This window comes from Diadema setosum, chromosome 20, assembly GCF_964275005.1.
Source record: "Diadema setosum chromosome 20, eeDiaSeto1, whole genome shotgun sequence".
In the NCBI taxonomy this organism is placed as follows: domain Eukaryota; kingdom Metazoa; phylum Echinodermata; class Echinoidea; order Diadematoida; family Diadematidae; genus Diadema; species Diadema setosum.
In genome coordinates, this window is record NC_092704.1 from 4,964,557 (window position 1) to 5,036,645 (window position 72,089).

General features: G+C 38.7%; 1 protein-coding gene and 2 pseudogenes across 1 annotated transcript; all 3 read right to left on the reverse strand.

Moving 5' to 3' along the window:
- Positions 1-5,203: 5,203 nt before the first annotated feature.
- On the reverse strand, positions 5,204-12,310 carry LOC140244029 (zinc finger Y-chromosomal protein-like; annotated as a pseudogene).
- Positions 12,311-13,749: 1,439 nt separating this feature from the next.
- LOC140244030 (uncharacterized) lies at positions 13,750-25,050 on the reverse strand. The gene is made up of 5 exons (XM_072323682.1): positions 24,948-25,050; positions 23,287-23,724; positions 22,217-22,408; positions 15,049-15,629; positions 13,750-13,773 (listed from the first exon to the last, which is right to left on the reverse strand). The coding sequence occupies exons 1-5, from the start codon at positions 25,048-25,050 to the stop codon at positions 13,750-13,752; spliced, it is 1,338 nt and encodes a 445-aa protein (XP_072179783.1).
- Positions 25,051-66,260: 41,210 nt separating this feature from the next.
- Positions 66,261-71,444, reverse strand: LOC140244031 (zinc finger protein 711-like; annotated as a pseudogene).
- Positions 71,445-72,089: the final 645 nt, after the last annotated feature.

Genomic DNA, 72,089 nt, shown 5'->3' on the forward strand with positions numbered 1-72,089 from the left:
CTTGTGACCTACACTGTATGGATCAAGTTATGGCCCATAATAGAAACGCACCATAAAACTTAACCTTGGGCTCTAAAAGTTTGTTGACCCCTGCTTATGACTTTTGGCCTTGTGGCGATCATCCACTTCCCAGGGGACATCTACCATCCAAGTTTAGTCACAAACGGACCCATGGATCATAAGTTATGACCCATAATAGAAACGCGCCACAAAAACTTAACATTGAGCTTTAAAAGTTTGTTGACCCATGCTTGTGACCATTGACCATGTGGTGACCATCCACTCCCCAAGGGACATCTACCATCCAAGTTTGGACACAAATTGAGCTTTCGACCAAAAGTTATGACCCATTCTAGAAATGCGCCTTAAAAACTTAGCATTGTGGGCCCTAAAGTTCATTGACCCCTGCCTGTGAGCTTTGACTTTGACTTGACCTTCATACAGTGTATATGGTAAAATGTGAAACTATGTATGACCCCTGTTCCCTCAAAGTTTGATTGCAATTGAAGCCCAGATTAGAGTTATTGAAGTTTTTGTAGCATTACGGACAGACGAAGGATGGACGGACGGACACTGCAGGCGATCAATTAGTCTCCCCCTCACCTCCTGTGGGCTCGACAAAAAATGGTGCTGATAGTTTGCCCCTCACCCCCCCCCCCCCCCAAGCTTATCGTTGTGTTTGTGTAGCCCTTTTGAAAATAAAAAGTCCAGGATATTTATATATACTGGTTCATTCGAGCGTGAAGCATGGTGCTCTTTGTTGCCACATGGTCTCATACACTACATGTTAGGAATGGGGGACACGCATTCGTCATGTTTCTAGTTCAGTTGGTACAGTGGACTCGTATTATAATGAAGTCCTCAGGATCGGCAGTTTTCTCATGGTTTGTCATTTCTCTTTAAATACCTGCAACTGTCAGACACTTTGTATTGTACGGATGGATGGGGTTACAAGGGGGAACATCTGTGATTTTGCTTTATCACAGTCTCTTGGCACTTTGATTTGCATATAGGATTGCTTGTTCCAGAGACAGAATGCTCATTCCCATTCAGATCAGGGTTTTCTTGTTGTACATGTAATAACAAAATTACACCAAACTTGTATCACTCGTACATGCAGATACGTACATTTGTATGGCAACATTTAAGAGTATAAAGTGCTAATGGTTCTCTCCACAGCATGATAATCAGTGTTTATACAGTATACCCCTGGCTTTTTATCCTTAAGAAGAGATTATTTAAAACTGGAGTAGGTGACATCATCTGATATTTCTATGGGGAGAACCACAGGAAACTAAGCTGAAACAACTCTGCAATGTGTGTGTGTGTGTAATGGCATTCTTTGAGCAGGATTGCTTGCAAAACGCATATAAAAATGGCTACATTTCAATATAGCAAAACCTTCTGGGACAGACAATACAGGTACCTGTATGGAAATCTTCATGCATGACGTTCACTTCAGTTGAACTAAAGAAAACTTACATGTCAGAACATCAAAGTGTTGATTTTATGAGGCAGATTCTACATACATGTAATCAATACTGTTCAAACATTAAATTCAAATAGAGTCTTTATAAATGGGTCAGAGTTATCATTCATGAAACTCTCACTAGATATGGCTGTCATTATACATGTACACTAGGAATATTAACTTGATCTGCAAACAGCCACAGTACTTTAATGTGAAACATAAACTGTGTAGTCATGAGTTTTGCAGGCTTAACTGGACAGAAGCCTCATACATTGTATGCCACCACTGGCAAGCTGGACATATCTTGGCATGTGAAGAATAGAAGAGGTAACATTACAGCAACCTTAACCCCATTCTTTTTTTTTTTTTTTTAAAGATTCCCCTCAACTGCAACATAAATTTGATTAGAATGAAGTCATCAGGGCAGATTGTCATTTTGTGTGTGTGTGTGTGTGTGTGTGTGTATTTGTGTGCTGAAAGAACAGCCGACAATGTGTCCCATTTGTCCCTCATACAATGTATTTAGCTAAATAGTCAGAATACCATTACATGTATTTGGAGTTCATACACAACAAACAGACATATTAAGATGAAAGTTAAATAAAACAATATTTATTACCCAAATTCACAGCTAATATATTCTGAAAAGAAAATGTAAAGACTGATAAAGAAAATGGAGATACAGCAGGCCTTTTATTAACTGCTAGACATAATTTCTTCAGGAAACAAAACAGCACATTTTCAAACATGATGTTAAAACTTGTTTTGTTGAAATAAAGATCATTTTAAAGCATGTTTGACTGTTTTCATTACCAATGTTTCATTATGCTTTCCAACTTTGACATATCTAAAGGATGTCCAACTTAACTCCCACCGTCCCATTTCTCCCTTGCCGTTGTCCCCTGTACCCACGTACGGTTCAACTTCTCTCCAAAAGTAAGTTTTTTTTTTCTTTTCATTAACCTGTTGAGGACGAGTCCCGAGTATACTCGGGCAAGCATCTATGGGAAACCCGTGTTGTAGCAAAATCAAACCGTCCTCAACGGGTTAACGGCAGAAATTGAGAACAATGCCACCCCCAACTTATGGCTCCTTATGTAACCTACCATATCAACCTTCATGCAAGTCCAAAAGGAAATGTAATCATTCTCTTCTATAAAAAGATATAAGAAGAAAATTGGTGAACTTGAATAATGTCCTACTTCTCCCCGCTCTCCCCTACAGATTTCCCGCACACTTTGCACTGCTCTCTTACATAAAGTGCTTAGGTTCATGCAAAGACACGAGTCCTGTGAGGGAACCTTGCTGTGTGAAGCACCTTGAATAAACTTTACATTGGAATGGCTTCTCCCCATTCATACGCACCCTCATGTGGACCCTCATATAGCCCTTTGATACAGATTTCCCACAGACTTTGCACTGCTCTCTTACTCAAACATGCTTAGGATCATGCAAAGATATGTGCCGTAAGAGGGAACCTTTCTGTGTGAAGCACCTTGAACAAACTTTACAGTAGAATTGTTTCTCCCTTGTGTGCACCCTCATATGGTCACGCATAATGTGCTTTAATATAAAATTCTTACACTGTGCACAGCTCTGCACTTGTGTTTCTTGAATTGGGGCTTGCTTTGGTGTTTGTATTTCATCCTTTTGACAAATCAAGAGAGGTTGTCCTGTTTCCACTAAATGTATTTGGGCTAGTCGTATCACAACTGTGCGTGGGACCATGCAAAGACATGTGCCGTTTGAGGGACCATCTGTGTGAGAAGCACCTTGAACAAACTTTACATTGGAATGGCTTCTCCCCTGTGTGTACCCTCATGTGGACCCTCATTCATTCTTCAATATGGACTTCCTGCACACTTTGCACTGCTCCTTTTTTCAACAGTGCTTATATACCTCCCCCTCAGGCTTACTCTGGTGTTCATGTGATTTCATCTTCTTCTTTGACAAATCAAGAGAGGTTGATCTCACTGTGTCACTAAATCAATTTGGGTTAGTTGTATCACATGTGTGCATGTGATTGAGCAAAGACATGTGCCGGATGAGGGAACTTTTATGTGCGAAGCACCTTGAACAAACTTTACACTGGAATGGCTTCTCCCCCGTGTGCACCCTCATGTGGACCCTCATATGGTGCTTTAATACAGATTTCCCACAGACTTTGCACTGCTCTCCTACATAAACATGATTAGGATCATGCACAGACATGTGCCGTTTGAGGGAACTTTTTAGTGCGAAGCACCTTGAACAAACTTTACATTGGAATGGCTTCTCCCCTGTGTGCTCTGGCTTAATACTCTGGTGTTCATGTGATTTCATCCTCTTCTTTGACAAATCAAGAGAGGTTGCTCTCGCTGTGTCACTAACCGATTTTGAGTTAGTTGTATCACATTTGTGCATGTGACCGAGCAAAGACATGTGCCGTGTAAGGGAACTTTGCTGTGTGAAGCACCTTGAACAAACTTTACATTGGAATGGCTTCTCCCCTGTGTGTACCCTCATATGGTCACGCATATGGTGCTTTAATATAACATTCTCACACACTTTGCACTGCGCTAATAGACGTGGGCGCTTGCGTTTCGTTAATTGGAACTTGCTTTGGTGCTCGTCTTTCATCCTTTCTTGGGATACATGACAATGGGTTGCCCTCATAGTCAAACAAAACAAATCTTTGTTACAGGTATCATATGCCTGCTTGGGACCATGTACAGACATATGTTGTTTGAAGTACTTACTTCGTGAGAAGCACCTTGAACAAACTTTACATCGGAATGGCTTTCTTGCATTAAAGTGCTTCGGATCATGCAAAGACATGTGCCGGTTGAGGGAACTTTGCTGTGTGAAGCACTTTGAACAAACTTTACATTGGAATGGCTTCTCGCCTGTGTGCACCCTCATGTGGACACTCATATGGTGCTTAAATACAGATTTCCTGCACACTTTGCACTGCTCTCTGGCATAAAAGTCCTTTGGAGGTTCACTCAAACACATGTGCTGTGTGAGGGAACATTTCGATGTGAAGTACCTTGAACAATTTTTACATTGGAATGGCTTCGCCCCCTTATGCACCCTCATGTGGACCCTCATATAGCCCTTTGATACAGATTTCCCACAGACTTTGCACTGCTCTCTTACATAAACATGCTTAGGATCATGCACAGACATGTGCCATTTGAGGGATCTTTTTTTTGAGAAGCAGATTGAACAAACTTTACACTGGAATGGCTTCTCCCCGTTGTGCACCCTCATATGGTCATGCATATTGTGGTTTAATACAAAATTCATACACACTTTACACTTCTCTGTCTGAAATGAGTGCTTGTGTCCCTTTAATTGGAACTTTCTTAGGTGTTTGTGCAATTTCATCCTCTTCTGTGACACATGATGGGGTTCCCCTAAAGCACTGAAGGAATCTGGGTTGTAGGCATCACTTGATATATGGCTGGTAAGATTTTTTTCTTGGGGGTGAGCAGCCTGTGTAAGCCTTTCTTCTCTAAAACCAAGTGCTGAGAAAACCAGCCCCTCCTTATCCTCTGCTGATACATCTTGCCCTGTTGAGGCTGATGGGGCTGTATTAGTCTTCTCACTGTCCACTGATTGTGTGTCATTTATCACCCCTGCAATTGCCAGGCACTTTGCATTACTTGCAACACATGCAGAGTTGCAATGTTGGTCGGATCCTGCTTCATAAAAGCCTCTCTGGATTTCATTTTGATTAAGAGTGCTTGTCTGCGACACAGAATCCTCATCACCATTCAGAACAGGGTTCTTTGTTTCACCTGTTGAAATAAAAAAAAAATAATATGAAACTACCTAGTTGTATTGATTCAGGGAGGTGTGTACAGAGATGGAGTGGCAAATCTTCGTAATTCATGCAAACACATGTTTGGGTTCAAGGCATTACAATGGGATGTCTAGCATTCCATTACGCTTTGAAGTCATGCTCGGCACCGCTCTGGTTTGCACGACGAAGTTCGGAGACGAAGAACGCATTTCACCTTTCGTTGAATTACAAGTTTTATTTCACCGTAAAATTTTAAATGAAATACTCGAATTGATTTAGAATAGTTTAGGAAAGAATTCAATATCATAAACATGTATTTCTAGTTTCTTCGTAATGCGCAATTCAAAATGAAAGGAAAATTAGGCCCTCTTAAAAACCTAATATTTTTCTATAATGTGCATATTTGCACATGTTAGTTTTTTTATCTTTTAATCTGGGATATTTTGATCTTTCAAATACAGTATTCCGCTAAAGCGTATTCCAGCGTGCTTTTAAACTATTTGCTGTTAAAATTGTTAGTTTTACACTGCATTTTGGTTCGCTGCTCCAATTCAAGTTACACAAATTCATTGTTGCCATCACATTGAAAGAGAGAGCGAATTGCAGTAGGGGCAAGTATTTCTAGATGTGAGAGCGCTAGTCCCGATTATTGATGCTCTCTTTTGTCAAAGCACATGGGTAACACCTGTCGTTGAACGCATAACTTCTCGGCGGCGCCGCGCAGGACTTCACAGGAGAGCAGTAGTTGTCTCTCCTTCTCCAGCACCTCCCTGATTGATTATCACGCAACAATGGTTCCTACCTTATACTATAATCAGTGTTATTACATTCATGATTTTCATCTACAAATTACAAGAATGAGTAGCATGATCTGACATATCATTAGGAAAAGGTAGAACAACCAAATATTGTGTGAATCAACATTTGAGCAGGATTGTGTGGAAAACCTTGTACTTTGTGGCTCTGCACTACAAAACCAACAAAAAGTTGTCTGACATAAAATTAATTGAGGGCCAATTCTGAAAGAAGGCAAATCAAAGATAACTCACACGTTGTATATGGAACATTTCAGAGGCCTTTGTGGCCTGAAATATAATGTAAATGGCCTCTGATTATATTGGACTTCATCATGTTGATTGTTATCTCGGGGAAGTATAATAATGTAAACTAGAAATGTCGCTATGGCGGCTGATGCCTCTGCCATAATGCATGATTCTCCCAATAGGTGTATAGGACAATGTCTTCAAAATGTGTGATGACAGTTTCATATAACTGGCAAAATAATGAAATGACAAGTTTGTCAGAAATATCTTGAATGTTCACTTTCCTTGAAGTAGGTTTGCTATAATTGTCTATGAAAGAGTTCAGGTACATGTATTTGGGGAATTTAGGATTTTTACTTAACTTCTGACTGACCCTTTTATAAGTGTATGCATTGAGTAATTTTAAAGGTATGGAGAAAGAGTGTAATTTAAAAGTGCAAAATATATATATTTTTTTTTTTTGCATTAAAACCTTGCTTTGACCCTTAAGAAAACAGTGAAATTGTGATATTTTCACATGACTTTTGACCTCATGTCTCAAAACTCTCTTTGGAGAATCTTTATTTGATATTCAAGCATGGCATACACTTAAGGGATATAGTGTAATTGACCTTGATCTTCGATAAACTTTGACCTTGCATGTACAGTACCCAAAGTTGACAGGCAAACCTTGCCTACTCATACAAACATGTATGGTAGCCCTACTACATATCGACCACCCTTATTGAAACCGACCGCGTATAATTCGCGCACTGAACACTTAGTACGCACTTCTCTGCGCGCAAAGCACATAAAAATGAATTGGCTTTGAATGTAGTTGAGGATGGTGTGGGAAAACGCGATAATTCACTGTTCGGTTTTAATCAAGGACAAAATTTTGAATGAATATTTTCACCGAATTGTAATGACAGCACAATGTAATGTCTATGGAAGTTTCTAAAAGGCTTCTAAAAAGCTTCGTAAAACACGGTGTTCAATACAACTCGGTTTGCGTGCATTGTCAATGCAAAAACAGCGGTCGATCCTAATAACGTGATTTACCGTGGGGAGCTGAAACGAGGCCACGCAAGTTCGTCTGCGATATTTTTGCACTGAAACTTCGAATCTAAAAGGGAACAATGGCATTTGATAAAGCTGGATTTTCTCAATCACGTAGGTCAAGTTTTTTACGTGAATTTCAGTGTTAAATATCCTGATCAAGCAAATAAACATTAGGCGGTCGATTAGTAGTAGGTCCAACCATACATGGGTCTTTCCATGTGGTTGGGGCACGAAATGTAACATAGTGGTCAAAATTTCATCATCACTTTACTCAAGTTTAATGAAGTTCTTTGAAACTATTGGTCATTAAATATTCAACAAAAATTTTAGACAACAAAGGTCATTTTAGAACTTTATGGCCAAATGTTAAAAATCATGAATATCTGTATCTTGGAGAAGACTGCATACTAACACTCTGTCTGTGCTAGTCACTGGACCATAGAGCCTCTCTGAATGCGCCTTTGAAGAATCCTTTTGATCATTGTTATCATTGTCCTAATCTGGTTGTCAAGACTGCAATGTGCCCAACATGTCCTCTGACAAGCTTACTGTGAAGACCATGCAGATCTCAATCTACACTTGACCGGGTTGATTCAATCCAGCTGACACAAGATGTCATCAAAGACATTCTACAAACAAAAGCTTCATCTCTTTGGTAGAAGAAACATTCTCCAAGCGGATAAAAGCAATGGAGGAAACAGAGAGAAATAAAATGCCCTCATACTGGACCTTGAAATGAGCAACAATGAAAAGTCCAGAGAGTTCATTGACCTCCGAAAGGAGGTCAGCGACCAGAAAGACAGCATACAGGCGGTGGATGCTAAGCTTGATGCCCAGGAACAATACTCCAGAAGGAACTGCGTTTGTCTATTTGGCTACCCCAAGAGACCGGAGGAAAACACTGATGCCATTATTCTGAAAGTGACGAAAGATCACAGACCTGAAGCTGGAGGACATTGAACGTTCTCATAGAGTTGGACCGAAGAGGGAACAGAGCAAAGACAACCCGAGGGGCATCATCGTGAAATTCAGATCGTACAGGATTCGCCAGGAATTCATCTCCAAGCGCCGCAAGCTCAAGGGTCAGAGGATGTCAATCGTAGAGGATCTGACAGCACGGAACCTGAAACTCCTCAGTGAGGCAAGGGCAAATGAAAAGGTTGAACAGGCATGGAGCAGAGACAGTCGCATCTACGTGCTGCTAAAAGGAACAAATAACCAAAGAAGACTGGTCCACAACACAAAAGACATAAAAAAAGCTGTGACATTTAACATCAAGTCTCGACCATCTTATCTCCTGGTGGAACTTTAACTTTATCTTCTGCATACTCAAAGACTTTTGAACTCTTTTTGACTCTTTTATGTGATTTTTGTGTTTTACTAAATTTTGTGTCTGATTTTTTCCCCTTTATTCCAGTAGTGTTCTTGAATGAATCCTAATGTGCATGTTTCTTGTGATGTCTCTGTGTGTGTATATTTCATTTTCATCCATGCTTTTCTCAAAACTTGCAGAATTAAGATATAAATGTGTGCAAATACAGTATTCAATACTACTGATTATAATGAATTCAATTACGCTGAATATTTGATCAAAAATTGTGTTTATATTATTCAAAACGAGTAATACACTTGAAAGCACAGATTCACTTCTTAGAAATATCCAATTCATACAAATGTTATACTCCATGTGAATTTAATCTGAAGTTTGATGACAGATCTGGTCTAAAGATGCCCGGTCGTCGATTTCAATGGGGATAAATCTCCGTTTGCTGATGCTGCAACACAGTTCGCGCGAGTACGAAACTGTCTTGTCGAAAGTATTTTGCCGAGGAGACAAGTCTTCAGCACAATATCAGATGAAGGTTTGAAAAAGGTAAAACAAGAACTTAGTAATTTAGATTGGTCTTCCGTATATTCAACTCCTGATGCAAATGAAGCTTACAATATATTTTTGCTTTTGTTGATTTCAGTAGTAGACAGAAATTTGCCTTTGAAGAAAAGTAATGTCCGTAAGTGTAATATAAGGAAACCATGGATTACCCCAAAATTGTTAAGATATATACAGAAAAACATAAATTTTATAAGATATTTTTGAAAGATTAAATTGTTATAAATGAAAGGAAATATAAAAAGTATGGAAATAAAGTGAACAATTGTTTACGTCAAGCTAAAAAAAAAAAAAAACATTTTATTGTTAAAGAATGTAAGAAAATAGCAATGATAACAAAGGTAGCACTTATTGGTCAATAATTAATGATATTTTGAAAAAAAAAATCTAAGAAACATTTCTCTGATTATTTTGTAAGTGATGATATGGAAATAAATGATCCTCAGGTAATAGCAAATGAATTTAAAGGGATTGTACAGTACTGGTTGAGGTAAGGGATTCATGTTTTGAACATTTCTAAGTGAGATAATGAGAAACCTCTTCTGAAATATGAAAGAGCATGTAATTTTAGTTTATTTGATGAAAATTGGTTTTGAAATGGCTGAGATATCTATCACAGCTTTATTAGGATCTTTGTTTCACCTTGTTTTTGGATATCACAGCCATCTCAAAACCGATTTTCATCAAATAAACTTTTGATACCCTTTAGAATTGCATGCTCTTTGATATCTCATACAGTGGTTTCTGAATATCTCGCAAAACGTTAAAAGCTAAATCCTCACCTCGACCAGAACTGTACACACCCTTTAATATTCATTTTGAAAACTGTTGTAACACTGCATTAGATTCATTGTCTGATAATGTGACATGTATTGTTTCATTTGATACTTACCTCACAGATCACTCTTCCAAGTTGATATTTTTAAAACCCATAGATGAATCTGAGTTGATTAAGTTTGTAAATCATTGAAAAACAGTTTTTCATATGATGTATACATAATGAAACAAATAATATTCAGTTTACATTATATATTCAATTTATTTCCATGAACAGGTGCAGTTCCAAAAAAAATATATATATTGTTAAGATAGTACCTGTATATAAGAGGAGAATCTCATTCATTTAATAATCATCGGCCCATATCAATATTACCAAGTTTTTCAAAAATACTAAAAAAATGTATATATGATTGGTTTTTTTTTTTTTTGTCTTTTAACAATATCCTTTGTAATAGTCAGTATGGTTTTAGAAAAAAAAATTATGGGACTGATTATGCTCTGATAAAACTCCAAGATACAGTTGTTAAAGCTTTGAATATGAATAATTTTGCATTTGGATTTTTTTCTGGATCTTTCAAAGGCCTTTGATATTGTAAATCATGAAATATTATTCTATAAATTACATTATTATGGTATTCATGGGACCCCTTTAAAATGGTTCTCAGATTATTTATCAAACCGTTTTCAATATACAGTGTTCTTCACCTTTATTTGCAATTAATTATCGTGCCCCTCAAGGTTCTATAGGTCCTTTGCTGTTTTTGATATGATATCAATGATATAATCCATTCTTCTACAAGCTTTGATTTCACATTATATGCAGATGATACCACTTTATTTTACGCCCCATTTCGGACTGAAAATTTGATGGATAATTGAGTTTGAGTTAGAAAAAGTTATTAACTGGTTTAAAAGCAATAAGTTAATTGTTAATTTTGATAAAACTAGTTTATTTATGTTTTGTCTGTAATAAGTCAATTTCGATTGATTATTGCTTTGTGTGTTTTGTAACCACGGATTTTATTGGAATGAATAAACAAAACGAAAGCACCTTGAACAAACTTTGCAGCAGAATGGCTTCTCCCCCATATGCACTCTCATGTGAGCTTTGATATTGTGCTGAAATATGGATTTCACACACACTTTGCACTGCTTTTGCTTGCGTCTCTTCGATTTGGGCTTGCTTTTGTCTTCATATGAATTCATCCACTTCTTTGACACATTAAGAGAGCTTGTGCTCATAGTCTCACTAAACCAATCTGGGTTAGCATTATCATATTTGTGCTTGGGACCAAGCAAAGACATGTGCCGGTTGAGGTCCCCCTTTAATGTGAAGCACCTTGAACAAACTTTGCAGCGGAATGGTATCTCCCCTATGTGTATCCTCATATGGTCACGCATAATGCACTTTAATATAAATTCCTCACACACTTCGCACTGATCTCTTAAAAACGAGCGCTTGTGTTTCTTGAATTGGGGCTCGCTTTGGTGTTCGTATTTCATCCTTATGACACATCAAGAGAGGTTTCCCTCACTGTCTCACTAAACGAATTTGGGTTAGCTGTATCACATGTGTGCATGTGACTGAGCAAAGACATGTGCCGTTTGAGGGAACTTTTCTGTGAGAAGCACTTTGAACAAACTTTACATTGGAATGGCTTCTCCCCCGTGTGCACCCTCATGTGGATCCTCATACATTTCTTTAATATGGAGTTCCCGCACACTTTGCACTGCTCTCTTTTTTCAAAAGAGTACTTGGATCCCTCCCCCTCGGGCTTATTCTGGTGTTCATGTGATTTCATCCTCTTCTTTGACACATGAAGAGAGGTTGCCCTCACTGTCTCAATAAACGAAATTGGGACAGTCGTATAACATGTATCCATGTGACCGAGCAAAAACATGTGCCGTTTGAGGGACCATCTTTGTGCGAAGCACCTTGAACAAACTTTACATTGGAATGGCTTCTCCCCTGTGTGCACCCTCATGTGGATCCTCATACATGTCTTTAATATGGACTTCCTGCACACTTTGCACTGCTCTCTTTTTTCAAAAGAGTGCTTGCATCCATCCCTCTTGGACATATTCTGGTGTTCATGTGATTTCATCCTCTTCTTTGACAAAGCAAGAGAGGTTGCCCTCACTGTCTCACTTAACGAATTTGGGTTAGTTTTATCACATGTGTGCATGTGACCTTGCAAAGATATGTGCCGTTTGAGGGAACCTTTCTGTGTGAAGCACCTTGAACAAACTTTACATTGGAATGGTTTCTCCCCCGTGTGCACCCTCATATGGTCACGCATATTGTGCTTTAATATAAAATTCTCACACACTTTGCACTGCGCTCTTAGATGTGGGCGCTTGTATCCCTTTAATTGGAACTTGCTTTGGTGCTTGTATTTCATCCTCTCTTGGGACACATGACGATAGGTTGCCCTCATAGTCAAACTAAACAAATCTTGGTTACAGGTATCATATGCGTGCTTGGGACCGTGTACAGACATATGTTGTTTGAGGTACTCACTTCGTGAGAAGCACTTTGAACAAACTTTACATCGGAATGGCTTCTCCCCCGTGTGCACCCTCATGTGGACCCTCATATAGCGCTTTAATACAGATTTCCCACAGACTTTGCACTGCTCTCTGGCATAAGAGTGCTTAGGATCATGCAAAGACATGTGCCGTGTGAGGGAACCTTGCTGTGTGAAGCACCTTGAACAAACTTTACATTGGAATGGCTTCTCCCCCGTGTGCACCCTCATGTGGACCCTCATATGGTGCTTTAATACAGATTTCCTGCACACTTTGCACTGCTCTCTTGCATAAAAGTGTTTAGGATCATGCAAAGACATGTGCCGGTTGAGGGAACCTTGCTGTGTGAAGCACCTTGAACAAACCTTACATTGGAATGGTTTCTCCCCTGTGTGCACCCTCATATGGTCATGCATATTGTGCTTTAATACAAAATTCATACACACTTTACACTGCTCTCTCAGAAATGAGTGCTTGTGTCCCTTTAATTGGAACTTGCTTTGGTGTTCGTATTTCATCCTCTCCTGGGACACATCACGATAGATTGCCCTCATAGTCAAACCAAACAAATCTTGGTTACAGGTATCATATGCATGCTTGGGACCGTGTACAGACATATGTCGTTTGAGGTGCCCACTTTGTGAGAAGCACCTTGAACAAACCTCACATCGGAATGGCTTCTCACCTGTGTGCACCTTCAAGTGGTGATGCATATTTTTCTTTGATGTGGATTTCCCGCGCACTTTGCACCGTTTTCTTGCAGGAATGTGCTTGGGTCCCTTTGACTTCCGCTTGCCTTGGTGTTTGTGCAATTTCATCCTCTTCTGTGACACATGATGGCGTTCCCCTAAAGTCTCACTGAAGGAATCTGGGTTGTAGGCATCACTTGATATATGGCTGGTAAGATTTTTTTCTTGGGGGTCTGCAGCGTGTGTAAGCCTTTCTCCTCTAAGACCAAGTGCTAGGAAAACCAGCCCCTCCTTATCCTCTACTGGTACATTTTGCCCTGCCGAGGCTGATGGGGCTGTATTAGTCTTCTCACTGTCCACTGATTGTGTGTCATTCATCACCCCTGCCACTGCCAGGCACTTTGCATTACTTGCAACACGTGCAGAGTTGCAATGTTGGTCGGATCCTGCTTCATAAAAGTTTCTCTGGATTTCACTTTGATTAAGAGTGCTTGTCTGCGACACAGAATCCTCATCACCATTCAGAACAGGGTTCTTTGTTTCACCTGTTGAAATAAAATGACATAAAACTAGTTGTATTGCATTATCAAGCAACAATGGTTCCCTCCCTAATACCATAATCAGTGTTATTACATTCATGGTTTTCATCTTTTAAGAAAGAAAGATTTCAAAATACAAGAATGAGTAGCATGATCAGACATATCATCAGGAAAAGACATTAAAACAACCAAATATTGTGTGCATCAAGATTCTTTGTGCAGGATTGTGTGGAAAACCTTGTACTTTAATAGTGACCCTGCACTACAAGACCAACAAAGGGTCGTCAGACATAAATTAGTCGAGGGCCAATTCTGAAAGAGGGCGAGTCAAAGATAATTACACGTTGTATATATGGGACATTTCAAAGGCCTTTGTGGCCTGAAAAATAGTGTAAATGGCCTCTGATTGTACTACACTTCATCATGGTGATTGTTATCTAGGAGAAGTATAATCATGTAAAAAAAAGAAGAAAAATGAAAAGAATGACCTTGACATTCATAATTAAGAAAAGAAAATCTTTGCCGTAACACATGAGACCAGAAAAAAACAATGTTTCTGAACCTTTTTTTTTTCTCTGAAAAGTCTCTAAAAGTATTTTATTTTTCAACTTCTATCTCAGTATCATAAAAGTCACAACAACCTCACAATTATCAGAGGTATAAGTTTCATGTCTATTGTCATGAGGCAAACAGCTCCAATTATATATTCTAATTATTCAAGGGGATGGCTACAAATGTAGTAACTGATCAGTGGAAATCAGTGGGAATGCTGGGGGATGAATGTTCCAATCCTTGTGGGATGCATTTAAGAGTACATTATTTATTGTTGTGTAAAAATCATTTGCTTCAGATTGGTCTCATATTCAAGTAATGTGCAGTTCGATATTTCCAAGTTAGCATGACTGTAAAGTGTCGGGTCGTTAACAATTGCCCGACACTGTACAGTTATGCTAACTTGGAATCATGAGATCTTGCACTGGACAGAGTAGGTACCAATGCCGTGTACCGTGTTGTATTCCAAGTACAATCAATGTAACTTTAAGTCCATCTTCATAGACATGCAGATTGAGTGAATGCAGCAAGAGAATCCATCATACAGTGGGAGTTTGAGGAAAATCAAGCAATCTGTTCAGAAGTTATGAATTTTTGAATTTTCTGCTCAGTCACTGCTGGATGAAAAGACTACTACAGCTTGTGATGTCACATGTGTAGAACGATAATAAAGAAAATATATAGACAATATTACATATTTTCACTTTTTTTTTTGCATAACAAAAAAACACTTGACTTGCCTCTGACAGAGGGTAGGGGGAATGATCCATGTAGTAGGCATGATTCGGCATGCGCTTCTTCATTGTGGATGAGCATGTGTTTCTTGAGTCTATAAGGTGTTCCACATGACTTCCGGCAAATGTGGCAGATGGAGGGTTTTGGAAACTGCTCTGGCACACCATTCTGTACTTCACCTTCTCTAGGAGCGTGTACATAATCTTGCCCAAAATGTATTTGTACTTCTTCAGGATGAACTATTCTCGCATGCTTGTTCAGGCCCAACTTTGTCCAGAAGTCTTTTGAACACCACTTGCACTGCCATATTTTTTGCCCCTCATGTAGTAGCATGTGTCTTGCAAGATTGGCAAAATGGCCTCCACAAATACGACACTCTTCACTGCAGGTCAAAGGCACATTCCCATGAGACCCAGAGTTGCATTCCACCGAAGTGTCTGTTCTGGCACACATACTCAGGACCTTGGCCAGTGGTCTAAGTTTCCCAGGTCCAGACTGCATGTGACTGGATGCCTCTGATGCCAAACTTTTCTCAGCATCAGCTCCACCTTGGACTCTGGTGTCCACAGCATCATCTATTGCAAAGGAGTCATACAATTTAAGACAACATTTGTCACATAGAGATATATACTAAGAACACTAGAGGGCGGACTCTGTAAAATCCCTGTGACCGATAGAAGGAGGAGTTCACCATTTTGGTCCGGGCAAATTTGGATGGAGCGAGCTAGATATGGACCAGCAACCGTACCGATAACGTATAGTGCTAGCGGAGCATACAGGGAGATCGACGATGGAATGCAACCTGGCAGTAGGCTAGCATCGCTATGCCAAAGTCTGCATCGGAGTTTGGAAAATTGAAAGTGTTCTTAAATTCTCAAATTCTACTTAAAGTAGCATAGATCTATGTTGGGTTTGGGATTTGGGTGAAAGGGCCCCTCTTTTACAAATTAAATTCTTGATCCGCTCACGTAAAACCTGCATTTTTTCATACGATTTTCGCTCGACTATTTTGAGAAATAATTAATTGCATTACTTTATTTACTTATACAGATTGATTCAAGAAAAAAAAAAAAGAAAAGAGAAAAGAAAAGGTCTTGCAAAATTCGTCAGGGGGAACTCCTCCCTCCCTTAGCCATTTTCGATCTAGTGCTACTAGATAGCCAACACATAACTATATGCAAGGTCGGCGGAACGGGGGGGGGGGGGGGGGGGAGGATTTGCCCCCTTTCAAAATTTAAAAAAAAACCCAAAACTCCCCATTTTAATTTTAAAAAGTGTTCTTTTCTAAGTGCCATATTTGGCCCTTGAGGCCCCCCCCCCAAAAAAAAAAAAAAAAAAAAATTGTTTCTCCACCCTTTGCTATACCAGCAGTTAATTTTACGATGGTGATAGTGTGAGAAAAGCTAGTATACGTAATATATGCCTGGTGACACAGCATTGACATCTCTCTGAAAATAGAGTTAGCTTCATGGGTCTGACTGGGCTTTTGGTTCAGGGCAGGGTGAGGATTAGGATTAGGGTTAGGGTTTGGGTTAGGGTTTATGTAAGCTTCAACATTAGCATTTGAAGCTGGAGCATGTGTCATGGAACCAATATGCCTACACATACTTATAAAAATGATTTTAAAATGGGACATTTAATTAAGTGTTCCCCTTTTGGGGCTTTCTTCCCAGGAGAACACTTTCAACAGTTTGCCCAATGAAAACTTCGAATGAACTCATCAAGCAAATCCAGACTGAAGTCGTGTCCTCTGTAAGAGAAACAGTATTCATAGACTTAAGCGAACACTTCTCGGAGCAAGACCAGTCGCAAGAAGATGATCATGGAAACCAGCTGGTCAAAATGTTAAGTGGCCTGTTTCTGAAAACTGTTTTGCATCATCATGGCCGTTTGTTCACTGAAAGATATGTCAAAAACAACCAAGCGTCCAAGCAATATTTACTGACCAAGGAAATGTTGTGGAATGGGGAATAATCAGGCGATTATTAATTGCAAACATTAAGGAACTCATACGAAAGATGTTCATCGTGGTAGAGACTGAAAGAAATAAAGTTGATCGTTTGTCCCACGAAGCGAGGTAAACACAAAGGTATGAATACGTACACTTTTCATACCTCTGTGTTTACCTCGCTTCGTGGGACAAACGATCAACTTTATTTCTTTCATTAAGGAACTTGTTTTAGGGCAGCAAACCATCCCAGACAATGTGAATGAATTTATTTCACAGTACAAAGACTGACGCAGCTTAGGAAAGTTTGATGTAATTGCGGCAATTATCATATCACAGGGGGCACCCGGCTGTCTGGAGATCAAGAGAACCCATTGTATTGCATGGACCATGGTCGTGTTGGTCGGCTTGAAAGTATTACCTCGTGGAGAATAAGGTAAAATTTTGTTTAATTTTCATTTTCTTTACCACTCATAATAAGAGATTGCTAGCAACTTAAATTTTTGAGTTGTTTCCTTCTCTCATCTCCGACCCCCTCATCTTCTTGATGAAAGACAAGTACAATGCATATATACTAATATGTGTTTGAGCGCTTGTGTAGACGAGTCCCACTACTACTGCGCTGCCCGGACAAAGATGGCGCGCGGCCTCTTCAACTTGGCACACGAGCACTGCGTACGCGCCACACGCAGTCCGCGCTCTAGTGTTCTTTAGTATATCTTTATGTCACAAATATCACACAAAGTATTTGAGTGTAAGAATATACATATATGTGACCGTGCGTCACAAAATGAACAAGAGACCTGGGGGTCTCATGCTCACCTGAGTATTGCAAGTTCGCCTTCCATGCATTCTTGTAATTCTTACCTGAGAACATTGGAAACATGTGAGGGGTAGCTTTCAGAGCTGGTGTCTATTTGCATATTCCTTCACAGTGGTAAAAATACCTGCCAAGTACCCTGTACTTTATAGAATGTTGGATTATGCTGTTTGCAGAAAAAGAAAGACCTAAAGTAATATCACTTTGATTCTAGAGAAGAATATTTTTTAATATTCCTTAATTTAGGAAGTTTTGAACCCCCTAGGACCCCAGGAAAAGCATGGTGCCCATTCAAACACTTTGAGATCCTATCCCCATAGGAATGCTACTTGCCAAGTTTGGTGAAAATCCATTATGCTGTTTTCAGCAAGATGAAAATCTAGGTTCCCCCTGGATCTGCAATGAACAAACTTGGAACTATGTACAGTCATCAATACTTCTAGACAAGAATTATTGTAAATATTCCTTAATGGGGGGGGGGGGGGGGAGGGAATTAGGCCCCCTTGGGTCCCCAGAGAGAAGCAAGGTGCCCTGTTGGACAAATTTAGATCTTAATCTCCTGGCATGCTACCTGTCAAGTTTAGTGAATATTCATAAAGGGATTTTCAGCAATGATGAACATGTACAATTTACATCACCATTTGGGCCAATCCCACCCACTCCTTTGGGTCGGGGGGGGGGGGGGGGTGGATAGAGAACCTTGAGGCCCCCAGGTGGGGCATGGTGCCCATTTGATGGAATTGAGACTCTGTCCCCCTAGGGATGCTACCTGGCAAGTTTGGTGAAAACTCATCTTGGAGTTTTTAAGAAAAAAGATGAAAATTCACAATTTAGACCCCAATTCAGGCCCCTGGGGCCCCAGGTGGGCCATGGTGCCCATTTGATGGGAGTGAGATTCTGTCCCCCTAGGGATGCTACCTGCAAACTTTGGTGAAAATTCATCATGGCATTTTCAAGAAAAATATGAAAATGTACAATTTGGGCCCCATTAAGACCCCTCTAAACTCCCCTCCATGCCCTGGGTCCCAAGGGGGGCACCCCTGATTCCCCCATGAACAAACTTGAAACTACAGTCATCAATGTAGGCCTACTTATTCATAGTATTAAGTCAGCTCTATCACTTCTGGTTCTAGAGAGAAGATTTTTTAAGATTCCTTAATTTTTTTTTGGGGGGGGGGGGTTGGGCCCCTTTTGTGCCCCTCAAGTGGGGTATGGTGCCCACTTGAAGAAATTGAGATCCTATTCCCCTAGGGATGCTACCTGCCAAGATTGGTGAAAATCAGTCAAGGGGTTATCAACAAGAAGATGAAGATGTAAAAAATGTATGCACGACGGACGACTGATGATGAACACCGGACGAAGAGCAATCGCAATAGCTTAAAGGACAAGTTCACCTTCATAAACATAAGGATTGAGAGAATGTAGCAATATTAGTAGAACACATCATTGAAAGTTTGAGGAAAATCGGACAATCCGTTCAAAAGTTATGAATTTTTGAAGTTTTTGTGCAGTAACCGCTGGATGAGAAGACTACTGCAGTGTGTGAATAACTTAGATGTCACATGCGTACAATATAAGGAAAATATAAAGAAAATTTCACAAAATGTTATCTTTTGAAAAATGTACACATACCCCCGACTCATTACCGACAAATGTTATGGGTAATATTATTCCCCCTGCCTTTAGAAAGAGGCAAGTCAAGTGCTCTTTTATTATGCGAAAAAAGTGAAAATATGTTGAATTTTCTTTACATTTTCTTTATACTGTTGTACGCATATGACTCACAAGCTGTAGTAGTCTCCTCATCTAGCGGTTCCAACACAAAAATTTAAAAAATTCATAACTTTTGCATCGATTGTCCAATTTTCCTCAAACTTTCACTGATGTGTTCTACTAATATTGTTGCATTCTCTCAATCCTAATGTTTATGAAGGTGAACTTGTCCTTTAATTGAGCCTTCAGCTCAGGTGAGCTAACAAAAAGTCGCACCCCTTGATTTCAAGTCAGGATTCAATAAAGGTAAAATGGGTCAACCAAGTCAATATTGGGTTTTCATATTTTCTGAAAGAACTACCGTTCTTCTACATTATTTTTTAAGTCGGGATCCTAAAATGAATGGGAAAGTGCATTTTCAGCAGTTTCTCTACAACCCTGTTTTTTTCAAGTAGAGTATAATGTGAGATCAGGTATGTCTTAGGGTGCGTTTATCAACTCCTTTTCTCGGCAGAAACAGGTTATCCAAACAGCTTTCAAGGAATTTTTACGAGTTGATAAACGCAAAGCTGTTGATAAACGAGTTGATAAACGAGTTGATAAACGCAAAGCCCTTTAGGAAAGCCTTTTACGAAAGGGTGCGTTTATCAACTCTCCTTTCTCGGCAGAAACAGGTTATCCAAACAGCTTTCAAGGAATTTTCACGAGTTGATAAAAGCAAAGCTGTTTTGAAAGCCTTTCGGAAAGCCTTTTCGAAAGCCCGAAATTTGTGACGATCCAAACAGGTTTCCTAAACAGGTTATCAGAAACCTGTTTGTAAAAGCCTTTTGGAAGTTGATAAACGCAAAGCTGTTTTGAAACGGCTTTGTAGTCTTGTACTTCAGTACTTGTACTTCTCCTCGGGTCGAATGGCGCAATGCAGCTGTGCAGTGACAGGCCAGTTAAAAAATCGTGTTCGCGAAGAGAGTTGATAAAAGCAACTATTTTGAAAGCCGTTTCTAAAGGGCTTTGGAAAGGGCTATCGAAAGCCGTTTAAACAGGGGAAAGTTGATAAACGCAGCCAAAGTCTCATGCCGCCACTCAGAAATATTTGAAGTATGTGCTAAACTGGAGCTGCCTCACAGATAGGAAGACAATTGATTCATGTGACATTGCATCATGACTCGTCACTCTCAAAGGAAGATATGTCTTTATGATGGTAATTGCTTTTCGCCGTCCCTTCTTAGAAAACAAGCGGCACATTAATAGTACAGGCAGTCAGGGCTTTGGAAAGGGCTCTCGAAAGGGCTATGGAAAGGGCTTTCGAAAGGGCTATCGAAAGGGCTATCGAAAGCCGTTTAAACAGGGGAAAGTTGATAAACGCAGCCTAAGAGACCCTTTTCATTTCTTGAAAGCCCTTTTACACACTTTTCACTTTCAAGTCTACTAACTTTTGAAGGGCTAACGTTAATGCTTTAAAAGTTGGCATTAATCATGAACAGAATGTGTTGATAAAGCATATATTTTCAGCCTAATCTGATACTCTCTTCATTGTTGTTGCTCCAGTGGTTTACACCCTGTATTTTGTCCTGTTCATTGCTCAGCTAGCATGGTTTGGTGAAGATTAAGCACTTGGAGAGACCCTGTTCTTCAAAGCCTCTTTTCTTGGTTCACCCTTTTCCAGAGTGTGTGCTTTCTTTCCAATATTTACATAGTTTAGGAGAGTCCATTTCACTTGAGCTATACATCATTTTAAAGCTTAGAGTCTGTTCTTTCAGGATCTGCCCTAAACTAAGAATCTGTGTCTGGCGACTTTTTGTTGGTTTTGTGATGCAGAATCACATATAAAATTTACTGTATACGCTGTTATTTTCGCTTACAGATATTTGGGCGAATGACAGGGCCATAGACATTTTCGTGACTAATTTACAAATTGATGCCGACGCTCTATTAACACAGCACATGGAGACATTTTCACGTGTTGTTAAATTCGGGATCCAACTGTGATTCCTGAAATTCATAAAAATAACAGCTCATAAAACTGTATATTTCTTTTTTGCTAATACACAAAAAAGTCACAAAGTTCATTTTCAAGCATGCAACTAGGCCTTAAATTCAATGCATTGTGGATTAACTTAGACCTCGTTTACAGTGAGTGAAAAGGCCGGGCTCAACCGTTCATTACGGTACCAAAATTGGCCGCGTATTTGGCCAAGCTCTGGAGGTAGTCTTGGCCATGGCCAAGCTGCGACCGAGCCCAGCCTTTTCTCACTGTAAACACAAACTGGGCTTAATGTGGTACCAAATTTAGTCTGGCTTCCAGACCCCCGTCCGTACTATTTCAATATTCAGGATATTAACACTCTCAACGTTGAAAACTAGCATAGTTTAAGGTGCCTTCTGCAAAGGCGACGACACCACCGTGGGGCGGCGACTTTGTCACCGCAGAGTCCAGTTGGCAAAGGGTCTGGAAATCAGTCTATACCACATTGCGACTGGCGTCCTCTCAATAAATAGTGTTTGTTTGAACCTTGACAATTGTCTCAGTGGCATCTAATCTACCAGTTCAACAAAGACTGTCAAACCATCAGCTTGGTAAGCTGCAAGTTGCTACCTTTGGACCAGAACCACTTCATCATCAAATGCCACTTTTATGGTTTGAGAATAATGCATGTTGGTTACATTCCTATCACCATCATTACCTGGTGGGGCGGGGCTCTCTTGGGTGTGTCTGGATCCATGTCTTGTTAGGTGCTGTCCGAAATCTTCACTGCTTGTGAATGCTTCTCCACACTCCTCACACAGAGGTAGCTTGTAAGTCCTGACCACAACTTCTCTTTCCATCTCCAGTTTTGGAATGGAGGAAGTTGAACATGGGTTGGCATCATACTCTTCTGCAAATGAGCATTGAAAGACATACATTGTATAGAATTAGAAGGTACTGGCACCATTCATGAAGATGTTCATCATAAAGTCCATTCATTTCAGTAAAATGAAAAACACTTTTGGGGAGCGATAAAGGTGAACTGTTCTTGGCAAGAAATGCTTTACTAACAATATACACTGTACAACAACTTTGAATTCGAGCATCTGGAATTAGAAGTTACTGGCACAATTCATGAAGATTAAAAGTACATATCGTCGCTGGGGCGACAAGACCTCGTATCTCAAAAATGTCAAATGTTCAGGAGAGCCAAAAAACATGGCGGCCAAAGCACTATACTGAATGGGATAGCCGTTCCTTTGACATGCCGTGGTGGCTTCATTTTTGGGGTAAGACAGCTGGGATTTGGACAGGACATCACTTAACCGATTATTTGACCACTAATGCAAAAAAGTCATTTTCACCAAAATTTGAGATACAAGGTCTTGTCACCCCAGCGACGATATGCAGATCACAAGGCTTATACATTTTAGTATTGGGATAAATAAATGCATTGTGGATTGACTTGGGCTTGTTTTCTTATATCGAAATTCTTCCTACTGAAAAAAAAAAATGGAAGCTTTTATCTTTACAAAACTGAGGCCTCAAGCTCAAGATGATTAGGGAAAAAATGTAGAGCATTTTTTTAATCTTTAGAACAGCAAGATTTCTCACTCTCCCAACTAATTTCAAATATTGTTAAAAGCATCTTCACTATTACAATGCACATATCCTTTGTCAAAATATCTATCTGCCACATGTCTGAACAGTTCTTTACATAATGTAGCATTTTGATAGTTAACTTAATTCTTGCCAGGTTTGCATTGCTAAAAATTCAAAATTCATCACCATCACAGTCATGGTAGTTGTCATGGTTGCTTGCTTGTATCTGGAGGTCTCCTGGCAGTGAAGATTCAACCTTGACAATTGTCTCCGTGGTATACATGGAATTTACCGGGTCATCAAACACTGTCAAACCATCAGCTTGGTTAGTTTGAAGTTGCTGCCTTTGGACCAGAACCACTTTGTCATCAGATGCCACTTTTATGGTATGAGAATAATGCATGTTGGTTACTTTCCTATCACCATCATCACTTGGTGGGGTGGGGCTCTCTTGGTTGTGTCTGGATCCATGTCTTGTTAGGTGCTGTCTGAAATCTTCATTGCTTGTGAATGCTTCTCCACACTCCTCACGCAGAGGATGCTTGTAAGTCTTGACCACGACCTCTCTCTCCTTCTCCAGTTTTGGAATGGAGGAAGTTGAGCACGGGTTGGTATCACGTTCTTCTGGAAGTGGGTATTGAAAGACATACATGGTAAAGAATTAGAAGTTACTGGCACCATTCATGAAGATGGTCATCATAAAGTCCAATTGTCTAGTAATGGAATACACTTTTGGGGAGTGACAAGGTGAACTGGCCGTGGCAATACATTGTATATGCTTTACTATTAACAATATACTACATGTACAACTTTAACCCTATTCCCATGGGGGGGGGGGGAAGTGATTTTGTGTACAAATCCAATGCAAATTGTGTTTTTGCTATTAATTCATGTAAAAATAAATATTTTTACTTTCAATGGCTGATGATTCATTTTAGTTTTAAAAGGTTTCTGTGACAAATTTTGATAAAAAAAAACAATAAAAACAAAAAGTAAAAATCAAAGAAATGCATAAGAAATTCAACAAACAATAAAATACATAAGAAATAATTATGAAGGCAAATTTTTGCTTCGACATCATTGTTGAGGGTATTGAAAAGAATATGTTCACCAAAAATTAGAAGTCTTGGAGCTTTATTTTTTTCTATAGGCAAAAAAATAAAAACAAATTATTTTTGCATAAATTAGCATACATTAATTGATACAAAATACATAAACTAGAATTTGAAAAATCTAACTATGCACTCTTGTAGATTACATTGGCCTCTACCTTAGTGCCAATTTTCGCGAGGTCGCGCGATCCATGACCGAGATCTGAAAGGGGGGCCAAAAAGGCCCCCCATCCCCCAATGGTTTCAAGTCCCTCAAAAAACCCGGTATGATTAGGGTTTAAATCCAAGCATCTGGAATTAAAAGTTACTGGCACCATTCATGAAGATTAAAAGTACATAATTATGCAGATCACAAAGCCCATACATTTTAGCATTGGAATGTATCCCTGGGGGTTGGGTAAAAGAAGATATGAACTGTCCCTGTGAATGGTTGGTGCAATGTACACACACGTGGATGAAATAAAAGCAAGTTGCTAAACTGCATTAAAAAAAAAAGATGAAAAAGATAAAATGGCGACTGCATGGAAGTGAATATGTGCTATCGCGATAGCGAAGGGCTTTTTTCTGTAAATCTCTAGGGTCAAGGATATTTTAGGGTCTGTCGGGATATATGCCATACATTTTTTTTCTTGGCCTTATATTTTATCATACAGGCTGCATTCTTATTGTTAGGCCAATAGTTTATGACAAAAACTGTGTCAGTTTGACAGAAATTACTTTACATGCACACTGTACCTGCTTCAGTGATGTCTTCCATCACCTGCCACTGGGATGAATATTTTGCTGCTTCATTTTCGTCATCATCTTCTTCCTCCATCTTAATCCATGAGACTGCCATGTCCTTCTATTGTATAGTGTAAGGGAGTCTGCAACTGAAAAAAGAAAAGCAAAGGGCCTGAATCTGTGATCACATGAGATGAATGAGAGGTTTTAATGCACAGGACATGAGACCGTATGTGACACGCACCACAAATCCAACAAGGAAAAGTAGAAATTACGCGGTGCGTAATATATGTCCCCGCCGGAAGTAGCATTTAGTAGCAAAATGTACAATATAGGTCAAAAATCAAGGTCAAAGGTCATAGAAGTCAAAGGTCAAAATTATGTGTAAAATTTTGAAGCCCTCACCTAGTGCCATCACATAAAGCAAACGGAATCGAAATCAGGTTAGAAATGGCGGAGTAGCATTTTGTAGCCAATGTACATGTACAATATAGGTCAAAAATCAAGGTCAAAGGTCAAAGAAGTCAAAGATCAAAATTCTGTGTAGAAGTTTTGAAGCCCTCACCTAGTGCCATCACATAAAGCAAACGGAATCGAAATCGGGTTAGAAATGGCGGAGTAGCATTTTGTAGCCAGTGTACAATATAGGTCAAAAATCAAGGTCAAAGGTCAAAGAAGTCAAAGGTCAAAATTCTGTGTAGAAGTTTTGAAGCTCTCACCTAGTGCCATCACATAAAGCAAACGGAATCAAAATCGGGTCAGAAATGGCGAAGGAGTAGCATTTTGTAGCAAAATGTACAATATAGGTCAAAGGTCAAGGTCAAAGGTCACAACTGAAATTCTGTGTAGAAGTTTCAAAGCTCCCATGTAGTGCTATCATATACAAAAGCAAACAGAATCAAAATTGGCTCATAAATGACAGAGAAGTAGCAAATTGAAGATTTTGATTACACACGGACGCACGCATGGACACACGGATGCACGGACGCACGGACCCACGGACACACACATGTGCGGAGCCCGTCTCATAGTCCCCTGCTCGAACTCGTTCGGCGGGGACAACAAAAAGCTGCACACCCCCAATTTCGTGTGAGGGCTAAAAATGGTGAAACAGGTTGACATAGTCAGTCTTGACTCTTTGACACAACTTTTTGACATGCTCTGAGTTATCAATTTCCTGGGAATGTAAAACAAATGAGAGATGACATTTTTAGCTGTTTTATGTAAAACGTTTTCTGTAGAATATTCTGATTAGGATCTCTTCATGTCTTTTTTTTAACTCTGTACACACTTTTCACTTTTAACCAAATCACTTTTGAAAAAATGATGCTATTGACAGCGTTCAAAGTTGGTGTCAGTCTTATGATCGAATATGTGACCCATCACTTGAAAATCAGCCACACATCGCTGGCATCCAACTTTAAATGCATGATAGAATAATCAGGTTTTAGTTGAGGTACCAATAAAAAATTGAAAATTTGACTTTTAGGCTGACTGGAAATCATACAGTTTTACCTATCGTGAGCTAAAATTTCAATACATCATGCTTACCAGAAAAGAGTGAAATATTCAATTATTTGTAAGGATTTTTTTTTTTTTTTTCGGCTTCCCAATTTTTGCTGAACAGCTTGAGCAAGGGCTATGCTCAGCAAATTTCCTAAGTTTCGCCCCCAAGCAACTGCTCAAAGCTGACTGGCTGGTGATGACATATTTCACTGAAGTTGTTCATTACTCAAGTGCAAATTTCAGACCATGATCAATATTATAACTCAGAGCATTATTGTTCTATTGAAGAGATGCAGACTTCAGTGTAATAGTTGAAGCAAACAGTAATGACAGTGTGCACCCTGTCGGGTGACCACACATAATCCCGTAATCAGTTTTGGCCTTTCCTGTTGATTTACATCAGGTGGATGTCCCTCGCTTGACAAATAGTTCTGAATAGCGTGGGTCGCGTGGCTTTTGTGCTTAAATTACTGCCCTGCCTCCTTGTACAGTGCACTGGAGACTGACAGAATTCCTGCCTCAATCTTTCTGAAATTTTATGAGTACGAAGTCATGTACATTGTGATGCTTTTTGTGAATTTTCAATGGTAATGCTTTAAACAATGAAACATACACTATCTTTGCTATGGATTTTACAACATGTAAGCAATATTTTCTCTCTCATACAACAAACAATCTTGGAACAAAAAGAAACCGAGAGCGAACTTTACACTAAAGAGCAATTTTTCTCCATACATACATGTACATTGTAATTACAAATTAATCCCAATGCTCATCAAGTTTGATTTCAAATATCACTTGATGTAAACTTAACAAAGTGCATCTTTTGACAAATTATACATCAAATTAAAGCTTTGAGACTAGAGAGTGTAACATCTTGTTACCAGAAAATTTGAAGAATCCCACTTGTACATTGTAGCTGCTTTTGGCATGGGAGGTCTTATATGTTAACAGGGTGTGTTAATCCCATAAATCTCTTCACTTTTGTTGCTATGCAGTTTTACATCCTGTCTTTTGTTCCTTCCTTTCACTGAACAGAGCACAACTGCCAAATTAAATGCTTTAAATGCTGTAAAACAAGATATATACACGGCAGGAAAATTTCGCAAATTGGAGCTGACAAGCTTTCTTGCAGCATAAAGTTTTCACAACTTGCCAATCAATGGCATCCAATGCATATTGTGTAGTCTGGAACTTTCGCGTGTATTCTAATTTCACGAATTTTGGCACTTGCAAAATCAAAATGCAGGTGAACATTTGTTTTACAGTAGACTGTCAAAACACTGAACAGATCCTCTTTGCTCAGTAGTTTTCCACAGGGTGCGCCTTCTTCCCAATAAGGTAACAAAGTCCGTTTGATTATTGTTTAAACTTTCAAGATTAGAATCTACTCTTTCAGAATCTATCCTGAACCAAACATTCATGTTTGGCGACTACAGTATTTATCGGTTTTGTAATACAGAGTCACATACTGTATATGCTCTTTTGTTTTTTAATTCATGATACTTTACGTACCTATTTAAAGCCATATTCACAAGTGGTTCAATGATTTGTGATGAAGTTCATCTAGTTACAGTTTGTAATTACATGTGTAGTGCCATGATTTAAAAAAAACAAACCCACAGTTTTATTTCTGGGCAAGTCCGAACAAATGTTTCCCAATCTATGAGAAGGCAAAATTTCATCTTTGCTCAATATTGACATGTCTGGTATACTGAAGTGTATGAGTTGAAGTTTCACATTCCAAGTAAGGGCAGGGAAAAATTGTGTTATTAATGCAAATTTATGTAAATTATATCAAGGTTTTATGTGTATGAATGTAATAGTGTTAAATATGGAACAGCAAATATAGTTGTCCTTTTTATTCAACTTGGAAAAAAGTGTAGCCTTATTATGAAGTACAATGTACAGTAATTTCAAAGATGTTGAGTACACTGTACAATCTAAAACTGTACAATGGTGCTTCCCCACCAAATTAAATGGTACAGTTGTAGTGCCAAGGATATCTTTTAAAAGTGCAAAATCTCCTACAATTGTAGCTCCTTCTTGTGTGTATCACCCACCTACACTGTACTACAGTGGACTCCCTTTATAACGCAGTCTTCTGGACTGGCAGTTTTCTTTCGCTATATCAAAATTTTCATAACGAACAACTAAACAATGAAAATACACAGAGTGGATAACATTGCGACCCAAATTTCTATTTCATTGTAACCGGAATTTCATTATACATGTAACTGTGTTCATTATAGGGCAAGTCCAAGATATCGCGCACCTTACGTATGGGACATTCAGAGATTTCAAACCTCTGAAAAGTAATGAAGGAGCACTTGGATTTTATTGTTTATCATCAGGAGGACTGGTATCCCTGAGAAGAATATTGTGTTTAAGTTTGATGTCATTTGACCTTGGGTTAATGGTTTTATTAAGAAAAATATGCCAACTTACGTATGGGACCAGAGAAAAACTGGATTTTTCAAAATAAAGTTTGAACTGAAAATTCTCTGAAAGTACCTTACTGATCAAGTTCTGTTTGGAAGTGAAGAAAGGTACAATACTGAAGTATCTTTCAGCAAAGTTTCACTGCAAAAGAATAAAGCATATTTTCATGAAGTTGGTTTAATTAACGAAAGTACACCTTACGTATGGGACATGGCTCAACTTACGTATGGGACATTTGTCTTTAGTGCACAAATGCATTCATGGGAATGACTTTAAATTTCCCCATAGTGTCATATTCAGTTCCACAAATCATGCTACAACATGTAACAAATGAAATAGACTTCTAAGTGGGTACTTTCCCGGTTCAGGTACCTAGCAAAAGCTAAAATAAAACAAATAAAAGTAATTACCAATTTACAATTAAATGTCTTAGTTTGGATTCCGTCATGCATTAACACTGTCCTCATGATGTCTACACATACAGATATAGTATACTGACACTCTATTTCTAGCCCATTTGTAATTACTCTAGTCAATATTTTTTCATCAAATGAAAAAAAAAAAAATGAGCGAATTCTAGCTTGTGACCTTGATATAGCATACATGTACGTGTACAATAACTAATTTGTAGTCTTGATAATTTCAACTTTAGAATCAAATGTCATGTACAATGTAATTTGCAAATACAGTTTGAAGCGGGTACTTTCAGTAGCTCTAGGCTTACCTTGCAAGTTGTCTAAGTTTTTATAAAGCTTTATAATTGTTTGAAATGCAGCACAAAACACAACAACAACAACAAGAGTACTTCATTTTGCTCTGTAATCATCATGTTTTGCCATGTGAATTTTAGCTGAACTGCAAAATCAATCAAATTTTAATGAAAGTTTTAGATTTTAAGGAGATAGAAGAATGTATGTACCAATGCTGTTTTTTTTTTTTTCAAATTGCTTGGCTTCGTGTCTATGAAACCAAAGACGACAATATTTGTGTTACTTTGTACATACATACATTGTACATGCTTGTGTAGTGATACAGGAAAGATTATCATTTGCACATTCAAATCTAGATTTGAAACACTTAAGTAACTCACTGATTTGCAAATTACAAATTTGAATAAATTCTAATAACCTCATTTGATCATACACTACCAGATTGCAATGTATGTTGATAATTGTGTAGATGTGGGGTACAAAGTAAGTATGAGTTGATGAAGGTGTCTCAGAGCACATCTGTCTCTTCAAACACAAAATAGAAAAGAAATTGAATTCCCTATTTGTTTGTGTAATTTGTGTTTTTAGCACTCCAACCACAGAACCAGTATTGATATTGTGGTTTATAGCAATGTAAACTATAGTCTTCATTTTACAGGATTTTCAGAAATCATGTTCATGACCTTGATAAGTCATGACATATTCTGAGGGTGAGCAGTTGAAATATTAACAATCATATCAAAATAAAAAGTATTCTCATAGGGTTTTTCCTTTGCTATCAACTCTAGTAATGACAAAGTTACCTGCTCACACCTTAAGTGATTTTTCTTTTCAGTAAGACCTATAATGTTGTCATTGATGCGCGCCATAAGCACAATTGTTTTGATTTCGCTTTTGAGGCTGTACAACCTGTGGTACATGCTGAACAGTGTACTGCACCTAAAATGACACTCAGAGAATCCCATTCTTGGACAAAGTAATTTTGTAGAGAGGTAAAGTTGAAAATGATAACTGAATTAAGAAAATGTCCAATATCAAAATGTTAAAGGGGAATGTTAATTTAAGACCAGCTGCACAGCCTGTAATGAAAATAAGAAAATACAAGTATAAATGAATATTCTTTATTTTCCTTTCTTAATCATAGAATGACTCAATAATGCTGTTCTTATACTCTCCCTGAGGTCAACTGAGTAGGAGAGGCAGATATATAGACATACTTCAGAGTAGGTGCAAAGATAACCATTAACCAAACAAATGTAAGGACAGCATCCATGTCAAAAGGCGGTTTTCCCATTCACTTTGCATGTAATGTCCCATACGTAAGGCATTTGTCCCATACGTAAGCAAACTTTAATTAGTTATAAGATGAAGGACTAATTAAATTTCCTCATTTAGTTTTGCTAATCTGGAGTTGAAATGAATAAATTAGAACTTCCTGAAGTATGATTGGTCAATGTTACAAATCTTCAGAAAAAACTTAAAAAAACATACTCAAATCCTTACGTATGGGACACTATGTTCTGGGAAAGTGCATAATTTGCATAATTAATGTGCTGACCTTGTCTTACCAATTGCAAATTATACTAACTCATACAGGGGTCATGTCCATAAAGGAACTAGGTCAAGGACAAATTCAACTGATTTTAGATGAATATTTATAATTTGTCCCATACGTAAGGTTTGTTTTTGATTTATGCAAATCAAGGCCATATTTCTTGCATAAATTTGCATAATTCAATATTTTCTTTGCTGCAAATATATGATTTAACTCTTTGGCTACAACATGATATCAATAACTTTTTGATAAAATCAAGATGAATTTTGAGCATCTGAGGGGACATTATCTTGGACTTGCCCTATAACAGGAGTGCACTGCATAACCATGACATTTTCCCTCTGATGTCCCATTTGGAGTGGAATTGCCCACAGACATTGTACTGTGCAAGTAAGCCTACATGATTTTTTTTTTCACTTGTTTTAGTACTTTAATGAAAGAGCACTTGACTTACCGGTACCTCTTTCAGAAAGCAGGGGGACTATAATCTAAATCACTGGTACCTCTAACATATGCCCTGCCCTATTATGTCTATGTCAATAATTGAGTGTAAGAAGAAAAAAAATCTCTTTCCAAATTCTCTTCACATTCTATTCTTTATCATTTGTCTAATGTACAATGTATGACATGCTGCTGTACTACTGTATTTTCTCATGCAGCAACAGTAGCACCAACAGTTTAATCCACATTTTTTAATTGCCCTGATAAAATGGGTCTATTTCTTCCTCTGTCACTGGTACCCCCACCCGATGCCATGCGAAGCAGAGTATAGCAACCGGGCTGTGTATAGTTATCTTAATGATAACTACCCAAAACATTACGTTGTAGGTCAGTCGTCTAGATCCATCATAATATACAAATGTACTGCAAGTGCAATGACTTCAATAATTCAATAAATTTAGGAACCCCCTCAATCCCCTCCCTCCCCCCCACCCAAAAAAAAAATAAACAGGACTCAAATACTTTCTCTGCATTATTGTCTCGTACTTATTATTATTAAAAAAATAATAAAACTAAAAATGTCGCTACGGCGACTGGTGTATGCCTCCGCCATAATACATGGTTCTCCTAATAGGTCTATAGTACAATGTCTTGACAATGTGTGATGACAGTTTCACACAATTGGCAAAATATTAAAATGACAGGTTTGCCACAAATGTGCTGAATGTTCACTTTCCTAGAACTAGGTTTAATTGGATGAATGATTAAAACGTCAGAGTGCAGGTATTTGGGGGAACTGATGATTTTCACTTGACTTTTGACCCTTTTACAAGTTTATGCATTGAGTAATTTTCAAGGTATTGAGAAAAAGTATAATTTCAGTATCAAATGGTAAAATAGTATTATCGAAACCTGGCCTTTGACCTTTGACCCCACAGTTCCAAAGAGAATCACTGTTAGGTAGAACATGCATAAATATGTAAGTTTCATGACAATACCTCGAGTTATTTTTGAGATATGGAGGAAAAAGTGCAATTTAGCACTTTCACTTGACCTTTGACCTTTTGACCTTTGACCTTTTGGCAAGAAACTTCCCACAGAATATATATTGGGTTATACATGCATACATCAAGTTTAAAAAAAATCCTTCAGGCATTGCATAAATATAAGGAAAGTAGTTATATTTTGAGGAGTTGACCTTGATCTTTGACCCCTGACCTTTGACCCATGACCCCCCACTTCCCTAGATAATCACTGCCCATCGGTACAAGCATACATACTAAGTTCAATGAAGATACCTTGAACCATTTGCGAGATATGGAGAAAAACATGAAATTTCAATTTTTTTTCACAAAATAACCTGTGACCTTTGATCTTTGACCCTGTGACCCTAAAATCCACACAAAGTATCATCCCCCAAGGATATACCCTCATACCAAGTTTGATGCAAAACCACCACACAGTTCTCGAGATATCGACAAAAACAAAACAGGACGGACGGACGGACGGACGACCCGAAAACATAATGCCTCCGGCCACTTCGTTGGCGGAGGTATAAAAAGAGAGACACAGTCTCCACGCAACACAGATTTGTGCCTGGTAAGTCATGTGTCACACGACTACAACATACTTAATACCCTTGAGAAGTGGACTGCCCTGCTAGACCAAGGAGACATGGTTAATGTCAGTTCCTCGATTTCCAAAAGGCCTTTGACAGCGTACCGCACTAACGGCTTTTGGCCAAACTTGACGCATACAACATCTCAGGGAACTTCAAGGTCTGGATAGCTAGCATAGCAGATTTCCTCAGTGGCAGAAAGCAAAGAGTAACTGTTAATACAGAGCTCTAGATCAGAGTGGTGTAATGTGATAGCAGAGTCCCTCAAGGAAGTGTATTGGGACAAACATTATTTGTATTGTACATCAATGACCTTCCTGAGGTGCTCACAGTACTAGTACAACTGTGTACAGCACAAATTTAGGCAGATGACACAAAGGTATTCTCCTATACCTCCCACCCAGAATGAAAACAAGAACTAGTACAAGCTGACCTGGACTCCCTTTTGGAATGGTCCTCAATTTGGCAATTAAGATTCAGTGCCAAGGAATGCAGTGTGCTTCATCTTGGAAGTACAGTATAAACCTAGCCCGACCAGACGTCGTGCACTAGCACAGCGTCTGATGGTGTGTGATTACACATACCTACTACACCCCATACACATAGATCTACAAACCCCTCGAACACGGCCACACAACAACAAAACTGTTGAAAATTTCTACATTCTCATCACAAATTTTACGAATCACTCACGTGAATTGAAATGCTTGGACTATGAGCATGGTATATCAATCATTAGTGAGTCCTCATGCAACATACAACGTACACTGAGCAAAAAAGTCAAATTTTTAACCGGAATGCTGATCATCACTGGGCCACTCAAAATAGATCTTCCCCAGCTTTGAGCAATGCAAATTGCGCATGCATGACCGAAAGTGCTTCGTAGTGAGCGCGGCGTGTGCGCTGATGGGGTCAACACCCCTTGTCGATCTCTTTCATGCGTGCGCTGCAGAGTTTGTACCGCCCGCACGGTCGACAGCGCCCCCTTTGCCCACCATTCGCAGTGCCGCCGAGATTTCGAATCATGTCTACCTTTTTACGATTTCTGCGACGTACAGGATTTTAAAAAGTGTCATTTTTGTAAGTTGTGAAATAGTTATCTCAACATCGATAGCCAAAGACGGTAGCTAAATACCGGTAGATAAAGTTTTCATTGTATGTAGTCGATAGTCTGAGTAACAAATATGGTGCAGTAAATTCAAAATAGAGTCGGCGCCCCAGAATCCTAAGATTACGTAGTGTCCACACCGTACAGACCTGTCGCGACTTACACTTGTGTACAGCAACAGGGCTGTGTATAGTTAAGTAGAAACCCAGAGCGGAGGAATCATACACACTGAACTGAGAGGTATATACATAAGGAGGAAAAGGACCTGGAAGTACTCATAGATGCCAACTTAAAATTCCACCAAAATGTAGCATATATGCAGTAAATAAGGCCATCAAAGTCCTCATAAGTACCAGGCATATTTATCAATGTCATGATGTGTCCACCATCTCAGCTCCAAATTAAGTACAAAGGATTAGTACGTCCCCTCCTTGAGTACGGTAATGTAGTCTGGTCTCCCCACTACAGTTCAGGCATCAAGGCAGTGGAGAGAGTGCAAAAGAGAGCAACCAGGATGATCCCCTCTCTGAGACACCTGCCTAGCCTCACACAGAAAGGCTTTAACTCCTCAACCTACTATCCCTTGCGTGAAATTGCTACAAGCGCAATGAAAAACAAAGAGGAAATGCCAGGACTGCGCAGTGTGTGTCTTCACTAGACTCACTAGGGGTTTCTATACACATGTGCAAAGTCTATGGAGGTTGAAAGCAGTTGCCGGTTTAATATGACAAAGTGAATGGAGTGATAATGCCGACTGTGTTCAGTACAGTGCAGTAGGCCTATTACATGTTAGGCTAGTCAGTAAATTAAGTTTGCGCTTGAAACTTGTCAGGTTACCATGAAAACTGAAGACGAAGTTTTTCTTGAAAATGATGATTAATACTGGGCTATTGCATTGGATTGCATTGCCTGGGGCTAAGACTTCCATGTAGGCCTAGGCCTATGTAAAATTACCTCCCGCTAAAAATATAAAAAAAAAAAAAATAAGAAATTATATTTAGTCATGAAACACATTCATATCTATAAGATTCTATAGAACCCCTATCATACGTTACTTCTTGGAAAGACTTCCTTTTGAGACAGCCACCCCAATCACACTGGTACGGACTACGGTACTAGATTGTTAGACTACGCCTAACGTGTTAAGGCCCTACACTAGTCACTGTACTAGTGACTTAGTTTACAGTGGGTCAGTGCAGATCACTGACACTGTACTAAATTTACTAGATCTAGACTAGAGTCTAGTGGCCATAGTGCTACTCTAGCCCCGGAGACCCGCCGCTCGTACGTTGTACGTTGGGGCTGCTGGTCGCAGTTAGTGCTACTCCTACTAGAATCTAACGTTAGTCTAGTAGGGCCCTAGTACTAGACTAATTTACTGATCTCCCCAGTGGTGCAGATCTAGCTACCTACAGTGTGTAGCCTAACCTTGCTCGTTGCTTGCGATACGCACGGATGCACGCACTTACTTTTGGGTGGCTGTCTCAAAAGGAACTCTTGCCTACTTCTTTAGTAAATTACTAATAGGTTCTATAGAAACTATTGTTATTGGCTATTGCCTAGACCACCTCTATTGGATTGCTATGTAATACAATGAAAATTTACTCACCAACTTTATTTCACGTAGGTGGGACTAACGTTACGTTGCTAGCGATTAATCCTAAATTTTGTGCGCACTTTACAACCAATTGATTGTCGTGATCAAGTTTAAGCAATAATGCCACGTCGTTTCCTTCCGAATAAAGCTCCTGGTGGACAGTAGTTGTAAAAAAAAAAAGATGAATTCTGATGTGTTAACCCAGATTCTAGCGAAATGCACCTTCTTACGTTATGTGAAGACAAGGCTAAAGGATGCGCACGTACGATGGATGGACCGTGCTTACGTACTGCATGCATGCTGTGTGTACATACGCATTTGCACCACCGAAACTATGGCTGACCATCGCTGCCATTAACGCCATCTAGTGTTGTGTACGTACCAAAGAGTATAGAAGCTACGCTAAGAGGGCGTACTTTCGCGATTTCGCACGCAAACAGGTGTAGTACTTACTAGTACGCCATGGAGCCCCACATGGAGCCCAACGGCGGCCATTTTATTGATAATACCGAGAGATTCTTAACACGTGAGCCTATGAAGCAAACCCTACCTTCCTTTCATTCTCTTCATTTTTAGGAGGCACACAGCGGTAGAATTGTTTTTCAGACCTCAAAATATCAAAAGAAAAATATTTTCTGTGGATACGTTAAAAAAATTTGAAGTAATATCATTACTTTTTAATCTGTAGTCCCTCAAAGTTTGTGTTTGAGCTGACAAACGCCGTCAATCTCTTTCTCTCTTCCTCCCGAAACATAGTTTGGTCTACTTAACTCAAACTTTGTGCGACTGCAGATTGGAAAATACATGACATTTCTTCAAATACATTTCAGGATTAGACAGGAATGATACTTCTGTACGACAATACGAGATCCTAAGTACATCTCTTCCCCTGTATGCCCCCTTAAAAAGAGGAAAACTGAAAGGGAGACAGAAATACGAGGGCCCTGTGATACGGCACTGATATTATCATCACATAATATACGCCCTCTATCGGTCTGTTGCTTTCAATGGCGCAATTCCCGGGAGTATTATAAGCCCTCTTAGCGTAGCTTCTCTTTGGTACGTACGTACCAAAGAGTATAGAATCTAGCGCTACGAGGGCGTACTCTCGCGATTTCGCACTCAAACGGGTGAAGTACAAAGAGGTTCTATATCACTATAGACTGAGCGCTCGCATTTAGAAGCGGGGCCAATTGAACGAACCGCAGCCATTAGCAAAGAGGTCGAGAAGTCGAGCATTCGCGAAGGTACCACACGTGATACCTATCGCTCTCACTTGTGCTGAAAAAAAAAAATGTCTTTGTCCTCGTGAAAAGCGCAAGTTTGAAGGGTGTCAAAAAACCGACTTCACTAATAGACAGGGCAGAGCCAGGCAAAAACTGCCTTTTTTTCCAGTCAAGGTTTTCTCACTTGATTCTGGTACTTTAGACCATACTTAACAAAATAAGCTTCTGCGCCATCTTGAAATCTGTCCCGAATCCAAGATGGCCGCCAAAAATCCAAAATGGCCGCCAGAGGACCTAAAAAAGTGCCTTCTGTGGTTAAGATTTGTCCGGGGATGGGATTTTTTTACTCTATTTGATGATAAATGGTACGAGAAATAAGATTCAGTGGATTAAAATTAGAATCAATTTCTTTTTTATTGCGAAAATCCAACATGGCCGCCAGACGCAGCTCCCGAAAATGTCATAATAACCGGAGGGCCAAACCCTAAAAACTCGCTTACTTAACGAGTGAGTTCCACTCTCTCTACAAACTAAGTAGACCATGCTTATTTTCAAATTTCTATTGTAACAAACAACATACCACTGGTCTACCTCAAAAAATTTGTTGCGAAAGCCTCCAAATCCAAAATGGCGTCCAAGATGGCCGTCATATTTACTGAATTTGCTATTTGAAAGATAGAATTTGATAGAAACATCAGATTTCAACAAGTGTGATGTCATATGAAAGAGAATAAAATTTCCTACAAGTTGATACCATTTTTGTGGGCGATTGTGATAACTGAATTGAGATATAAAGGAAAAACACTTATTTTTTGATATTTTTCTGAAAAAAGGAAAATCATGAAAATGCATGATTCAGCATAAATCAGAAAAAGACTGAAGGATTATCTTGAAACGTTTTTAAGAATTTTGCTTAACATAGAACTAATATTTGGAGAAAATTAGGGGTCAGTACCATTTGCGGTCAGGAGTTATAATGTCTCAAACTTGAAAACTCACTATGTAAAAATTTCCACTTTAGCTGTGACAAGACCTTGTTGGTCGTAAAGAGAGTCTGCACGCGCCAAGACTTCTACACGTACCACTGGCACTGACGCTTGTAGCAGTGCCAGTGGTGCGTGTAGTAGTCTTGCTGCGCGCAGACTTTTTTGACAAATAAAAGTTTGTGCCTGCAAACTAACTTTTCATACCAAGTGGTAGCTCAGGTGACGCTGATCGCTATCATTTCAAAGTAGATTGTTCTGGAGCAGATGAGATGAAACAAAATATGTCTTTCAAATAGAGGTAGAAGCTTGAAACAACCATGCTATAGAAAGTTTAAAACAAAATTTGGATCAATCACTCAAACTAAAAACTTCAAGATTGCAGGCCATCAAAGCTGACATAGTTTATTGCGCCAAATTAAATGTATTATTCTAATTTTGGTACAATTTTGTCTGTTGTGCTATCTATTTATAGTTTTTATACATTTTGAACATTGTAAACCGTCATGGGTTTTTATGGAGATATTTTTAAAAGCAGTGATATTCTACTCCGAAAAAGAAAAAAAAATAATCGAGTGGAAGTTTCATTTTTGAAGGAGTTAATAACGGAAATCAGTAAATTTAAAGTAAAATTGGAGTGAATTTTGAGTGAAAATTTTCATTTTCACTCATTTTAGAGTGACCTTAGGGATCACTCGTCACTCTTTGAGTGATCCCTGAGATCACTCTAAAAGGAATGAAAACGAGATATGAAACTCGTCAGACTGACGAGTTAGGTGATACGCTTGGGGTTATCAGATGTCGGTCATCTGTGATCGACAAAGAAAAGAATGTGATATAGACACCTTGAAGTTATAATTGAGTTTGCATGCAAAACCGTTTCCCTAACCTCTCGGCCACGGGACATCCACGGAAATGGTAAGGCAAAAAAGAAATGTATAGATATTACAGGGAGAAAAGTCAATGCCCACTCAACCAACGTGGCCGCGTGAACATGTATTGCATTGCTAGACGGAAATGCGGCCTTGTAACTACTGATGTCGCTATGCCATTTCTGGCAACTTGGGAAAAATACGTGTCGTAAACATAAAACCTATAATCGGCTGGTTTTGATACCTTGCCTTTAATCACAATTTTCAGTGTGATGACGTCATCAAAGTACAAAACAATGATGTGGTCTTGAAAGACAATTGTTCAAAGTACAACACCTTCGTCGTCGTCATTACATATTATGATCAGTTTGACAAAGTCAGCCTGCAAAATTTTGCAGCAGTCGAAGCAATATGGTCTCCAACACAAAAAAGAGGGATATGGTGTGTGTGTGTGTCTGTGTGTGTGTATAGGTGCGTTTATATACGAATGTGATTTCTACATGGACGATATATGTAATACAAAATTGAAGAAAAAAAAAGTAAAATAGCTAAGTAATTTGTTTCGTGATCTTGTGGGGTTCGAACCCGCACGTGTGCAACCTCACGTCTCTGAGACGTCGCCTTTAACCACTCGGCCATACGTCTCGACGAGAAAAAAAAGAGGAACGTAAACTTATGTACGTGAAAGATGAATCAGGAATCGTTTTGTCCACATTCCATTCTCATTTTCAGTTTTAAACTGCAAAATTGTCAAACTAATAAGGAGATTTCAAAGAATAACATGCATGATTACTGCAGCTTATTGTCTCAGTTACCACACACTTAAGTTACAGAGGAAATGGAGCAAAATCATCTGAGATAAAGGTGCTTAAACGTTGTCAAGTTAATGCACATAAAAAAAAAAATCACCTCCCATAGAGATAACACGTAAACTTGTCTGATTTTGAGTCTTTACCTTTAATAACAATTTGAAGTATGATGGTAAGTCTTCTTGAACCAAGAGTGTGGAACGCAAGCTTCTACGTGAAAGATGAATCATGACGATCACCCGTGACCGACACATCTTCAAAGGGATCAGTTATTAGAAGTGGAAGCCCTCGTGCCAAGCATATTGTCTCAGCAATTCCAAAGCAATGATACCCTTACATTTATGCATACCATAATTTCCCTCTGAAATCAATGGTAGGTATATTCATGTACAATTGCTTGCCTTGTCCATAAACTTTGCTTTACAAACTTTCAGTGAAACGTGTCATAACATAATTCTGTAACTCCATTAGCAGGGATTGACTTCATAAAGAAAGATATATCAAATTGAACGCCTAGCGCGTATAACTAAGGGGGATTTTAGCCTGATGCTCTGTTCTTCACTGCTCAGATACCAACAACACTCATTACCTACGGCTACGTATAGAGAAACAGCCATGACGAAAATAAGTTATTCCTTTTCTTTGGCAGATAGACACACAACCCCTTTAAACCACACTATAATTGACATGGAGGGACATGAAAAAGTTCATTACTACTACTGAACAGTGATGCCTTCTACTCATGTGGCACAAGATACCTCTATAGCAACATAAAACCTGTCTACAACTCCGTTATTGCGTCAAACAATAACATCCTGGAATTTCAAAGAGATGAGCGAGACGCCATACACCTGGCCTAGAGTTAATTCATTCAGTTGCCATTCCTGCTCCAGTTGAGTTATACAAATTATTTTCCGACCTGTCTTGTGACAATATAACAGGAACAAACGTAGAGAAAAGGAAAGGGAAAAGGAAAGGTGGCAAGCGGGGCACTGTACCAAGGGCAATTTAAACAATACGTATGATAAATGAAGCAAATCCAACCTAGAGCCTCCGACAAAAAAAAAAAAGAGGAACTTGAGCGACTGTGTGTCGTGGGGTAGTATAATTGATAAGATAATACGATAAATGACATCGATCGGAATAAAGCTGAACTGCCAAAAGAAACACAAAGAAAGAGAGAGAAAAAAATGATAGCGTCCTGCGGGTCTCGAACATCTCGTCCTAAGGTAGTGCATAATGACCATGCAGCGCGCTAAGTGACTATAAAGCCACACGGCTGTACCGAAGATTGGATGTGAAATTTATCTTTAATCTTTATATATATATATATATATATATATATATATATATTTATCTTAAATATTTATACCATATACAACATGAAAAAGTTCATTACTACTACTAAACAGTGATGCTTTCCATTCATGTGGCACAAGATACCTCTATAACAACATATAACCTGTCTACAACTTCGTTATTGGGTCAAACAATAACAACCTGGAATTTCAAAGAGATGAGCGAGACGCCATACACCTGGACTAGAGTTAATCAATTCAGCTCCCATTCCTGCAAGTTATTTAAACATACATGTTCCTACCTATCCTGTTACAGTATAACAATAACCAATGAAGAGAAAAGGAAAGAGCAAACGAAAGGTGGCAAGCGGGACACTGTAACAAGGGGCAATTTACAACATTAAGTGTGACAAAATTAATGAAGCAAACCCAATCTCCAAACTCCAATACAAAACAAGGGAAATAGAGCAGCCGTGTTCACGGGTTACGTACACTTGATAAAGTAATACGATAAATGACATCGGAGTAAAGCTGAACTGCCGAAAAAAAAGAGAAAAAAAAGAAAGAACGGATAAAAGTCCTGCGGGAGTCGAACCTCTCGCCTTCCGGTATGGCGTTATGAACAACCAGCGCGCTAACCGATTATGCCACATGGCTGTCCTAAAGATCGAGTGCGAAACTTAAATCTAAATACTATCGTGACAGTGTTGACTTGTGATGGCGCTATTCAACTTCCCACAAGTGGCAGCGTGGATTCGATCAATATACAGTTGCAAAGAAAAATTGGGAATCGTTCCGTACAGATTGCATTCTCATTTTCAGTTTTAAATTGCTAAATTGTCAACCTGATGAGGAGATTTGAAAACATAAAATGCATGATTACTAAGCTTGTTGTCTCAGCTACAACATATTTATGTTTCAGAGGAAATGGAGTAAAATCAGACGAGGTAAAGGTGCTTAAACGTTGTCAAGTCAATGCATGGTTTAAAAAAAAATCACCTCCCATAGACATAACACGTAAACTTGTCTGATTTTGAGTCTTTACCTTTAATCACAATTTCTAGTATGATGACGTCATCATATTTCAAAACCATCACATGGCCTTGAAAGGCAAATGTTCAAAGTGCAACATATCTGAATTTGGGGTAATATTGAGCTTAAACAACAGAGATACGAGCAAATGAATGTCAGAAACAGTACCTCAAAAAAATCAATTCCACTTTTTTGATTTAAAATGACGATATGATGACGTCATCGCGTATTCCTGGCAATACTGATACTTGGAATGTTACTTACAATTCATATACTTTTGTAATATGCAATAGAAATATAGGGTCAACGGACGATTTAAAGAGCTATGGCGAAATAAACAAAGACATGTTTTTTCACTATATTTGCAGAAAGACGCGCACGCGGAATTTCAACTTTGACGCCAGTGCATTCCTTTGTTATAGGTCGTAATCGATCGGAATTCAATGGATATTATTACTCAAAGTATCAGGAATCCAAATCAGTCAAAAAAATTGCATTTTCATGTTGCTTACGGGCTCTGCGCGCGAAATTGCGCGGACGGACGCGCACGCGAGAAAATGTTTGAAACGCTTAAAATTGTCTGAAACTTCGAGATTTCCCATTGGGAAGTCGTTTTGAGCCTTTTAAAATTTTGACGCGCGCTTACGCGCGCGTAATGATGACCTGTGTAACTAGCGTTAAAAAGTAAGATAGAGCGTGACCTGAACTTCATGTCCACCGAAAATGATACAGAAATGACATCTAGTTATGAAGTTATGATCGATCATGTGACAAGGTCCGAAAATCACAAAATGGCGCCTAGATGACGTCATAGATATGTAACTGTCATGAAAACCTTATTGTGGCTAGATTTTGTCATGAGACATGTTGACTGAAAATGTCATGTTATTTCGTAATGTCATTCTTGAGATATTGACGACACAAAATTGTCCAGAAAGAAAGAAGAATAAAAAACGAGATATGAAACTCGTCACACTGAAGACGAGTTAGGTGATACGCTTGGGGTCATCAGATGTCGGTCATCCGTGATCGACAAAGAAAAGAATGTAATACAGCACCTTGAAGTTCTAATGAGATACTTAGTTGAACTTTTTTGGGCCTGCATTATTCAGATCACATTTGTTTTTCTGTCACACAAACTAAGTGGAAATTCTGTGCGTGTGCGACTAAGTCGATTTACGGACTTTTTGAGTACTTACAGTGCATAAACTTAGACCCCGTTTACGGTGCGGGGCTGGGCCGAGCCGCGGCCGAGCTGCAATCAAGGACAACCTCAATTGCGAGGCCGAGCCCCGCAATTTAGTCCGTTTACACTGCCGGGCTCGGCCGCGCTTTTGATTCGAACCTTTCAATATTTTGTCGTAGTGGCGCTCTACCCTTTTAAACAAACGCAATTTGGTATTGTCTGGTTTTCAGATCCTTTGCCAACTGAATTCCGTGGCGACGAAGTCGCCGTTCGGGCAAAGGCCTTTGTCGAAGGAGAAAATCCTTTGCAGGACAAAACCACCTTAAACTATACTAGTTTTCGACGTTGAAGTGGTTAATATCCTGAATAGCGAAATAGTACAGGCGAGGGTTTGGAAGCCAGACTAAAATTGGCCGCGCATTTAGCCCAGTTTGCGCTTACACTGAGAAAAAGGCCGGGCGCGACCGCGGCTCGGCCGCGGCCGAGACCACCTCCAGAGCGTGGCCTAATGCGAGGCCAATTTTGGCCCCGCATTTGGCCTTTTGCGCGTTTACACCGAACGCGGCCGAGCCTCGCACTGTAAACGGGGTCCAAGTGATCCTCGGCACGTACAAATAAAACATGACAATTAAGTGTTTATAACCATCCTGGCTTTAACAGTGGCCTTTTAAAACATGACCTTTGACCATTATTTACATAACCAATATGACTCCCTCTAATCTTGCTATCACAATGATCAGTTCAGAGAGCTCTTACAGCTATATACAAGCCTGTGAGATTTACCAGCAGTAAAACCAATGAAGCCTCCGATACAAAACAGGGGATATAGAGCAAGTGAGTCTGTTTACATGAGAATGTGATTTATCCTGGACGAAAGTGATACCTCAATTAAAGAGAAAAGGGCAAAAGAAAAACGGGTCAAACGTACGGCTCTAGCGAAAGAGACATCACCTTTAACCATGTAACTATAGGTCTCCTCCAACTAAGAGTACACTTTGAACGTAAGCTTATACGTGAATGATAATTTATGACGATCTCACGTGATCGACACACATTCAAAGGGGACAGTAAGAAGTGGAAGGAGTGCTTAATCGTGTCATTAATTCCTAATCAATGACACCACTACTATAGGCATATCATAATTTCTCATCTAAAATCAATGGCCTATAGGACTCATGCACCATTACTTGTATCGTGCATGAACTTTGTTTTTTAAGCTTTGAGTGAAACGTGTCATAACATAATTCTGTAATTCCATCAGCAATGATTGATATAATAAAGTAGAAAGATATATCACCGTATTGAACGCTTAGAACCTAACGGGGGGGGGGGGAGGGGTATTATAGCATGATACTCGGTTCTTTACTGCCCAGATGCCAACAACACCCATCACCCACGGCTACGCATAGAGAAACAGCCATGGCGAAAATAAAACTTTGCTTTCTCGTAGGCAGAATGACACAGAACCCCGTCAAACACACTTTTATTGGCAGGGATGGGCATGAAAAAGTTTATTACTAATACTAAGCAGCGTATGCATTCCATTCATGTGCCGCGAGATACCTCTATAGCAACATAAAGCCTGTCTTCAACTCCGTTGGTCGAACAATGACAACCTGAAATTTCAAAGAGATGAGCGAGACGCTATATACACCTGGCCTAGAGTTAATTTATTCAGTTCTCATTCCTACTTCAAGTTGGGTTATGCTATTGTAATCATTCCCATCTGCAGTATAACAAAACCAAAGTGAGGGAAAAGGGGAGAGAAAAACGAGAGGTGGCAAAAGGAAAACTGCATGTACAACTGCAATCCATGTCATTGCGTGTGACAGGTGAAGCAAATGTATTAGTTGTTATAGCAGTGGTTTATGAGCATAAACTGGCAAATAGACAGACAATGTCAAATATAAAAACCATCAATTTAATGTCAGAGAAGATGGTAAACAAGATGCATTGAAACTGTAACTAAATCGCTGCTCTTCTACTCGATCACGGAACGTCTAACTTTATATTCAACGAAAAACAAATGTTAGGGGAAAGAAACAAATTTAGATATAACATTCTTAAATTAAAAACAAGAAAAAGAAAATGTCCACGTCAGGATTAAAAAAAAACGCCGCACGAACATGCATTATATTGTAGATGGGAGTACGGTCTTGATGCAAAGGTCCAATGATTGTCTCATTACTTTAAAAGCAATCTATGGTTCCCTTACCATCACCAGTACCACACCACAATGACGTCTCTAGAATCAATGGTAGCACATTTATCATTGCATCATGCATTAACTCCCTTTTCCTAAACTACCAGTGGAACGTGTCATATCATATTGCGTATTTCGATCAGTAGTGATTGACTTTAAAGAAGAAAGATGATGCAAAAAATTGAACGCTTACCACATTGCTTATAGGGCTATTCCAGTTTGGTACTGATCTGTTCTATTCTCCCAGATGCCAGCAACATATATCACCTATGGCTAACTAGTGAAACAGCCATGACGAAAATAAACGACAGAGAACCCCGTCATAATCACTACACTTGGAAAGGTGTTGCCCGAAATTCCTCATTATGAAGCAATATCAAGTCACTTCCTTCCCTGCCTGTCTTTAACTCCGTTATTTGGTCAAACAATAACCTGGAATTCCAAAGAGATAAGCGAGACGCCATGGCACCTGGACTAGAGTTAATTAATTCAGTTCCCATTCATGTTAGTTATGTAAACGTACACGTTCCTAAATATCCTGCTACAGTATAACAAGAACAAATGAAGAGAAAAGGAAAGAGAAAACGAATGGTGGCAAGCGGGACACTGTAACAAGGGGCAATTTACAACATTAAGTGTGACAAAATTAATGAAGCAAACCCAATCTCCAAACTCCAATACAAAGCAAGGGAAATAGAGCAGCCGTGTTCACGGGTTACGTACACTTGATAAAATAATACGATAAATGACATCGGAGTAAAGCTGAACTGCCGAAAAAAAAAGAGAAAAAAAGAAAGAACGGATAAAAGTCCTGCGGGAGTCGAACCTCTCGCCTTCCGGTATGGCGTTATGAAGAACCAGCGCGCTAACCGATTATGCCACATGGCTGTCCTGAAGATCGAGTGCGAAACTTAAATCTAAATACTATTGTGACAGTTTCGACTTGTGATGGCGCTATTCAACTTCTCACAAGTGGCAGCGTGGATTCGATCAATATACAGTTGCAAAGAAAAATTGGGAATCGTTCCGTACAGATTGCATTCTCATTTTCAGTTTTAAATTGCAAAATTGTCAACCTGATGAGGAGATTTGAAAACATAAAATGCATGATTACTAAAGCTTATTGTCTCAGCTACAACATATTTATGTTTCAGAGGAAATGAAGCAAAATCAGATGAGGTAAAGGTGCTTAAACGTTGTCAAGTCAATGCATGGTTTAAAAAAAAATCATCTCCCATAGACATAACACGTAAACTTGTCTGATTTTGAGTCTTTACCTTTAATCACAATTTCTAGTGTGATGACGTCATCATATTTCAAAACCATCACATGGACTTGAAAGGCAAATGTTCAAACTGCAACATATCTGAATTTGGGATAATATTGAGCTTAAACAACAGAGATACGAGCAAATGAATGTCAGAAACAGTACCTCAAAAAAATCAATTCCACTTTTTTATCTAAAATGACGATATGATGACGTCATCGCGTTTTCCTGGCAATATTGATACCAGGAATGTTAGTTACAATTCATATACTTTTGTCATATGCAATAGAAATATAGGGTCAACGGACGATTTAAAGAGCTATGGCGAAATAAACAAAGACATGTTTTTTCACTATATTTGCAGAAAGACGCGCACGTGGAATTTCAACTTTGACGCCAGTGCATTCCTTTGTTATAGGTCGAAATCGATCGGAAATCAATGGATATTGTTACTCAAAGTATCAGGAATCCAAATCAGTCAAAAAAATTGCATTTTCATGTTGCTTACGGGCTCTGCGCGCGAAATTGCGCGGACGGACGCGCACGCGAGAAAATGTTTGAAACGCTTAAAATTGTCTGAAACTTCGAGATTTCCCATTGGGAAGTCGTTTTGAGCCTTTTAAAATTTTGATGCGCGCTTACGCGCGCGTAATGATGACCTGTGTAACTAGCGTTAAAAAGTAAGATAGAGCGTGACCTGAACTTCATGTCCACCGAAAATGATACAGAAATGACATCTAGTTATGAAGTTATGATCGATCATGTGACAAGGTCCGAAAATCACAAAATGGCGCCTAGATGACGTCATAGATATGTTACTGTCATGAAAACCTTATTGTGGCTAGATATTGTCATGAGACATGTTCCCTGAAAATGTCATGTTATTTCGTAATGTCATTCTTGAGATATTGACGACACAAAATTGTCCAGAAAGAAAGAAGAATAAAAAAAAATAAAGAGAGATTTTGACAATCACAATAGGTGATACGCTGATAGCGTATCACCTAACGAGATATGAAACTCGTCAGACTGACGAGTTAGGTGATACGCTTGGGGTTATCAGATGTCGGTCATCTGTGATCGACAAAGAAAAGAATGTGATATATATAGACACCTTGAAGTTATAATTGAGTTTGCATGCAAAACCGTTTCCCTAACCTCTCGGCCACGGGACATCCACGGAAATGGTAAGGCAAAAAAGAAATGTATAGATATTACAGGGAGAAAAGTCAATGCCCACTCAACCAACGTGGCCGCGTGAACATGTATTGCATTGCTAGACGGAAATGCGGCCTTGTAACTACTGATGTCGCTATGCCATTTCTGGCAACTTGGGAAAAATACGTGCCGTAAACATAAAACCTATAATCGGCTGGTTTTGATACCTTGCCTTTAATCACAATTTTCAGTGTGATGACGTCATCAAAGTACAAAACAATGATGTGGTCTTGAAAGACAATTGTTCAAAGTACAACACCTTCGCCGTCGTCATTACATATTATGATCAGTTTGACAAAGTCAGCCTGCAAAATTTTGCAGCAGTCGAAGCAATATGGTCTCCAACACAAAAAAGAGGGATATGGTGTGTGTGTGTGTGTCTGTGTGTGTGTATAGGTGCGTTTATATACGAATGTGATTTCTACATGGACGATATATGTAATACAAAATTGAAGAAAAAAAAAGTAAAATAGCTAAGTAATTTGTTTCGTGATCTTGTGGGGTTCGAACCCGCACGTGTGCAACCTCACGTCTCTGAGACGTCGCCTTTAACCACTCGGCCATACGTCTCGACGAGAAAAAAAAGAGGAACGTAAACTTATGTATGTGAAAGATGAATCAGGAATCGATTCGTCCACATTCCATTCTCATTTTCAGTTTTAAACTGCAAAATTGTCAAACTAATAAGGAGATTTCAAAGAATAACATGCATGATTACTGCAGCTTATTGTCTCAGTTACCACACACTTAAGTTACAGAGGAAATGGAGCAAAATCATCTGAGATAAAGGTGCGTAAACGTTGTCAAGTTAATGCACATAAAAAAAAAAAAATCACCTCCCATAGAGATAACACGTAAACTTGTCTGATTTTGAGTCTTTACCTTTAATAACAATTTGAAGTATGATGGTAAGTCTTCTTGAACCAAGAGTGTGGAACGCAAGCTTCTACGTGAAAGATGAATCATGACGATCACCCGTGACCGACACATCTTCAAAGGGATCAGTTATAAGAAGTGGAAGCCCTCGTGCCAAGCATATTGTCTCAGCAATTCCAAAGCAATGATACCCTTACATTTATGCATACCATAATTTCCCTCTGAAATCAATGGTAGGTATATTCATGTACAATTGCTTGCCTTGTCCATAAACCTTGCTTTACAAACTTTCAGTGAAACGTGTCATAACATAATTCTGTAACTCCATTAGCAGGGATTGACTTCATAAAGAAAGATATATCAAATTGAACGCTTAGCGCGTATAACTAAGGGGGATTTTAGCCTGATGCTCTGTTCTTCACTGCTCAGATACCAACAACACTCATTACCTACGGCTACGTATAGAGAAACAGCCATGACGAAAATAAGTTATTCCTTTTCTTTGGCAGATAGACACACAACCCCTTTAAACCACACTATAATTGACATGGAGGGACATGAAAAAGTTCATTACTACTACTGAACAGTGATGCCTTCTACTCATGTGGCACAAGATACCTCTATAGCAACATAAAACCTGTCTACAACTCCGTTATTGCGTCAAACAATAACATCCTGGAATTTCAAAGAGATGAGCGAGACGCCATACACCTGGCCTAGAGTTAATTCATTCAGTTGCCATTCCTGCTCCAGTTGAGTTATGCAAATTATTTTCCGACCTGTCTTGTGACAATATAACAGGAACAAACGTAGAGAAAAGGAAAGGGAAAAGGAAAGGTGGCAAGCGGGGCACTGTACCAAGGGCAATTTAAACAATACGTATGATATATAATGAAGCAAATCCAACCTAGAGCCTCCGACAAAAAAAAAAGAGGAACTTGAGCGACTGTGTGTCGTGGGGTAGTATAATTGATAAGATAATACGATAAATGACATCGATCGGAATAAAGCTGAACTGCCAAAAGAAACACAAAGAAAGAGAGAGAAAAAAATGATAGCGTCCTGCGGGTCTCGAACATCTCGTCCTAAGGTAGTGCATAATGACCATGCAGCGCGCTAAGTGACTATAAAGCCACACGGCTGTACCGAAGATTGGATGTGAAATTTATCTTTAATCTTTATATATATATATATATATATATATATATATTTATCTTAAATATTTATACCATATACAACATGAAAAAGTTCATTACTACTACTAAACAGTGATGCTTTCCATTCATGTGGCACAAGATACCTCTATAACAACATATAACCTGTCTACAACTTCGTTATTGGGTCAAACAATAACAACCTGGAATTTCAAAGAGATGAGCGAGACGCCATACACCTGGACTAGAGTTAATCAATTCAGCTCCCATTCCTGCAAGTTATTTAAACATACATGTTCCTACCTATCCTGTTACAGTATAACAATAACCAATGAAGAGAAAAGGAAAGAGCAAACGAAAGGTGGCAAGCGGGACACTGTAACAAGGGGCAATTTACAACATTAAGTGTGACAAAATTAATGAAGCAAACCCAATCTCCAAACTCCAATACAAAACAAGGGAAATAGAGCAGCCGTGTTCACGGGTTACGTACACTTGATAAAGTAATACGATAAATGACATCGGAGTAAAGCTGAACTGCCGAAAAAAAAAGAGAAAAAAAAGAAAGAACGGATAAAAGTCCTGCGGGAGTCGAACCTCTCGCCTTCCGGTATGGCGTTATGAACAACCAGCGCGCTAACCGATTATGCCACATGGCTGTCCTGAAGATCGAGTGCGAAACTTAAATCTAAATACTATCGTGACAGTGTTGACTTGTGATGGCGCTATTCAACTTCCCACAAGTGGCAGCGTGGATTCGATCAATATACAGTTGCAAAGAAAAATTGGGAATCGTTCCGTACAGATTGCATTCTCATTTTCAGTTTTAAATTGCAAAATTGTCAACCTGATGAGGAGATTTGAAAACATAAAATGCATGATTACTAAAGCTTGTTGTCTCAGCTACAACATATTTATGTTTCAGAGGAAAGGGAGTAAAATCAGATGAGGTAAAGGTGCTTAAACGTTGTCAAGTCAATGCATGGTTTAAAAAAAAAATCACCTCCCATAGACATAACACGTAAACTTGTCTGATTTTGAGTCTTTACCTTTAATCACAATTTCTAGTATGATGACGTCATCATATTTCAAAACCATCACATGGCCTTGAAAGGCAAATGTTCAAAGTGCAACATATCTGAATTTGGGGTAATATTGAGCTTAAACAACAGAGATACGAGCAAATGAATGTCAGAAACAGTACCTCAAAAAAATCAATTCCACTTTTTTGATTTAAAATGACGATATGATGACGTCATCGCGTATTCCTGGCAATACTGATACTTGGAATGTTACTTACAATTCATATACTTTTGTAATATGCAGTAGAAATATAGGGTCAACGGACGATTTAAAGAGCTATGGCGAAATAAACAAAGACATGTTTTTTCACTATATTTGCAGAAAGACGCGCACGCGGAATTTCAACTTTGACGCCAGTGCATTCCTTTGTTATAGGTCGTAATCGATCGGAAATCAATGGATATTATTACTCAAAGTATCAGGAATCCAAATCAGTCAAAAAAATTGTCATGTTGCTTACGGGCTCTGCGCGCGAAATTGCGCGGACGGACGCGCACGCGAGAAAATGTTTGAAACGCTTAAAATTGTCTGAAACTTCGAGATTTCCCATTGGGAAGTCGTTTTGAGCCTTTTAAAATTTTGACGCGCGCTTACGCGCGCGTAATGATGACCTGTGTAACTAGCGTTAAAAAGTAAGATAGAGCGTGACCTGAACTTCATGTCCACCGAAAATGATACAGAAATGACATCTAGTTATGAAGTTATGATCGATCATGTGACAAGGTCCGAAAATCACAAAATGGCGCCTAGATGACGTCATAGATATGGAACTGTCATGAAAACCTTATTGTGGCTAGATTTTGTCATGAGACATGTTGACTGAAAATGTCATGTTATTTCGTAATGTCATTCTTGAGATATTGACGACACAAAATTGTCCAGAAAGAAAGAAGAATAAAAAAAAATAAAGAGAGATTTTGACAATCACAATAGGTGATACGCTGATAGCGTATCACCTAAAAATAAAGAGAGATTTTGACAATCACAATAGGTGATACGCTGATAGCGTATCACCTAATGAACATTTCCACTCTCGAGTGATCCTGATATCTAAAATGTGAAAGCATCTACCAATGGCATTAGTTCAATTCAATTTTGACACTATAACCCACATGAAATCAGCCTAAAACGATGTAAGAAAAATCTATTCACCGTGAATACACTTTCAGCATGCTTATTTGTAAATTCAATTCAATTCAATTCAATTCAATGTTTTATTTCATTTTTCGACAAGAACATATAAACACCACTTCTTCTTTTTTGGTAACAGAAAATCAGGTGCTCAAAACTATGTAGGATGAAAAGAATACAATAATTGTGGCACCTTACAATCATTACAGATTATCATAAAACTCGAGTGATTTGAAGTAAGTAAACATTGTGGATAATTCGAAAAATGGAGGGACCCATTAAAAAGACAAGTCTTGTAGAATGTGGGCCCCTCAGAAATGTGAATATACAGCATGAATAATCATTTTGGACAGTGTTATTTGAACAATATACTTAAAAGTAATTTCGCACAACACATTTAAAAGCAACTTTGAGAAATTGCCGCCATGTCGGATTTTTCGGGGGGGGGGGGGTGCTCGGATCAGAAGGGCTTTCAAGGACATGTACGGATCAGATATTATTACACATATGCCATCATCATTCACGTTTCTACAACAGCATATTCTATAACATACAAGTACAAAAGCATATCTTTGATACAGAAGCATTTCTTTTTTAAATCAAAGATCGGGCCTTACCCAAACACTAAAATGAGCTCCACCCCTCCCCCCCCCCCAAAAAAAAATAATAAATAAACCCTCAATACGGTTTAAACAAGGACAATATATATGATAGACAGCAATACAAGAAATTTTAAAAATATATCAAATTATTAATCAAGATTTGACTCTGACGCAACACACTAAAGGTATCGTTTATCATTGGAAGAGATATCACATTCGATTTATATGTGCAGGTTAGTTGTATCACAAAACATTATACCATGTAAAAAAAAAATATATATATATATATATATATATATATATATATATATATATATAATGAAGCCTAAAACATACGGAGATATCACCATTTCTTTTCAAGAAACCATAACATTGATAACTGTTGACAGCTTAGTATAAAAAACTAGAAATGTCGCTACGGCGACTGGTATGCCTCCGCCATAATGCATGATTCTCCTAATAGGTCTATAGTACAATGTCTTGACAATGTGTGATGACAGTTTCACACAATTGGCAAAATATTAAAATGACAGGTTTGCCGCAAATGTGCTGAATGTTCACTTTCCTAGAACTAGGTTCAATTGGATGAATGATTAAAACGTCAGAGTGCAGGTATTTGGGGAACTGATGATTTTTACTTGACTTTTGACCCTTTTATAAGTTTATGCATTGAGTAATTTTCAAGGTATTGAGAAAAAGTATAATTTCAGTATCAAATGGTAAAATAGCATTATCTAAACCTGGCCTTTGACCTTTGACCTCCCAGTTCCAAAGAGAATCACTGTCAGGTCTAATAGAACATGCATAGATATTAAGTTTCATGATGATACCTTGAGTTACTTTCGAGATATGGAGGAAAAAGTGCAATTAAGCACTTTCACTTGACCCTTGACCTTTTGACTTTTGACCTTTTGGCAAAAACTTCCCACAGAATATATATTTGGTAATACATGCATACATCAAGTTAAAAAAACGAACCTTCAGGCATTGCATAAATATAAGTAGTGATATTTTGAGGAGTTTACCTTGACCTTTGACCCCCAACTTTCCTAGATAATCACTGCCCATCGGTACAAGCATATATATACCAAGTTCCATGAAGATACCTTTAACCATTTGCGAGATATGGAGAAAAACATGAAATTTCAACCTTTTTTTTTTCACAAAATAACCTGTGACCTTTGACCTTAGACCCCATGACCCTAAAATCCAAACAAAGGATTATCCCCCAGGATATACCCTCATACCAAGTTTGATGTAAAACCACAACACGGTTCTTGAGATATCGACAAAAACAAAAGGGGACGGACGTCCGGACGTACGTATGGACGGACGGACGAACGACCCGAAAACATAGTGCCTCCGGCCACTTCGTTGGCGGATGCATAAAAACATATCAGAACAATCTACTTTGAAATAATAACGATCAGCGTCACCTGAGCTACCACTTGGTATGAAAAGTTAGTTTGCAGGCACAAACTCTTGTTTGTCAAAAAAGTCTGCGCGCACCAAGACTACTACATGCACCACTGGCACTGCTGCAAGCGTCAGTGCCAGTGGTACGTGTAGTAGTCTTGGCGCGTGCAGACTCTCTGTACGACCAACAAGGTCTTGTCACAGCTAAAGTGGAAATTTTTACATAGTGAGTTTTCAAGTTTGAGACATTATAACTCCTGAACCGCAAATGGTACTGACCCCTAATTTTCTCCAAATATTATATCTCAATTCAATTATCACAATCGCCCACAAAAATGGTATCAACTTGTAGGAAATTTTATTCTTTCATATGACATCACATTTGTTGAAATCTGATGTTTCTATCAAATTCTATCTTTCAAATAGCAAATTCAGTAAATATGGCGGCCATCTTGGACGCCATTTTGGATTTGGAGGCTTTCCCAACAAATTTTTTGAGGTAGACCAGTGGAATGTTGTTTTTTACAATAAAAATTTGAAAATAAGCATGGTCTACTTAGTTTGTAGAGAGAGTGGAACTCACTTGTTAAGTAAGCAAGTTTTTAGGGTTTGGCCCTCCGGTTATTATGACATTCATTAATTTCGGCAGCTGCGTCTGGTGGCCATGTTGGATTTTCGCAATAAAAAAGAAACTGATTTGAATTCTAATTCACTAAATCTTATTCCTCTTACCATTTATCATCAAATAGAGTAAAAAAAAAAAAAAAACCCATCTCCAGACAAATCTTAACCACAGAAGGCACTGTTTAGGTCCTCTGGCGGCCATTTTGGATATTTGGCGGCCATCTTGGATTTGGGAGAGATTTCAAGATGGCGCAGAAGCTTATTTTGTTAAGTATGGTCTAAAGTACCAGAATCAAGTGAGAAAACCTTGACTGTAAAAAAGGCAGTTTTTGCCTGGCTCTGCCCTGTCTATAATATTGAAATCCCGCCCAGTCCTTCTCGGGTCATCGATTTCTATTTCAAGGAGCCTAACCATGTCTTTTGACTGCATCAGTTCTTGCCTCCCTTCTAGAGGCAGACCATGAACCTCTGGGGAAATCTCAAAATTCGAACGGTTTTATGTTTTCTACAAATAAAAAGAATGCATGATCGCAAACACTGTTGAATATAATTACATGATGTACACTGTATAACAACAAAGCGAAGTTAAAAAAAAAAAAAACCAGTATTGTTGCCTACATTTTATAGATATTTCGCAAATAAGACTTCACTTTTCTGCATGTGGCATTTTTTTTTTTTTTTTGCCCTTCCATTTTTTGAGTCTGGTCTAAAACTGTCTATGTGGAGTATTTTCCGCACAATAGGCCGAGATGCATACATGAAAAATTGCTCTAATTTTTGTTTTCTGTGACCATCATGTGCCAACTTAGTGAGATATTGCACAAATATAGAGATTTGTTTTGATTAACAACAACACAAACTCGTCAAGTCGAAAAAGTGTGCAATTCTGAGTCATCATACTTTTTTGGACGCTTTTTATATCCTTTATTCAGACCAATCAAATGAAATTGTTACATTGTAATGACACAAAATATAACTATAATACACTGTTTAACGGACAACAAAAGGTTGTGTGCAAAATATAGATAAAACATACATAAATTTGTACACATTTGACATGATTCAGTCACCATTCTGAATAAAGATTTTATCTAAAACAAATAAAAAAAAACGTGAGAGGTGATGGACTTACAAAATCTTTAAAATGTATTCTATTCCAGGGGCCGCGGAAGCGGGGGGGGGGGGGCTGCATGCAGCCCCCCCCCCCCCCCACTTTTGGTTCGTTAAAAAAAAAAAAATAATAACGAAAAAAAAAATCGGAAAAAAATCACAACACTCATGAATTTCTATTCCCAAAGATTCCGCCCTTAGATTCTTCCCGTCTAAGCCGGAGGGGGGGGGGGGGGGGGGGGTCTTGACCTTGCCTACCCCGGTCCCCCCGGTCCCGCAGCCCCCCCCCCCCCCCCACACTGAAAAACGTTCTGCGGCCCCTGTATTCACCAATTATGAACATCATAAAGACTAATATCTCTCTGGGTCATATGCAAGTGGAGATTCATAGCCAGTTGATTAAGTTTTAATGGTATGAGGATCAGGGAAAATAAACAAGTGGAGAGGGCAAAGCTGAAAACACAGGATATTCAAATCATTCTAAATAGATTGACTGAGGTAGATACAAAAAAAAAATATATCTTAACAAGATGCAATAGTTAAACCCGGTATTTCATGAAGTATAATTTTCCCATTTCGCGTAGTGTAATGTCAATTTATCCTTTAATGTTGCTTTTTCATGTTCAGACTGTTTCGAGGTGACGATTGCCCTACATATTTCTTCACAGGTTGGAACCCTTCCAATTTTACGATTAGTATAAATCATATGCTTAATCAAAATTAACACATGATTCAACAAGGCAAATGAGTTTGATATTTTCCCTGAATCCAAGTAAAACATCCAGCCAATTCATATTAATAAACTGAGGAATTTTTAATTTATTTCCTACCTCGTTCCATATTCGATAAACTAAAGGACAGTCATAAAATATATGATAATATGTTTCGACCTCTTCCCTACAAAAGGAGCACAGATTTGAATGGTTATTCCAAACTGGTGAAGTTTATCATTACAAAAAATAACATTGTGCAGAAGCTTATATTGGAATTCTCTCAGCTTCCAGTCTAGTGTTGAAATTCTAGGAATAGAGAAACAAACTGCAGTTGCCGATCTATCCATGTTTAAAGCTAATACTTCTGGATGTTTGGAAAGGAAAGAATCTTCAATTGTACCAATAAAAATATTGTAAATCATTTTTGAAGATACTGACACTAAGGGGTACACTTTTTTGTAAATATTAAGACTAATTTCAACAAGGAAAAGTAGAAATTACGCGGTGCGTAATATATGTCCCCGCCGGAAGTAGCATTTTGTAGCAAAATGTGCAATACAGGTCAAAAATCAAGGTCAAAGGTCAAAGATGTCAAAGGTCAAAATTCTGTGTAAAGTTTTGAAGCCCTCACCTAGTGCCATCACATAAAGCAAACGGAATCGAAATCGGGTTAGAAATGGCGAAGGAGTAGCATTTTGTAGCCAATGTACAATACAGGTCAAAAATCAAGGTCAAAGGTCAAAGAAGGCAAAGGTCAAAATTCTGTGTAGAACTTTTGAAGCCCTCACCTAGTGCCATCACATAAAGCAAACGGAATCGAAATCGGGTTAGAAATGGTGAAGGAGTAGCATTTTGTAGCCAATGTACAATACAGGTCAAAAATCAAGGTCAAAGGTCAAAGAAGGCAAAGGTCAAAATTCTGTGTAGAAGTTTTGAAGCCCTCACCTAGTGCCATCACATAAAGCAAACGGAATCGAAATCGGGTTAGAAATGGCGAAGGAGTAGCATTTTGTAGCCAATGTACAATACAGGTCAAAAATCAAGGTCAAAGGTCAAAATTCTGTGTAGAAGTTTTGAAGCCCTCACCTAGTGCCATCACATAAAGCAAACGGAATCGAAATTGGGTTAGAAATGGCGAAGGAGTAGCATTTTGTAGCAAAATGTACAATATAGGTCAAAAATCAAGGTCAAAGGTCAAAATTCTGTGTAGAAGTTTTGAAGCCCTCACCTAGTGCCATCACATAAAGCAAACGGAATCGAAATCGGGTTAGAAATGGCGAAGGAGTAGCATTTTGTAGCAAAATGTACAATATAGGTCAAAAATCAAGGTCAAAGGTCAAAGAAGTCAAAGGTCAAAATTCTGTGTAGAACTTTTGAAGCCCTCACCTAGTGCCATCATATAAAGCAAACGGAATCGAAATCGGGTTAGAAATGGCGAAGGAGTAGCATTTTGTAGCAAAATGTACAATATAGGTCAAAGGTCAAGGTCAAAGGTCACGACTGAAATTCTGTGTAGAAGTTTCAAAGCTCCCTTGTAGTGCTAACAGAATTAAAATTGGCTCATAAATGACAGAGAAGTAGCAAATTGAAGATTTTGATCACACACGGACGCACACACGGACACACGGACGGACGGACACACACACACGTACGGAGCCCGTTTCATAGTCCCCTGCTCGAACTCGTTCGGCGGGGACAAAAAAACATCAGCAGGGTTATCATTCAAAATATGATCCCTCACATTACCTATTCTCGCCACCTTCCACTCTGCTGAAAATTTATTGTACAATTCATAAAGAGAAATTAAATCGTCTACATTTAAACCCCTTCTAATAAAATGCGCCCCTGATCTAATTTTTTCCACCAGCGTCAATAACGTGTTTAACTTGAAAAACATTAGCGTTAAATAATTTTTCATTAAAAGAAAAATTCCTTCCTGGAATAAAAGTGTTATTAAAAATCATTTGATTTTCATTGTGCGTTTCTTTAACAATAACATTCTCTCCTTTAAAATAATTCCAAATATCTATAAATTCTAAATACTAATTCGGCGCTTTAATGTTTAATAACCGGGGATCATAATTACAATGAAAAATTAATCTCCCACTTTCTTAAATACATATTCAAAAAACTGTTTCCACTTCATATTCTTATCACCTCTAAAAAGTCTCTTAATGCACATTACGCGCTGGGCATACACCATGTACCTAAAATTCAGCATTTTCATTCCCCCATTATCATAATTCATATACAGTTAAGTTTCTCCTTATTTTGTCTCGATCATTCCAAATAAAATTAAAACAAATCGTTTCCACCTCTCTGAAAACCCATCGAGGTACCGACATTATTGAAGAAACGTATAATAGTTTAGATATAGCAAATACTTTAACCAGTTGAATTTTCCCAAAGAGGGTCAAATCCCTTTGCTTCCACCATCCCAACAATCTTTTTATTTTACTCAAAATTTCTTTATAATTCATTTCTTTAACATTAATATCTAAATAAAAATATATTCCTAACACTCTAACTGTTTGAACCAATTTGCCCAGCGTTATTCCGGTCAGGTGATCATTAATCTGACTAGAAGACCCCAGTTTCATAATATATGTCTTATCCCTATTTATTTTTAATCCTGATATGTAATAAAAAGAATCCAATTATCTAATCTTTCTATATCACGTTTTTCTTTCACAAAAATTGAACAATCGTCTGCATACATTATTATCTTTGTCTCCATATCACCAATCAAAATACCCTTTAAATCTTTTTCATTCCGAATAAACAATGCTAGTGTTTCTATAATCAAGAAAAAAAGGTATGGAGACAAGGGATTCCCTTGCCTTACTCCCCTGCCTATTTCGAAGTATCCCGTGGAGAAGCCTCCATTCATAACACAACTAATTGCATTATTGTATAATACTTCTATCCATCTACAGAAATATGGACCAAAACCATATGTTGTCATTAATAATTTCATGTAAGAGTGTGAGACGGTGTCAAAAGCTTTCTCAAAATGGACTGTAACTAAATAGCCCTGCACATTGTATACCTGCATGATTATGAATATTTCATAATTACGGTTAGCGCCATCTTGAGATAAAAATTGTACACCAGGGCAATTGCCTGTGTCTTCGATTACTCTTTCTGCTGTGAAGGAAATATGGTGCATACAGTATTGCAACAAAAAGTGTATGGACTTAAATGCACATACATTGGACTAAAAAAGAACATTAATTTTCTTGTTTTACTTGAATGTTTTCACTTGCTGGGACACTTTTGCAAACCATTTGTCACTTGGTAAGTGGGAATTAATGGGGTAATGTAAATTTTGTCTTACCTCTGAAAAATGCTAATGTTCAGAAATTAATGTAGTAATCTTGAAGTGTATGAAACATATTATGTTGATGATCATAAGATACTGAGTATAATACATGTATTCTTGTATTTCCTCACATACTGCCATACACTCTTCTGCTGTCACCCTCTTTTCTCATGCGTACCTCTCTTTCTCGATCTTTTGCATTCATGCATGCAGTTATTGCACACACACAAACACACACAGCCACGTCTCCCCCCTCTCTCTCTCACTACATCTCTTCATTTCAAACATAAAATTTAGAGAAACAATGAAAGCATCAATACATTTGATATTGCCAGAAATACACTTTTCTGTATAAACTGTAATTTCCATTCTCAGCCTGTCCTCATTAGTCATGTAGTTCTGGTAGCTCCTTGAGGATTGCGTGATTAATTTCAGCATGAAGACACATGCGCACGCAGCACAGTTGTATAGCAATCAAGTTAGAATGAAACGGTATGTGACAATGTGACATCAAGATTAAAGTCTGGGTGATTGCAACGTATAAGCAGAATGGTCATCATTGTCTGATATTCTTATAACCAAGCTGCATGAAAGTTACAAGCAAGTCATACAAAGAGATTTACAATGTGACATCGAAATACTGACCATCCAAATTTTGGAAAAGGTACATTAATCATGATAACACCACGTCTAATCAACAAACACTGAAGTTTTCGAGATGGTTTGACTTTTGGGATGATAACACTAGAAATTAATGATAAACAACAAAAATTACAGAAAAAATCTGTCAATGACACACATATTGTTAGATGCTCATGATCTAAAATCACTGCACCATGTAACACAATGTGAATGCACTTTATTTCTTTGAATGTTTACCTAGTTTATCACGAAAAAACAAAACAAAAATAACAGAAAAAAGACCTGTTAATGAAACCAATATTGTTAGATGCTCATGATCTAAAATCAACAAAATAAGAGAACAAATCTGTCTTTGACACAAATATTGTTAGATGCTCGTCGGATCTAAAATCACTGCAACATGTAACACAATGGGAATGCACTTTATTACTTTGAATGTTTACCTAGTTTATCAAGAAAAAAAATCATTTACCACTGTAAATGTAATGACAGAGACAAACCAACATCACCTTATCGTTTGACACATGATAGTTAAAAACTAAAAATGTCACTATGGCGACTAGTATGCCTCTGCCATAATGCATGGTTCTCCTAGGTAAATAGTGACATTTTGAGGAGTTGACCTTGACCTTTGACCCATGACACCTAAATTCCCTTGGTAATCCCTGCCAGTCAGTACATGTATATTATGTACAAAGTTCCATGAAGCTACCTTGAACCATTCCTGGAGAAAGTGAAATTTTAATGTTTTCACCTGACCTTTGACCTTTTGAGCTTGAACTCATGACCTGAAACTTCAATCTTCATTTTCAAGTTTCAAGAAAATACCTTCTGGAATTGCATAGATATGGGGAAAATAGTGAAATATTAAGCATTTGGCCTCGAACTTTTGACCTTGACCTCTTGCCGATTTCATTCAAAAACTAATTACCCCTTCAAATGTCTTCCTTTGACCAAGTTTGGTAAAATTTGCTTCATCCAGTCTCAAATAATTGCATAGACAGATAAATTTTAGGATTTGACCTTCACTTTTTACCTTTGACCTCTGGCCGATTAAAAAAAAAAAAAACTAATCAAGTAATTGCCCCATATGTCATCCTTGCACAGAGTTCGGTGACATTTGCTTCTGCTTCTGCCAGTCTAGAGTTATCGCATAAACGGATACAATTTCACAATTTGACATTGACCTTTGACCTCAGCCGATTTCACCAAAAATCAAATGAAGTAATTGCCCTATCATACTTTACACCTGGACCAAGTTTGGTAAAACTCCATTCAATATTACTCAAGTTATTGCATAAACAAATGCGGACACACGGACATACAGACGTACAACCCGAAAACATAATGCCTCAGGCACCCTTCGGGCAGAGGCATAAAAAAACATGCCTTCAATAAATTGAGATTACAGAAATGATGAAATAGTCTGTAACTCTCAATTCCACTTTCAAATTTGATAACTTTTTCTTTACGACCAGTACTTTCTCTTGATTTTAGCTGAAAACAAAACAATGCCAACACAGATATTACATTGTATTTCACTGTTACTCATAACGCTACTTCACTTAAGTTTCTTACTGTATAATGTACTGACCCACAATGCAACATTTGAAATGGTCATTTTTAGCTTTTCTTCCATTACATTACTTTTTGAGGTACATACTGCAGTGCATGTCACTAACCATTCTGTTGGTATATCTCAATTTTCTTTATACAGCACTGCGAACAAATCTTCAGCATTGATAATTACTTTATGAATATACAAAATGGATACATGAAATATTTACTGGCAAAAAAAAAAAAAAAAAAGTTCTGCATACCAGAAGTTTGCACGAACAATAATACATATCCTAATATGTTTGTATGTCTATAGTACAATGTCTTGACACAATGTGTGATGACAGTTTCAAATAACTGGCAAAATTTTAAAATGAGATTTGTCAAAAATGTGTTGAATGTTTATTTTCCTTGAACTAAATTAAGCTTAGGCCTAATTGATGAATGGCTAAATTGTCTAAGAGTGCAGGTATTTGGCAATTTGAGGGATTTTCATTTGACTTTTAACCCTTTTATGAGATTATTCTGAAGTAATTCTCAAGGTATGGAGTAAAAGTAATTTCAGTATTAAGTGGTAAACTATTAGCGTTTAAATCTGGCCTTTTACCCTTGACCTTTGACTTTATGACCCTGAAGTTCCCAAGAGAATCACTGTAAGGTACAACATGCACAAAAATGTACTAAGTTTCATGATAACTTGAGTCACTTCCGAGATATGGAGGGCGAAGTGAAATTCAGCACTTCACATGACCTTTGACCTCTGCCCTTTTGGCAAGAAACTTCCCAGAGAATCTCTACTGGGAAATACACTGTACATGGATATATCAAGTTTCAAGAAAAATTCTGCAGGCATTGCATAAATTTGAGGAAAGAATTGACATTTTTTGACCTTGACCCCCGACGTTAGAACCATGACCCCAAATTCCTGTCGGTCAGTACATATGTACATATACTAAGTTTCATTAAGATACCATGAACGATTTGTGGGATATGGAGAAAAACATGAAAGTTTAATATTTTGACCCTTCACCTATGACCTCATGATCCGAAACTCTCTCTGGAGAATTGGTAGTACATGTATACACTAAGTTTAAAGAAAATACTTAAGGCATTGTGTGGATATGGGGGAAATAGTGAAATATTTAGCATTTGACCTCAACCTTTTGACCTTTGACTCTGAGCATGTGCTCCTAAAGTTGATAGGCACAACTTTGCCCACTTAAACATATACACACTAAACCTCAAACAGCTTTTTAGTTACATTGTCCACAAAACTGATTATTACGGAAAGACAAACGCACGGACGGACAACCTGAAAACAACATGACTCCGGCACCACTTCGAGGAAGAGGCATAAAAATAGGAGGGTCCAGTGTTTAGTGCGTGTATAGTAAGCAGGCGTTCAACTTCTCCTGATTTTCAGGCATTTCCGGATTTTATGAGTTTTTCAAGAATTTTTCAAGGAACTGATTAAATTCCAGGAATTTTCTTAAATTCTGAGATTTCCTGCATCTTTATGGAATTTCTTTGATATTTTAGGTGCTTTCCAGTATTTTAAAGTCCTTTTTAGTACATGATGAACCCAAAACAAATCACAGCCCTCATAAAGGAGACTGCACGACTCTTTCTGTTCATTATTGAGTATATATTCTAAGATCAGCAAACTATTGCTTTGTTTTCTTTATTTCTTATCTTATATATATAGATATATAATACAATATATCAATTTATAAAGCACAAAACCTTTAGACATATATTCTTCTGCGCTGCAAAAAACTTCTGATATTCTTGATAATAATGAACAGTTAAATGAAAAGATGTGTTTTGAGCTGTGATTTAAAGACTGCTACAGTTGGGGATTTCCGGACTTCTAATGGTAGATCATTCCAGAGTTTGGGAGCTGCACAGGCAAATGCTCTGTCTCCCAGTGTTACTTTTGTTTTACATGTAGGAATTTGTAAGAGAAAAGTGTCCTTAGAACTGCGCAAGTTGTGAGTGTGTCTACGAGATTTAAATACTAATAATTCGAATATGTCCCTGGAAGCTTGACCAATGAGTGACTTATAATCCCAGGAGAATGGGGGGGGGGGGGAGGCATGCCCCCTCGATTTTTTTTCAGGTGGATTGCTCACCCCCACCCTTATTTTGGAAATAAATTTGTATATTCTATTTATTTTAATTATAAATGTCAAATTTAATCAATCATTTCAATATTTTACAGGTCTAGAGTCAATTTTCATGTCAAATTCCCCCCCCCCCAAAAAAAAAATTTAGCTAGCTTTATCGCATATAATTTGTTTATTATGCATTAATCCCTCTGAAAAAAAGAATGGTGCTTATATTTTGCCCCTCGTCTCCCCCCCCCCCCCCCCAGCTCACCATCGGGTTTGTGTAGCCTTTTTGAAAAAAAAAATATCCAGGATTTTTTGTAGAGTCAGGAGGTTTTAGTGTTCATTTCAGGAGGATTGCCTTTGAGTCACTAAAAGAGAGACACAGGATCTGGCCTGCATTTGCTAAGCAACTGACACAATATGCCTAACTGCCAGCGAGTATTATGCCTGAATTAAGTGTTCATTAATTAAAAAAAGAAAAAAAAATGTATTTACCGAACGTGTAATTCTTGCTTTAAAAAAAAAAATGATCTATAGAAATCTAAAAGAGAATCATGAACAAGTTGAAAGAACTAATCTTAGTCCTCTTCATAGCTGCCACAAAGCCTATTCACAGGGCATATTCGAACATTGACCAAGCAAGAAGGGTACTGGTTTATTCGAGCGTGAAGCATGGTGCTCTTTGTAGCCACACGGTCTCGTAGATGTTGGGAATGGGGACACGCATTCGACATGTTTCTAGTTCAGTTGGTACAGTGGACTCCTATTATAACAAAGTCCTCAGGACCGGCAGTTTTCTCATGGTTTATCATTTCTTTTACCTGCAACTGTGAGACACTGTGTATTGTATGGATGGATGGAGTTATAAGGGGGAACATCTGTGCCCATTTCCCAAATTTTGCTTTATCACAGTATCTTGACACTTTGCTTTGCATATAGGATTGCTTGTTCCAGAGACAGAATGCTCAATGCCATTCAGAACAGGGTTTTCTAGTCGTACATGTAATAACAAAATTACACAAAACTTGTATCACTAGTACAGATACATTTGTATGCCAACATTTAACAGTAAGTGCTAATGGTTCTCTCCACAGTACGATAATCAGTGTTTATACAGTATACCTCTGGCTTTTATCCTTTATTAAGAAGAGATTACTTACAACTGGAGTTGGTGACATGTGATATTTCTACAGGGAGAACCACATGGGTACTATGGCTGAAACAACTCTGCAATGTGTAATAAAGTTCTTTGTGAAAGATTACTTGCAAAAAGAATATAAAAATGGTTACATTTCAATATAACAAAACCTTCTAGGACAGACTATACATGTACATAGAATTCTCCATGCACGACGTTCACCTCAGTTGAACTAAAGAACATTTTCATGTCAGAATATCAAAGTGTTGATTTGATGAGGCAGATTCTTTGACATACTAATTACATACATGTAATCAATACCGTTCAAACATAAAATTCAAACAGAGTTGTTATAAATGGGTCAGAGTTATCATTAATTTCATGATCAATCATAAACTCTAGATATAATTACGCTGTCATTATACATGTACACTTGGAATATCAAATTGATCTGCCACAGCCACAATACTTTAATGTGGAAATATAAACTGTGTACTAATGAGTTTTGCAGGCCTAACTGGACAGAAGCCTCATACATTGTATGCCACCACTGGCAAGCTAGACATGTCTTGGCACATGAAGAATAAAAGAGGTAACATTAAAGCAACCTTAACAACCCCATTTTTTTATTTCAAAGATTGCCCTCACTTGCAACAAAAATTAGATTAGAATGAAGTTCACCCAAAGATTACCATTGTGTGTGTGTGTGTGTGTGTGGTGTGTGTTGGAAGAACAGTTGTTTTGTGCTGATGGTAAGCTAAACTCCTTTGTTTCCTCATGTGATCATCGAACCTGCAACAGTGGACCCACGATTTGAGGTAGATGTGTAGCCATGCTTGGGATCGTACACGGACATGTAGCGACTGAGGGACCCACTCTGTGTGAAGCACCTTTAACAAACTTTGCAGTGGAATGGCTTCTCCCCCGTGTGCACCTTAAAAATGGTGAATCATATTTTTCTTTAATATTAATTTCCCACACACTTTGCACTAATCTCTTTTTACAAAAGAGTGCTTGGATCCCTCCCACTCCGACTCACTTTGGTGTTCATGTGATTTCATCCTCTTCTTTGACACATCAAGACAGGTTGCCCTCACAGTCTCACTAAACGAATCTGGGTTAGCCGTATCATATGTGTGCTTGGGACCATGCAAACACATGTGCCGTTTGAGGTTTGTATTCCATGAGAAGCACTTTGAACAAACTTTACAGCGGAATGGCTTCTCCCCTGTGTGCACTCTCACGTGGACCTTCATATTGCGCTGCAATATGGATTTTCCGCACACTTTGCACTGCTGTTTGCATCTCAATTGGGACTTGCTTTGGTCTTCAAATGAATTCTTCTGCTTTTTTGACACATCAAGAGAGGTGGTGCTCATAGTCTAACTAAACAAATGTGGGTTAGAATTATATGTATGCTTGGGACCATGCAAAGACATGTGGCGTTTGAGGTGTGTATTCCGTGAGAAGCACCTTGAACAAACTTTACAGCGGAATGGTTTCTCCCCCGTATGCACCCTCATGTGGACCTTCATATGGTGCTTATATATGGATTTCCTGCACACCTTGCACTGCTCTCTTACAATGAAGTCCTTGGATTTCTTCGACTGGGGCTTGATGGTGTCCATGTGATTTCATCCTTTTCTGTGACACATCAAAAGAGGTTGTGCTCATTGTAGACTTACTAAACCAATACTGGTTAGCGTTATATGTATGCTTTGGACCAAGCAAAGACATATGCCATTTGAGGGAGTCCTTTCTTGCGAAGGACCTTGAACAAACTTTACAGCGGAATGGCTTTTCCCCCGTGTGCACTCTCATGTGGACCTTCATTTGCTGCTTAAATATGGATTTCCAGCACACTTTGCACTGCTGTTGTTTGCGTCTCCTCAATTGGGACTTGCTTTGTTCTTCAAATGAATTTATCTGCTTTTTTGACACTATCAAGAGAGGTTGTGCTTATAGTCTCACTAAACAAAGCTGGGTTAGCATTATCATATATATGCTTGGGACCATGCAAAGACATATGCCGTTTGAGGTGTGTATTCCGTGAGAAGCACTTTGAACAAACTTTACAGCAGAATGGCTTCTCCCCCGTGTGCACCCTCATGTGGGCTTTCATATTGTGCTGAAATATGGATTTCCCGCACACATTGCACTGCTTTTGCTTTCGTCTCTTTGATTGGGGCTTCCTTTGGTTTTCATATGAATCCATCCACTTCTTTGACACATTAAGAGAGCTTGTGCTCATAATCTCAGTAAAAGAATCTGGGTTAGCATTATCATATTTGTGCTTGGGACAAAGCAAAGACATATCAAGAGAGGTTGCCCTCACTGTCTCACTAAACGAATTTGGGTTAGTTGTATCACATGTGTGCATGTGACCAAGCAAAGACATGTGCCGTTTGAGGGACCCTTTCTGTGAGAAGCGCCTTGAACAAACTTTGCATTGGAATGGCTTCTCCCCTGTGTGCACCCTCAAGTGGATCCTCATAGACTTCTTTAACGTGGCTTTCCCGCAAACTTTGCACTGCTCTCTTTTTACAAAAGAGTGCTTGTGTCTCTGACATTGGGGCTTTCTTTGGTGCTCATGTGAATTCATCCTTTTCTGTGACACATCAAGAGGGGTTGCCCTCACTGTCTCACTAAACGAATTTGGTTTAGTCATAGCACATGTGTGCATGTGACCGTGCAAAGACATGTGCCGTTTGAGGGACCCCTTCTGTGAGAAGCGCCTTGAACAAACTTTGCATTGGAATGGCTTCTCCCCCGTGTGCACCCTCATGTGGATCCTCATATTGCTTAATATTAATTTCCCACACACTTTGCACTGCTCTCTTTTCACAGAAGAGTGTTTGGATCCCTCCCACTCCAGCTCACTCTCGTATTCATGTGATTTCATCCTCTTTGACACATCAGGATAGGTTGCCCTTACAGTCTCACTAAACGAATCTGCGTTAGCCGTATTATATGTGTGCTTGGGACCATGGAGCAAAAACATGTGCCGTTTGAGGGAGTTCTTTCTTGCAAAGCACTTTGAACAAACTTTACAGCGGAATGGCTTTCCCCCCGTGTGCACTCTCATGTGGACCTTCATATGCTGCTTAAATATGGATTTCCCGCACACTTTGCACTGCTGTTGTTTGCGTCTCCTCAATTGGGACTTGCTTTGTTCTTCAAATGAATTCATCTGCTTTTTTGACACATCAAGAGAGGTTGTGCTTATAGTCTCACTAAACAAAGCTGGGTTAGCATTATCATATGTATGCTTGGGACCATGCAAAGACATATGCCGTTTGAGGTGTGTATTCCGTGAGAAGCACTTTGAACAAACTTTACAGCAGAATGGCTTCTCCCCCGTGTGCACCCTCATGTGGGCTTTCATATTGTGCTGAAATATGGATTTCCCGCACACATTGCACTGCTTTTTCTTTCGTCTCTTTGATTGGGGCTTCCTTTGGTTTTCATATGAATCCATCCATTTCTTTGACACATTAAGAGAGCTTGTGCTCATAATCTCAGTAAAAGAATCTGGGTTAGCATTATCATATTTGTGCTTGGGACAAAGCAAAGACATATCAAGAGAGGTTGCCCTCACTGTCTCACTAAACGAATTTGGGTTAGTTGTATCACATGTGTGCATGTGACCAAGCAAAGACATGTGCCGTTTGAGGGACCCTTTCTGTGAGAAGCGCCTTGAACAAACTTTGCATTGGAATGGCTTCTCCCCTGTGTGCACCCTCAAGTGGATCCTCATATACTTCTTTAACGTGGCTTTCCCGCAAACTTTGCACTGCTCTCTTTTTACAAAAGGGTGCTTGTGTCTCTGCCATTGGGGCTTTCTTTGGTGCTCATGTGATTTCATCCTTTTCTGTGACACATCAAGAGGGGTTGCCCTCACTGTCTCACTAAACGAATTTAGTTTAGTCATAGCACATGTGTGCATGTGACCGTGCAAAGACATGTGCCGTTTCAGGGACCCACTCTGTGTGAAGCACTTTGAACAAACTTTGCAGCGGAATGGCTTCTCCCCCGTGTGCACCCTCATGTGGATCCTCATATTGCTTAATATTGATTTCCCACACACTTTGCACTGCTCTCTTTTCACAGAAGAGTGTTTGGATCCCTCCCACTCCAGCTCACTCTTGTATTCATGTGATTTCATCCTCTTTGACACATCAGGATAGGTTGCCCTTACAGTCTCACTAAACGAATCTGCGTTAGCCGTATTATATGTGTGCTTGGGACCATGGAGCAAAAACATGTGCCGTTTGAGGGAGTTCTTTCTTGCAAAGCACTTTGAACAAACTTTACAGCGGAATGGCTTTTCCCCCGTGTGCACTCTCATGTGGACCTTCATATGCTGCTTAAATATGGATTTCCCGCACACTTTGCACTGCTGTTGTTTGCGTCTCCTCAATTGGGACTTGCTTTGTTCTTCAAATGAATTCATCTGCTTTTTTGACACATCAAGAGAGGTTGTGCTTATAGTCTCACTAAACAAAGCTGGGTTAGCATTATCATATGTATGCTTGGGACCATGCAAAGACATATGCCGTTTGAGGTGTGTATTCCGTGAGAAGCACTTTGAACAAACTTTACAGCAGAATGGCTTCTCCCCCGTGTGCACCCTCATGTGGGCTTTCATATTGTGCTGAAATATGGATTTCCCGCACACGTTGCACTGCTTTTGCTTTCGTCTCTTTGATTGGGGCTTCCTTTGGTTTTCATATGAATCCATCCACTTCTTTGACACATTAAGAGAGCTTGTGCTCATAATCTCAGTAAAAGAATCTGGGTTAGCATTATCATATGTATGCTTGGGACCATGCAAAGACATATGCCGTTTGAGGTGTGTATTCCGTGAGAAGCACTTTGAACAAAATTTACAGCAGAATGGCTTCTCCCCCGTGTGCACCCTCATGTGGGCTTTCATATTGTGCTGAAATATGGATTTCCCGCACACGTTGCACTGCTTTTGCTTTCGTCTCTTTGATTGGGGCTTCCTTTGGTTTTCATATGAATCCATCCACTTCTTTGACACATTAAGAGAGCTTGTGCTCATAATCTCAGTAAAAGAATCTGGGTTAGCATTATCATATTTGTGCTTGGGACAAAGCAAAGACATATCAAGAGAGGTTGCCCTCACTGTCTCACTAAACGAATTTGGGTTAGTTGTATCACATGTGTGCATGTGACCAAGCAAAAACATGTGCCGTTTGAGGGACCCTTTCTGTGAGAAGCACTTTGAACAAACTTTGCAGCGGAATGGCTTCTCCCCTGTGTGCACCCTCATGTGGACCCTCATATAGTGCTTTAATACAGATTTCCCGCACACTTTGCACTGCTCTCTTAGAAATGAGTGCATGTGTCCCTTTAATTGGGGCTTGCTTTGGTGTTCGTATTTCATCCTCTCTTGGGATACATCATGATAGATTGCCCTCATAGTCAAGCTAAAGAAATCTTGGTTACAGGTATCATATGCTCGCTTGGGATCGTGTACAAACATATGTCGTTTGAGGTGTCCACTTCGTGAGAAGCACCTTGAACAAACTTTACATCGGAATGGCTTCTCACCTGTGTGCACCTTCAAGTGGTGATGCATATTTTTCTTTGATATGGATTTCTCGCACACTTTGCACTGTTTTCTAGCAGCAATGTGCTTGGGTCCCTTTGACTTCAGCTTGCCTTGGTGTTTGTGCAATTTCATCCTCTTCTGTGACACATGATGGGGTGCCCCTAAAGTCTCACTGAAGGAATCTGGGTTGTAGGCATCACTTGATATATGGCTGGTAAGATTTTTTTCTTGGGGGTCTGCAGCGTGTGTAAGCCTTTCTCCTCTAAGACCAAGTGCTAGGAAAACCAGCCCCTCCTTATCCTCTGCTGGTACATCTTGCCCTGTTGAAACTGATGGGGCTGTATTAGTCTTCTCACTGTCCACTGATGGTGTGTCATTCATCACCCCTGCAATTGCCAGGCACTTTGCATTACTTGCAACACGTGCAGAGTTGCAATGTTGGTCGGATCCTGCTTCATAATAGTCTCTCTGAATTCCATTTTGATTAAGAGTGCTTGTCCGCGACACAGAATCCTCATCACCATTCAGAACAGGGTTCTTTGTTTCACCTGTTGAAATAACAAAATGACATAAAACTAGTTGTATTGCATTATCAAGCAACAATGGTTCCCTCCCTAACACCATAATCAGTGTTATCACATTCATGGTTTTCATCTTTTTAAGAAAGATTTCAAAATACAAGAATGAGTAGCATGATCTGACATATCACCAGGAAAAGGCAGTAAAACAACCAAATATTGTGTGCATCAAGATTCTTTGTGCAGGATTGTGTGGAAAACCTTGTATTTTAGTGACCCTGCACTACAAAACCAACAAAAAGTTGTCAGACATAAATTAGTTGAGGGCCAATTCTGTCAGACGGCAAGTCAAAGATAACACACGTTATATATGGGACATTTCAGAGGCCTTTGTGGCCTGAAAAATAGTGTAAATGGCCTCTGATTATACTAAACTTCATCATGGTGATGGTCATCTAGGAGAAGTATAATCATGTAAAAAAAAAAGGAGAAAAATGAAAAAATTACC

Bases quoted from the DNA above. Each gene is read 5' to 3' on its own strand.
- LOC140244030 (XM_072323682.1), bottom strand. From the start codon at position 25,050: ATGGCAGTCTCATGGATTAAGATGGAGGAAGAAGATGATGACGAAAAT. The intron at 22,409-23,286 runs GTGATGAATTTT...GCTCATTTGCAG, and splicing joins CAACTACCATGACTGTGATG to AAGAGTATGATGCCAACCCA. The intron at 13,774-15,048 runs GTTTTTTTGTTA...TTATTTCAACAG, and splicing joins CTGTCAGAGGCAAGTCAAGT to GTGAAACAAAGAACCCTGTT.